This window comes from Urocampus carinirostris, chromosome 17 (genome assembly GCF_059441175.1).
Source record: "Urocampus carinirostris isolate Australia breed hairy pipefish chromosome 17, RoL_Ucar_1.0, whole genome shotgun sequence".
NCBI classification, from domain to species: Eukaryota; Metazoa; Chordata; class Actinopteri; order Syngnathiformes; family Syngnathidae; genus Urocampus; species Urocampus carinirostris.
Window position 1 is genome coordinate 7,144,772 of NC_142365.1, and position 56,305 is coordinate 7,201,076.

The 56,305-nt window shown below is 41.0% G+C and overlaps 5 protein-coding genes and 1 non-coding gene across 8 annotated transcripts; 3 read left to right on the forward strand and 3 right to left on the reverse strand.

Annotated features, from left to right (window-relative positions):
* Nucleotides 1-267: 267 nt before the first annotated feature.
* Nucleotides 268-7,817, forward strand: asl (argininosuccinate lyase). The gene is made up of 15 exons (XM_088321397.1): nucleotides 268-472; nucleotides 1,643-1,726; nucleotides 2,071-2,127; nucleotides 2,191-2,288; nucleotides 2,591-2,668; nucleotides 2,749-2,826; nucleotides 3,007-3,059; nucleotides 3,765-3,827; nucleotides 3,902-4,016; nucleotides 4,892-4,976; nucleotides 5,083-5,142; nucleotides 6,908-6,991; nucleotides 7,066-7,146; nucleotides 7,223-7,329; nucleotides 7,405-7,817. Exons 1-15 carry the CDS (start codon nucleotides 302-304, stop codon nucleotides 7,553-7,555), a joined length of 1,365 nt encoding a protein of 454 aa, XP_088177523.1. The 5' UTR covers nucleotides 268-301; the 3' UTR covers nucleotides 7,556-7,817.
* A 1,867-nt stretch (nucleotides 7,818-9,684) lies between these two features.
* ca4c (carbonic anhydrase IV c) lies at nucleotides 9,685-16,186 on the reverse strand. Its single transcript, XM_088321218.1, has 7 exons — nucleotides 16,129-16,186; nucleotides 15,839-16,003; nucleotides 15,577-15,722; nucleotides 14,933-15,025; nucleotides 14,806-14,872; nucleotides 10,153-10,316; nucleotides 9,685-10,090 (listed from the first exon to the last, which is right to left on the reverse strand). Exons 1-7 carry the CDS (start codon nucleotides 16,184-16,186, stop codon nucleotides 9,917-9,919), a joined length of 867 nt encoding a protein of 288 aa, XP_088177344.1. The 3' UTR covers nucleotides 9,685-9,916.
* Nucleotides 16,187-19,717: 3,531 nt separating this feature from the next.
* aldh3a2b (aldehyde dehydrogenase 3 family, member A2b) lies at nucleotides 19,718-34,390 on the reverse strand. Its single transcript, XM_088321217.1, has 11 exons — nucleotides 34,265-34,390; nucleotides 31,951-32,113; nucleotides 29,725-29,956; nucleotides 24,954-25,039; nucleotides 24,670-24,878; nucleotides 24,472-24,589; nucleotides 24,211-24,352; nucleotides 23,960-24,126; nucleotides 22,785-22,884; nucleotides 21,451-21,686; nucleotides 19,718-20,150 (listed from the first exon to the last, which is right to left on the reverse strand). Exons 2-11 carry the CDS (start codon nucleotides 32,110-32,112, stop codon nucleotides 20,133-20,135), a joined length of 1,470 nt encoding a protein of 489 aa, XP_088177343.1. The 5' UTR covers nucleotide 32,113; nucleotides 34,265-34,390; the 3' UTR covers nucleotides 19,718-20,132.
* A 1,125-nt stretch (nucleotides 34,391-35,515) lies between these two features.
* On the forward strand, nucleotides 35,516-35,589 carry trnat-agu (transfer RNA threonine (anticodon AGU)). Its single transcript has one exon. It is a non-coding gene; the product is annotated as a tRNA-Thr (tRNA).
* A 3,121-nt stretch (nucleotides 35,590-38,710) lies between these two features.
* vtnb (vitronectin b) lies at nucleotides 38,711-47,892 on the reverse strand. Of its 2 annotated transcripts, XM_088320800.1 has the most exons (8): nucleotides 47,717-47,891; nucleotides 47,525-47,641; nucleotides 47,161-47,457; nucleotides 45,043-45,182; nucleotides 43,303-43,459; nucleotides 41,356-41,514; nucleotides 40,948-41,274; nucleotides 38,711-38,873 (listed from the first exon to the last, which is right to left on the reverse strand). In XM_088320800.1, exons 1-8 carry the CDS (start codon nucleotides 47,787-47,789, stop codon nucleotides 38,737-38,739), a joined length of 1,407 nt encoding a protein of 468 aa, XP_088176926.1. In that variant the 5' UTR covers nucleotides 47,790-47,891; the 3' UTR covers nucleotides 38,711-38,736. The 2 variants fall into 2 exon arrangements, with proteins under 2 accessions (XP_088176926.1, XP_088176925.1); XM_088320799.1 differs by having other exon boundaries at nucleotides 40,948-41,514; nucleotides 47,717-47,892.
* A 4,056-nt stretch (nucleotides 47,893-51,948) lies between these two features.
* On the forward strand, nucleotides 51,949-56,103 carry LOC148349051 (beta-crystallin A1-like). 2 transcript variants are annotated; one of them, XM_088320801.1, is made up of 6 exons: nucleotides 51,949-52,020; nucleotides 52,084-52,131; nucleotides 52,191-52,309; nucleotides 53,284-53,425; nucleotides 53,496-53,638; nucleotides 55,752-56,103. In XM_088320801.1, the coding sequence occupies exons 2-6, from the start codon at nucleotides 52,093-52,095 to the stop codon at nucleotides 55,897-55,899; spliced, it is 591 nt and encodes a 196-aa protein (XP_088176927.1). In that variant the 5' UTR covers nucleotides 51,949-52,020; nucleotides 52,084-52,092; the 3' UTR covers nucleotides 55,900-56,103. The 2 variants fall into 2 exon arrangements, with proteins under 2 accessions (XP_088176927.1, XP_088176928.1); XM_088320802.1 differs by having other exon boundaries at nucleotides 51,990-52,019; nucleotides 52,080-52,131.
* The last annotated feature ends 202 nt before the right edge of the window (nucleotides 56,104-56,305 follow it).

A 56,305-nucleotide genomic window follows, 5' to 3' on the forward strand; every position in this document is an offset into this window, starting at 1 on the left:
GAGTCAAAACCCACGTCTTGCGGAGCAGAGATTTGTTGATGGACTGACAAAAGGTGATTTAGAGCACTAAGCTTAAGTAGAACGAAAGCCAATCTGTCAACGAGCCGCAGCCTGCGCCACACGGGCGGGGCCAATTGGACGCCATGGCAACCGTGACATTGCCTTCTCCTTGGCTTCAAACCATCTCAATCTTTTTTTCAGATGATTTGTCAGTTTGTGATGTGAGTTTGTTTTAACAAAGTGTTAAAAAAGGGAAATGCTGCCACTTGCGTTTCAGGGGTACAAGCTGTGGGGGGGTCGTATGGTGGGTCCCACCGACCCAGTGATGGAGCGCTTCAATGCGTCGGTGTCTTACGACCAGAGGATGTGGGACGCCGACCTTAGGGGCAGCAAAGCTTATGTCAAGGCCCTGCAACGGGCCGAGTTGGTCAGCACTGACGAGATGGAGCTCATCCTACGAGGACTGGACCAGGTATGTGGGCGCACTGGAACTCAATTGATTGAATTGCTGCGGTGTCACATTCCTGCACATTGTACTGAGGCCACAGGAACAAGAGATGGTGCGACCTTTTTTGCAAAGCTCATACAATCAAGCATTGGGAAAGGTCATATGGTCTGACAACAACAAAAAGACACACAAAGTGAGCCAAAACATGATTTGTTCATACAAGGGCTCTTTCACCAGTGTTTTTCAACTAGAGTGCTATGAGACCTTGTCTAGTGGAAATTGCCCGATTTTATCTTTCCAAAAAAACATGTTATTGTTCGGTATCTTGGTTTTCTTCCAGTGATCAGCTGATTAACTCACATTCATCCATATCGGTAGGTGGCAGCAGGTTACAGTCTATTCATATATTAAGTATCTGCTCATGAGGTTGTTCAAAGAAATTTATTTAACGACTTATTTTCTTTGATGAAGCTGTTTAGGTTTGCACTGACAAAACATTTAAAAAAAAAGTTAAAATCTTGATCATTATTTTCCAAATATAACATTTGTTTTTCTCATTTTGATATAAAAATAAACACAAAAAAAGTTAGAACATGGCAAAAACAACTTTGTTCCCCAAGAACGATCGGATTTGTTTATTTTAAGTATTATTTTGGTTATTTTTCTAGAAAAACAAGATCAAAGTATTGTAAAACTTGAATTATAGGCAAACGTTTTTCCGTTTTATTCCGACATTCTTTTCTCTTTTCTCTTTAAAGTCTTTATTAAATGTTTACCCCATAGGGCCATGTCTAATCTCATTGCAGACAATTTTTCACAACATTGTTTTTAATGACAATAAATAAAATTTCATTCAATAACCAAAATGTTAACCTGTAAAACCTCCTGAGCCGCAGTGACCACAAATGATTATTAAAAAAAAAACTTACACTGTCAATTACCCAACAGGATAATTTAAGCATAAAAACAAAGAAACATAAAACTTTTGCCGGGAATTGATCTTTAAGCATTTTCGATGGACAGCGTGCCTCGATATTTTTATTAATGAAAAAAATTTCCCCGCTTCAAAAAATGTCTAAAAACACTGACTTAGACAAATGGCAAAATAAATAAGTGCACACTGTCAGTTCAGATCCCAGATTGTAACCCAGACCCTGAGAGAAATTTATGACCAGATGCTACCTGTGGTTCTAGATCAGCAATGAGTGGAGCAAAGGGACGTTTGTGTTAAAAGACGGCGACGAAGACATCCACACTGCCAATGAACGCAGGTTGAAGGTCAGCCATCTTGTTTTTTCAGGTTGAATTGAGGTTGCTTGGTTAATGGATTATCTCTTATATTTACTCAGCTAGATAAATGAATACAAGCTCTATTCTATTATTACTCATTGAGGCAATCATTTTTCGTTTCTAGTTTGTCCTAGCTAGCTATTTTAGAGCAATTGGTTTATTTTAAAGGTATGTACTTCTTTTTCTTGAAAATTTCTTTAGTTTCTTATACTAACATGATCGTGTATCTATTTTGTGGTTGTACAGTTGATGTGTTATGCTTGGTGGTTCGGGCAACTCTGCCACACACATATAGTGAAAAATCACTTCATGTTATGTGCTTATGTTATCAGGAGTTGATTGGCTTGGCAGCAGGGAAACTGCACACCGGAAGGAGCAGGAATGACCAGGTGGGGGCGCGTATCCGTGCGTAAATTGCTGTTTGCCAGTGAAAATAACTTATTGTTACGCAGGTTGTGACCGACATGCGTCTGTGGCTCCGTGATTCCATTGCTACGCTGAGGGACGCCACCCTCCTCCTCATCTCCACTATGGTAGAGCGTGCCGCAGCGTAAGATGGCTTTTGGTGCCTTGGCAATTGGTGCCAATTTTCCAAATTGCACTGTATTACTAATTGAAGGGGGTCTTTTTAGTATTTTTCTAAAATAGTGTATTAGGTTTTTGTTACCATATTTGCTTTGATTCAGTGGATATTGTCATGCTACTTCATGTGTACATGCCTTAGCCACCAGGGGGATGCATAGACAGGCAGAGAGTTATACTGTATCAGTTACGGAGGTGGCCATAACACTTCCATAAGATGCAATAATAGGTAACGGTATAATTTGATATATCACTTATTCTTTTCTCTAGTGAGCTAAACATCCTGTTTCCTGGTTACACCCACATGCAGCGAGCTCAGCCAATCAGATGGAGCCACTGGATCTTGAGGTGGGCACAAAAATAGGCATTTCTGGGCTAAAGATCGCAAAAATGTTTCTGTTTTTATTTCTTTTTAAAAATATTGTTAGTCATGCAGTTGCTTTGCGGCGGGATGTGGAGCGTCTGCAGGAGATCCGTAAGCGCGTCAACGTCTTACCGTTGGGCAGGTATGTCCTCCCTCATTGGTCCACTTAACAAACGTTTTTTGTTGCAGATGTAAAACCTTCTTTTTAATACAAAAAGGCATTATTGGCAGATCCTTGGTTAAGATTCACCACAGCAGATAATCTCACAATAGTCAGCATACTGACCAACATCTTAACTGGATGTCTTCCTTTGGGTTTTAGCGGCGCCATCGCTGGATCGCCGTTTTCCATCGACAGGGAGCTTCTGAGGAAAGGTGCAAACTATAATTTTTCAAGGGGGGAATTTGATAGAAAATCTGTCCCGTAAATTCCAGACTATAGGTTAACTGCTACATTTCCACAATGATGTGCTCTCTAAACACAAAACACTGCGGTGATGTCTATAAACATCTATGACACCGTTTGAGAGAAATTCGTTTTTGCCAACATTATTCATATATTGTAATACATAACAAGAGCAAAATGAGAGGTTTGACAGTATGGTACTGCATTCTATACTGTATTTACAGCATACTCATGAACCCTATTTTTCACCCACAAAGCAAGTCCTCAATTTATACATTCGAGTTAAACAGCAGTTAACGTTATCTATCAAAAATGCTACGTTTCTCATTCAGTATTAGCGTCATAGTGAGGTTGGTGGAGTTACCTTTATTCCTCGAGGTGTGACGACAAGGCAATGCAATTTTGTCAGTTGCAGCAGTAACAACCTATGCCGACAGTGCAAAAAAACAGGTCTGGATTGCTATCTGGCACTATTCTCCTCAGTACGGTTGCCCCGGCGCTGTTGTCGAGAAATATAGGGCTCACATTTTACAAGACGCAGCCCTAATTCACGTTTTCTTTGCGCAATAGCAAATATGTGCTCGTATTGTAACCTGTGAGTTTTGACATTAACCTAGAGATGTAATGGAAATATTTATATCCATTGACCGAAGCCTGTACCGTCTCATTGCCAGAGTTGGGTTTCGACGAAGTCAGCTTGAACAGCATGGATGCCACTGCTCAACGAGACTTTGTAGGTCTGTCTGCCGACTGGCGCGTCATCCCGCTGCAGATCTGAACATCGGTTTTATTTTTCGTGTACTTGTCTCAGCTGAGTTCCTGTTCTGGGCATCGCTGTGTGCAACTCATTTGAGCAAGATGGCTGAGGACCTTCTGCTGTACAGCACTAAAGAGTTCTCCTTTGTCATGCTGGCTGACGCATACAGGTGACCCATTAGTGCAGTGTTACATAATCGAATGTATTCAATATGTAGATCCTCTTGATGCACTGGGTTAGGTATTACGTGTGTGCATGTGTGCACAGTGCTTGTAAAACAACAATGACACAGGTTTCCAACACATTCAGCAAACACATTGTGTTTGCCCACTTGCGTTTGTTTGCCTGAGTCAAGTTGCAAACAAATGCCATGCTACTCTATTTCCTCAGGGGATTTTGTTGGATTTATTTTGAGAAATGAGAGAAAAAAACTGCATATATTTTTTCCCCATTATGAAAAAAATGAGTTCAAACATAAAAGCAGACATCTCAGTTTTTGGTGTAATGACTAGAGCTGTTTTCTTTTATGCTTCCAGGTTTAAGTCATTGACATATATTTAGAGTTTTATTCAGTATAACTAAATGAATGCGTTTCATATCTGGAAATATAATTTGTTTTTTTGACTTTATTTAGCATTAAATCATCTTTTATCGTTTTTTTACTTACTTACTTATACTGAATATTATGTTTATATTTTTGAATCTATATAATTACAAGGGTCATTTCAACTGGTTGACACCAACATCATCCAAAAACCTGATAACGGAACCTTTAAATCCTGTAGAATGCTTCTTGGTTGGACATTCTTGTCAATCTTAAAAACCCATTTTTTAAATACGTGAAATAAAACCAATCCATGAGAAAGTGTTGTTCCCATTATAACATTATCTGTTAAAGGACCCATAACTGCCATGTGTTTATCAATCCCTGAAATGAGAAGAACTGGTGGATTTTTTTTGCAATTATCACCAGAATACTGTGTTCAAACTACATAATTGTGGACTATTGAATGCATTACCAAATAAGCAATTTGTTTTATGCAGCACAGGCAGCAGCTTGATGCCCCAAAAGAAGAATGCAGACAGTCTAGAGCTGATCAGGAGTAAAGCGGGAAGAATCTTTGGCCGAGTAAGACCTCACACTTTTTGGACATTATTTTTATTAGTTATTGCCTTTCAAGATGATATTGGTGTTCATTTGACGTTATGGTGTGTAACCAAGAATTTTGTTTCAGTGTGCAGGATTTATGATGACGCTGAAAGGCCTTCCCAGCTCCTACAACAAAGACCTTCAGGTAACAAATCCAGTGGCAATACACATTTAAACTGAGCTTCACTCTTGTTTATACTTCTTCATTCGCTATAACCACCTCTCCTGCACCACTGTGCTTTTCTTTATATCGCAACACCCTCTGTAGGAATTGACTTTGCATAACACATCATCAACACATATAACTGGTTCTTTCCCTCCCACAATAACTTCTAGCTAGTTGGTAATGCCGAGTGGGCATGGATAGATGGAAGCTAGGGCACTCCCGGGCTGACTGGGTGAAAAACGCAGGCGTGTGTAGAGTAGCCAAAAACTTTGTTCAAGTAAAGGTACAATTACGTCAAACCAATATTACTCAGGTAGAAGTAAAAAGTAGTCATCCAAGTAATTACTTGAGTAAAAGTAAGAAAGTACTAGGTGAAAAAAACTACTAAGTACTGAGTAACTGTAGCAATGTCTTACTTATTAATTTTTGTAAGGAACTATTCAATAAAATTATCGAATCATCAAAATCCATCTAATGAACAATAAATAGCATTTAATTCAACAATAGATTCATATAATCTAGGTAAACTCAATCACTTTAATAAACAATATAATTATATTAGTATAAATCAAATAAATAAATAAAGCACAAGTAGCCCATTTAAAGCCGAATCTTCTTTCTTTTTTAACAACAAGTTATCCCATGGGTTGGCACCCCAAAATGTTGAAAGAGCCATATTGGACCAAAAGAACAAAAAACAAATTTGTCAGGAGCTGCAAAAAATTAAAAGCCTTATATAAGCCTTATAATGAACACAACACATGCTGTATGTATCATTATTAACAATAATAGCCTAATATAAACACGAGTAAGTTGAATGCAGTGCATCCTGTGGAGAATTATGTGACTACTCTGTTGTATGATACCACCTCAAGTTTATTAATTAGTTACAGAATGTTTAATCGTGCTGATTAAATGAGAGAAGTACAATTAGATAGATAGATAGATAGATAGATACTTTATTCATCCCCTAAGGGAAATTCACAGTTAAGAAGAGATTGGAAAAAAACTACAATAAATGTGCATAATGTGCCCCTTGCCAGCAAAAAGAGTGCAATAAAACATGCATTTGTAAAAATGTGTGTTTGATTTCTGTCGAGTTAGTTTTCTGTTTATACCTGTGACGCTGATTCTCTATAAGGGCCGCACGGTGGCTCTCACTAGAGAGGGAAAAAAACAAGCGAAAGGACCCTGAGGAATCCGCGTACCTACGTGGAGCGGATTTAATTTACTTATTAACGGCTTCAATTTTGCATAATGTATCTGAGTAAAGGTATCGTGTCCTCCTCTCAAATCTGCTCAAGTAAAAGTAAAAAATATAGTGATTTAGGAAATACTCCCAGAAGAAAATGTCCCAAAACTTGCTCAAGTAAATGTAATGGAGTCTTGTTACTACCCACCTCTGGAAGCGGGGCTTGTGTTACTCACTCTTCTACTTTACTGTATGCTTTGCTGGGGATTCGGAGGATCTTACTTTTATTGTGAACTCGCTGTTATAGAGTAAGAGTTAAAATTGAAATTTTTAGATTGAGCCACTGTCTTTGACCTTATTGCCTGAGATAAGGGAGTCCCTCTGGTTAAGTTCAATGGTCCTTTTTTTATAAACTACTGCTCAAAGTGTACAAGCAGTCTTTTTCTTTGCAAATTAACTTGGTGTGTCTTCTACTTAGATGTATTTGGTGAGATTCGAAACTGCTGTTGGATTTTCTAAATTTGTCAATAAATTTTGTATCTTTGCCCCCAGGAGGATAAGGAAGCCATGTTCGACTGTTACGATACCATCCTGGCGGTCCTGCAGGTCACAACAGGGGTGGTCTCCACTCTGGAGGTCTGCAGTGATACCAAAGCTCTCCCTGACTTGCATGAGGGACATGTGTATATTTTTCGTCTTTCATTTGTTAGATCAATCCCGACGCCATGAAGGCGGCGCTTAGTCCTGACATGTTGGCAACCGATCTGGCTTATTACCTCGTGAGAAAAGGGGTGAGCGCAGGCCATGCATAAAGGAACCTCCCAGGGCATCGGTCATCGACGTGTGCTTGAATTTATTTATCTGCAGGTGGCCTTCAGAGACGCTCACGCTCTGGCAGGCAAGGTGGTCTTCATGGCAGAATCCAAAAAGGTCCTGCTGAACCAGTTAACCACAGAGGACTTGAGCACCATCAGGTGAATGCTGCACCCACATTCGCATACACATAAACAGGTGCAGTCAAGGTGATTGCATTGCTTTTGTGTGGTCAGCCCGCTATTTGGAGGGGACGTCCAGTCCGTGTGGAATTACGGGTCCAGCGTAGAGCAGTACAGCGCAGCTGGTGGGACGGCCGAGAGCAGCGTGATGGATCAGATACAACATCTGCGCGCGTGGGTGACTCACCAGAAAACGCAGACATAAACCGTGCATTTTATCAATCATCTTTACTGGACCAAATCATCAATTACAAATTCTCATTTGCGCCATTCTAGTTGGGGACACAGACATTTTTTCCGTTTGTTATCATTCTAGCAATGGATGTATAATTGAAAAAAGGAAAGCAGATTGATCAAATCTTCTGGCAAATGTGGGTGTAATTATTTGTATTATGTGCCCAATAAAATGTCTAAAAGCACACCATATGGAGATGTATCTGAATTAAAAATAACAAAGAATGTTGGAACATTTTTGAAAGTCCTTTTTTAACATGTATTCAGGGAATAGGAGTGGATGGTGCAATTGATGAGTGAGGCACTTTTGAATTTTGTCTGTTTTTTTAGCAGTCAGATAACATTTTATACCAAAGATTAAATTCAGCATGTGGTTCATTAGAATCCATTTTGAAAAATGATACTCTTGCACGTTGTAAAAATATTTTGGATTTCAAGTCCTACACCGCAAAAAAATGTCCAACTGGCTCATTATTTTGCAAAATTTAAACAATGTTTTCATTTTTTTAACATTTTTACATTTTTCCCTTACTTTCTGCTATAAGTGAGCTATAGCAGAATGATATTACATAAAGTAATCAAATGCCGGTGGCAATGTTTTTTTCTTATTTTAGATTTTTTTTTTCTTAATTCACAAAAAAATATATTTCTAAAATTAATTCTAGGGTAAAAAGAGTATTCCATTCTTACTAAAATATCTACCAAAAATTGTATTGTTCTACAAAAATATACAAAAAATAGGGTCAAAATATTAAAGACAAATAAAACTTAAAAGCTAAGCTATCTCAAGTGGAACAAAAGCATTTTACTTGAAAATACTTTTTTTTTGCCTTGTTACACGTTTTGCTTTTAAGCATTTATTTCACATGGATTGTTATAAGAAGTAAGATCGGTCCTAAAAAATTCGCCATGGCTTGCCGGTATTAAATCCCGACCCAGCCCGAGTCCGACCAGTTAACTTGTAGGACCGAGTTTAAAACCAACTAAAAATGTCATCATTTATTAGTATGACTTGGCAGATTGGTGATTAATGATAGGAAATTAAAGCCTGTCTTTTGTACCAAAATGTATGATAAACAACAATTTATAAACATTTACATCTTTAATATTTTTGTGTCTGCAGAGTATACTTTAACCAACAATTTTCCATCATTGGCGAATTTTATTTTAGAGTGGATGTTGTTGGGAATTAAATATCAAACTGTACCGTTTACCAAATTGTTCGAATTAGTTATCTGACTCCATTAACCAAACACAACTTACACCCAACAATTTATGCGCGCTCATTTCTTGAGGGAAAAGATGGACAATAAAGCCGAGATTTTCGCCCGGAGGCAGATTTAATTTAATTAACAATTTAACTAAGTGTAATCCATTGAAAACGGCAGAATTAGTGACGTTGGAGTCTCTGGGAAGCCCTCTTCTAAAGTCCTTTAGCTCTCTTCTTATTGGCCCACGTCTCCCCGCAAGATGGTGTGCTGGCTCCTCCAATGGGTATGCCAATGAAGCCCCCTGGGCTTCACCATCTCTGAGAGGAGTGTCGCAATGTCTGGAATACTCAAAACAACACCGAGCGTTTCTACGTCATCAGGGCCTTTCTGCGTCTGGATGTGCTGATTATCTTATCAGCCTTACGTCCCGTTCCCGCCGTTCCTGTAAACAACATTTTCCACCAGGGTGCCCTGACATCGTATCACAGCCCAGCCAGTAATTTTTTTTTTGCATTAAATGTAATTTGTATTCGATCGTATAAAATCCTTTATAGTCAAATGTATAAAATCCTTCAATGTGAACATTTTAAGGCAACCCGTCATTTTGGGCGGTTGAAATTGGTCTGCAAACCACATCAGGATTACGTCCTTAAGAATCTAGTGAGGCACTTAAGAGAGAGAGAGAGGCAGAGAGACAAGGAAGAATAATGACGGCCCATTCAATTTGTTTTTGTTTAGCATCCAAACATCGTTTTTTTCGTATACGTTTTTATAAACATATTTATCAGAAATAGTTAGCGGGAGAAAAGCCCGGTCCGACCTGAACATAAAGATTGACATTTTAGGCTGAAATTCAGGTCGGACTCGGGCCTGGGTTGAAGATCTTACCTCTAATTTTTATTCAATCCAGGAAATGATTATAAAATAATTTTGACCCTGAAGCACAAAAAAGACTACATTCCAACTACAAATTCATTTCTTCAGTTCTGTTCAAAAATCTTGAAATGCTGAATTTGTGTTCTGATCACCACACAGTCAAATCATAAGTAATGTTCGATTTTTTTTTTAGCCCTTAATTACCAAGCAGTAGTTTTCAAGTCAAATTTTGGAGTGTGATGGACTTATTGAACAAGCGCAGTGGCAGTTGTGAGCACAAGCCAGAAGGCGGCGGCAGTGTCGGTTTGAGCCGAGTTGGAACGGTACACCACGCGTCCATCCAGCGGCTGCGTGGGTCTGAAGATGTCCGTCATGGGCTGGCCCGTCCAGAACCGACACTGCTGCACCACCGCGTCCAGCTGAGGAGAGACCCGTCCGTCGGAACTGCACGTACGTACGCCACGCGGTGCCGAACACCTACCTGCCGACTGCTGATGGGCAGCGTTTTAAAAAACACTGTCCACGCTACCGCCTGCTCACATCCCGGCGTGGTCATAGATCCCACGTAGCGGTAGTAGCCGCGCAGTTCCTCGGAAGCCGGGACGAGGTCGCTCAGCCGGAAGTCGGACAGGACCGCCGTGGAGCCTGCAAATAACAAGGGTTCGTACGGTGGCTTGAAAATGCTTGAATTTTGATGTTGTGTTTTCAAGGATTGAAGAGTGCCTGAATTTTGCCTGAGGTGCTTGTAAATGCTCGAAATTGTTGCCGTGTTTTTCAACAAGCAGATATATAAAGGAAAACATTAGGACAGCAATGATTGGTGGCAAAAAAAGACGAGTAGAGATTGGACATACGATAATAAGGATTGGACAAGGTCCCTTTTCAAGGTTTCTTCATTTTCCTCATGTTGAGGTTTTTGAGTTTTTCCTTGCCCTCATGTAGGTTTTACATCAGGGGATGGTGTAATTATAGTCTGTAGTCTATGCAGCCCTTTGAGACTCCTTGTGATTAAGGGTGTCACAAATAAACATGACTTGACAAGGTGCCTTGAACAAGTCAATAAGCTTAAAAATGACGCTGACAAGGCTCTCTGGTGGCTTCACTTTGCATTTGCATTTCTTCTTAACTTGTGATTAATTGCAGATGGTATTGTCATATGAAGCGTCATCTTCCCCTACGGGTCACGCCCAAGAGGACAGGTGCTTGCTAAACTTAAACAGGGCACTATGAAATGTGTATAAATGCGAAAAATACGTATAAATTATGGACATTTATTATAGGCTATGCAAAAACTTGAGTGCTTCCCAGTGGTAAATTGTAATGAGAAAAACTTCCTGCAACTGTTAGCTCAGAATCACCTTAATTATCATTTTATTTCTAAATCTGGATTACGGTTGCACTACAGTTGGCTGAAAATATAGAATATAAAGACTCATGTATAGAAGAATTTTTTTTAAATGTGTTCATCTTGATATAAAGTATTTACCATCTGATATAGGAACTATACACAACCGAGATATTGCACTTCAAACTGTAGCAGTCAACGTGACAACTGAAAAACCTTCCATGGCACAAAGTTCTGGAATTAAGGTCAACTGTAAACAAGTAAACAGTACAATGTAAAACCTTTAACACCGCCAAAATAAATTAATAACTTCTGCAATAAAATACTTCTACTGCATAACTGTTTTAGAATTAAGTCAAGAGCATCTAAAGTCAAAACTGTACATAACTGGGATATTGCACTTGACCAGGTTATTGCACTTAGAACAGGGACGTTACACTTTAAAACTGCTATTTATTAGTCACACTCTAAGAATATTTCTCGCAAGATTAAAAATTCCAATTGTAAATCGCAGATATATTTGTGGCTTTGCAAAATACACGATACGTGAAATTGGAAAATTCACTTTGAAAGTTCTTGAAGAGTGAATAAAGGAATGAATGAATGAATGAAAACTTTATTTCGAACATTAAATAAAAACAGGACAAAAACAATGGTTTTACAACAAAAATAATGTTTAAATAACATGTTCGAAAAGGGGTAGTAAGAACCAGACGCTTATTTTCCCTACCCCTTCATCTTCCCTATTAATTACATTTTACAGATAGCTCCTCCTTTTGTGTCTAAATAAGACAAAATCCCACGGATATACATATTACATAGGTCAGATATCAATAATTATAATAATAACAATAGTCACATATTTTATACACTAATCATCGTAGTACCCATCTATTAACGTTATAATGCTACTAGGCACTAAATATCATTGTGACACCAATGATAATGACAATAGCAATAATAACTGTTATGATGTAATAATAGTAACAATAACAACAAGGTTAACTATAGTTGTAAACGCAGTATTCCCAATCTGGTTTTACTCATACCCCATTTTCTTCATCTCTGTATTCTGCCAGTAATGTTTTTTTTTTTAATTTGACCATGTGAATAGTTGGACATTGTTTGATCTCGTCTTAAATTGTTCCAAAGTTTGACTCCACACACAGACACACACATACTTTTCCTGGTAGTTCTCACCTTTAGGATTTAGAATTTACTACGGCCCCTTAGATTATAATTTCAAGAGTGCTTGAATTTGGCCGAGTACGAACTCTAAAATACCAAAGCAAGAATGGAGCATGTCAAAATTGACTTAAAGGTGCAAAATGGCCGAGTCAAAATGACCTACCCACTCTAAAAAATGTATGTAAAACCATATTGCTGTTGCAGTTTCATGAATTGAAAAACGTTAAATCAGTCCTCAAATTATGCAAATACACAAATTTGTACTCATCATTGAAATTCCAGCATATAATTATAGTTAATTGAATTACTAATATATTTTTTCATATCCAAGGCGCAATTATACACTCCAACATCATACATTTTACGATATATAACTGTAGCTGCTAATGTGTATGGGACATTTCATTTGAACTCTTAATCATCAAATACATCTTAAGTACATCTTTGATATTATATGAAGAATATATACATGTACTGTAATGAATTATAGCTTTTGCCTGATTTGTTATTTGATGTCCCTGCTGTCGTAATGGATTTGACCGCTAGATGACACTAGGTTCCAACAAGTAGAAACCACCTTCCCTCTCTGCTTCTTAGAGGGAATAAATTGGAGGCTAACTAAGCACCACTGTAGCATAGACTGCTTGGTAACTTCTGACATGGTTTAGAAATTGTCAGTTGTCAGACTGGCCTCCCTTAATGTCAATCAGGTGACATATTTGTCTATATGTCTATATATCTATTACATGTCAGCCTATCACATTTATAGTAGAGAGATCATAAAATGATGTTTATTTTGTTATTTCTATGCGACCTCTCCACACTGTCGACTGTTGTGATCGACTGGTAGATCGCAGTCGACGTATTGGGCATCCATGACTTAAATGTATTCCCAAACAGAGTGTTTCGATTCAATTAGGCACAGAATGTAGTGTTCCTCCCCACAATAATACTAATATGTTGTAAATATATTGCAAAAATATTGCTCGTGCACTTGATAAACTGAGTCTCAAAATCAACCCATCTTGCTTGTTTCTTCTTGTGACATCAATGAAAGAACTCAACACTTTAAAAGCGGCGAAAATCTGTTGTGTTAATCTTCTAACACACAGGTGTCAAACAGGCGGCCCGCAAGACAACACTCAGAGAAGCGCAAGAGAAAAACAAGCTGCAGGTTGAAATATGTCAACTTGATGTTGCCAAAGCCAGGTGCCTCTCACAAAGTCACTGTACTTGTATTTCTTTCTCTCTCTCTCTCTCTCTCTTTTCCACCCTTTTTCTCCCACTCTGTCTCTTTCACTCTCTGTGTCTCTCTTTTTCTCTTCCTTTGTTCCTCTTTGTCTCTTTCTCTCTGTGTCTTTTTACTTATTTTGCTCTAACTTCCTTTTTTCCTTTTCTCTTTTCTCTTTCTCTCTTCCTACCCTTCGCGCTTTCTTTTCTCTTTTCTCTCCTTCTGTCTTTCTGTCTATTTCTCTTTAGATTTCTTTCTTTCTCTCCCTTTCTTTTTCCTTTCTCTCTCACGACTTTTTATTTTTTGTTTCTCACGCTCTCTCCCTCTCTCTCATAGTATTTCTTTGTCCCGCCCTCTCTCCTTTTCCCTCCCTCTTTCTCTTTTATTTATCTCTCTTTTTCTTTCTCTTTAATATACTAGTCTGGCCCCCGACAGAATGTGTGTTCTATCATGTGGCCCCCGAGTTAAACCGAGTTTGACACCCCTGCTCTAACACAACCTGTCCAACACAACATGTGAGGTAGCTTGGAAATAGACTGCTATTGTAGTGAACAGCTATTGCATTCTGCATGGAGATATTGGAATTTTGCTTACCCTGTCCCAGGGGGCCTGGTGACTGTTTTGTCGGAGTTGTGTGCTTCGGCTTCCGAAAGCTGTATGGAGTAAGTTTATCTGCTGCCGTTACGCCGTGCGTTCCTTTCTCGGCTTAGCCTCCTTTTAGGTAGGCGATTGTGGCTTTTTGTTTGTTTTCGCCGCGTGTGTCGTGGTTGGTATAATTTTGTCTGGCTATCTCCCCGTTAGCGTCGGGACTACCGAGGGCTTTCCTGTTTTGTTTGCTCCCGGTTGGCGCTCACTGGCTGCCCATCTTGAGTTGTTTGGCTGGTTAGCCTGGCATTAGTGGCGCTTTTGCCGTAATCCTTGGTTTGTTTATTCCCAGCTGGTCTTGCATCTGCTGCCGATTTTTGTTTTGTGCCGGTTAGCTTGACTACTCACAGCGTATTTTTTGGTCAGCCAGCTTTGCGCTTTTCTGCTGTGGCCGCCTTTCTTTGATCGGTCCCGGTTAGTCCCCCGTGTGTGGTTAGTCCCCCGTGTGTGTGTGTTTTTTTTTCTTTTATCAGTTAGCCTCATTTTGGCTGCTCGCACTAAAAATAAAATGGCGACTGGCTTGTTAAGGTGCCGGTGTTCCTCCAATGACGTCAAAGCTCAGTATGACAAAGACATGCTGTCTTCAAAATGCATTATCTCGGAAAATGAGTACTGTATACCGATGAAAGAAAATATACATATTTTTTGAAATGCAAAAACCAAGTACTATTTCCTCACATTTTGCATGTTTGAGAATGTGGGAATACCTTTATAATTGGACTTACCATTGTTCGGAACTTGTCCCAGAGCTGCTATGACTGTATCCAGGTGGGGATGATCATCAGCGGCTTCCTGTGAGTAGAACTCCATATCAGTTCTTTGCGTCTCTAACAACGTCACGGCGTGTGTTACCTCAAACAAGAAGGCTAGCAGGGCAATTCCTGCCATGTCGTGTTCAGCTTCTGTCAGAGATCCATACGGCTCCTTAATGTGCACAATGTGAAGCTGGTGGAAGGTACAAAGCTTTCTCATTTTGCGGAATATAGATGACATAGAGGTTTTTTATGAATGTGATGTTGTAGATCAGGTGTGGGTTCAAAAATTTACTTGAAGGGCCGGACCAGGAAGCAAAAATTGATTGATTTGATACAGTCTCGAATCAGATACTTTGGTATTATATGAAGAAAAAAAGACCCATCCAATATTTCTCATGCAGGCTGTATTTGCCCAAGACACACCACAGGAAATGGTGCCCCTATGACTCTAGAGGTTAAGGGATTCAACAGTTATGTATGAATATCCCCGCAGACGTCAAACATGTGAGACACAATCGTGGAGGAAACCAAATGTATTCAACATTTTATATTGTGCTATATATTGCCGTTCCATGTATTCCGTTACTCCCCAAGCCTGCACAAAATTAAGTAATTTTATTCATATTTACTTTCTTTTGTCTTTTATTAGCATATTTGGTATTGGAGTAATCCAAAAGTAATTGAAAGTAATCAAGTTAAAGTAACCCTACCCAACCCTGTATGTATAAGTGCACTGTTAACCTCCATAGGGAATCTCTCTCCATCGATGGTGTGTTCCGATCCCGGGGTTCCGCTGGCACCCCAGTGAAAGTGGAACTGGGCGGCCCGGTAGTGACCCGGCAGAGCGCCTCCGGTCAGACGCACCGACTGGGGCAGGTGGAAGTGAGCTGAGTAAATATGTTTGAGGAGGAAAATCAGCCGGGATTCCCAATGCCTGTACATCCTCCATCAGGTGATTAGAGTGCATCCCGTTCACTTATACAATCCTATGAATAAATCTTACCAGAATGCCCTTTGTTCTCCACCGTGATGTTGATCTGTTCGCTGTGACCTAAGAACTCCAAAGGGGGCAGCTCCGTGTTGACGTGAGCTTTGCCACTCACGATGTTGATGGGCGACTGGCGCAGTCCACCGCAGCGAGGGAAGTCCGAAGACCACCCGTTCGGGTCTGAACGCAAACCCCAGATGAACAGGTCAGTTTTGGGCAGTATCGAGACACTTATTACTTATAGCCTCAAATTAAAACAAATTATTTGTCCCGGTTAGGTAAAGTACCAATCTCACTGTTCTTACCTCTGCAAGTGGCATCACAGGAGTACTGGTTCTCATAACACCAACCTCCTACACACATGCATCAAACATTAGCATCTAGTCAGGTTAATAACCAAGCTACGTTACAGAGAATCATCCAAAAGGCTAGGGGTTGTCAACACAAAATGGACTATTAAAAAAAAGCCTGGAGCCGCTAAATTTAAACACTTTATAGAGGCCTTATAATTTTACATATAGGTTGCTTGGTTGAATCCCTTAACCACTAGGGCCGTAGGGGCACCATTTCCTGTGGAGTGCCTTGGGCAAATACAGCCTAGTGGTGCCCATCCCTCTCCAGGCCAACATATTACCTATGTTTATTCTTGATGTTGACTACGTTTTGTGTTTTGTTACCCAATGCAACATCTAACGCAGCCTGGTCATCCTGGAAGGGGGATTCCCTTTTGTGTGGCCCCTTCTCAACAATTCTTATGTTCTTAATGCTGTTTTTGAGTTTTTCCTTGCCTACATGCCGGTTTCAGATCAGGGGACAGTGTAATTGCGGCCTGTGCAGTCCTTTGAGACATTTTTGATTAGGGCTATGTAGATGAATGTTACTTGTGTTATGAGGAAGGCAACACACACTGTATATATCTCTATTCATTGGAAAATGTTAAGATTGTTTGGGTCATGTTCGTCCTCCTACAGAAAGTATATATTTTTCCAATATAATAAATATTTTTGAAAAAACGCCAGGTAGCTACTAGACTGGGGAGTACCAAATGAGCGCTTGTGACAAAAAAATCTAATCAAATGCGAACAAATCGAAACTTGAGCTGTCCTCAGACAGAAAGCACAACGTGGGTCAATTGTGGAAACAATCTGTCTGCTCCTCCATCTTTTCACATTTGAATGAATGCTCATTGTCACCTTATTTCTCACCTAGTCCTTTATTCCCTCAAACACACCTGTGAGACTGAAATCATACACACATTTTAGAACAGGGCAACTATTGTTTCTTCGTGTGTGTGTTTGTGTAATGGCCTCCCAATGATAACCAGTATCGGTCAACAGTACAGAAAATATTTAATCACTTAAATCATATCTGGACCCCATACTTAAGACTTTTCAGGTATCACCAGGACAACACACTTGGCCTTGACTCTCAATGTGAAGGACATGATGGACCATCTCGTGCCTTGCCGAAGCTCCAAGAAAATATACTTAATTTATGAAAGAACATGTTTGAGGAAGGGCAACATCCAAAAAAATCCTCAGAATTCAGACAATAATCTCAAATTGATGTTTGCTTAGTTGCAGTAAATGCTTAGTTTTACTCTATTTTCTTGAAATTGCAATTTAAGTTGATCCACCAGAGATATCCTACCTGTACATGGAGAGAAGAGCGGTGCAAGGATAAGTGTCAAGAACAGAAGATCCATGATGGACTCAGTGAAGCACATACGGAGGGTTCTTGGTATAGCGATCACTTTTGAAGAACTGCCAGGCGTAGGAGGGGCTTGTCATCTCACCTCCACAAAGCAGGTATGCTCTCTTTTGTATTTTATCTTTAACAAAGGACATTTGTGGTCCAAAGACTTGTACTGTATAGGAAAGGCGAACAGTGCTGCTTATTTAACGAAGCGAGAATCGGGCATGAAAATGTGTAACGAGCACTCTCAATTTTTTCTTATAAATCGGTATAAAATTTTGTTTGACTGTTTCTCAGCGAGAACTCGGCGTTGAAAGTGACAAATGTTGTTGAATACATGCTATAATTTAAATCCTTTATTGACGACTATGAACACCAACATGGTTCATGGATCCCTTAACAGCATGGGTCATCGGGGCACCAATAAGGACGCAACTCTGGACAGCTTTCTCCACGGTTCCTGGCATGTTCTTGGCAAAGTTTGCTCCAGTCCATCCCTTAATGTTGTTGGGCCAGTTCTTTTTTGGTCTTCCTCTCCTCCTGCCTCCTTGTACTGTACCCTGGAGAAGGATCTTGGCCAGTCCTGATGATCTTGTGACGTGACCATACCACTGAAGTTTCCATCTGCACACAGTAGACAACAGTTCTTCGTAGGGTCCGAAGTTCCTCTGATGGTGTTGCGCTCAGTTTTGTTTGTCACAAGGGCTAAGTAGCTGATGCCTAGAAGTTTTCTGTCGCTTTGCATCTCCAAGGCCTGGATTTTCATTTCCAGTTTTGCTCTGAGAGTCCACGTCTCACAAGCGTAGAGGAAGATGGAAGTAACCAGCACTTGATGTTTGATTTCACTGCCATGTTCTTGTCCCGACAGATGGGTTTAAGATAAACACAATAACAACATAAAATTAAGAACTTATTTCATATGTTTCACATTCTGCTTTTTTGCATTTGTTGTCACGACCAGCACACAGGGTTGACTCAATCATGTAACGTTTTCTTGCAATTTTATTGAAGGAAAGAGGGAGGCCATCGCCCGCAATCTGATGCTCACTTGGAATGCGGAAGTGGCACTTCCGTGGCGAGCGAAGGCAATGTCGAGAACAGGTCGATGGCCGGGGTGGTGGAGCAAAAAACCTAATCGAGTTCAGAAAAGGGGTCGGAGCCAGGAATCAATCAGGAATCAGGACAGGATATTCAGGGTCGAAAAGGGCTTGCCTAGCGTATGCTGAAGTTTGCAGACGGACTGACAACGGGTGACAGGAAGACGGGGGTTTAAAAAGAGATAAACAGCCAATCAGCGTCTGAGGCAGTTGGCGCCAAAGGAGCCGACTCAGTGCCTCGCATCAGTAATCATGACACATTCGGGATTTAGTGTCTTCGACATATAACATGAAGGAGCCGGGAATCGAACCTGCGACCTTTTGAACCCAAGACCAGCGCTTTACCTCCTGAGTGACTGCTGTCCCAGTAGCACCTACTAGTGTTAAAAACACTTTATCAAAAATAAACTAGAAATTTTGATATGAGAAAAAAAAAACATGAACTATCACAAATCTGCAAGGCCACCTGCATGGTGGCCTTGCGGGTAGGGCGCCCGCCCCGAGACTGGGAGGTTGCTGGTTCGAGCCTCAGCCGGGTCATACCCAAGACTTATAACATTGGTACCCTTTGCCTCCCTGCTTGGCATTAGGGGTTGGAATTGGGGGGTTTGGTCACCTAATGACTCCCAATGAGATGTTGCAACATCAGTTGGGTTGAGCGAGGGGGCTGGGAATCCCCTCCTCTCTATCAATCTCCCAGAAAGAGTCAAAAATGTGAATGTGTTGGGTTCAAATGAACCCATGAGAATTTCATTGCAAGAATGTGGATACCATCTAACTGAAACGGAAACACGCGGTTTGAGATACTTGCATCTATTTTACATAACATGAGTGCCACCTAGAGGGAGCTAACATGATTGTCCACCATGTTCCTGTTCCGGATATCCCCCAAAAATCAAAATCCTTGTGAAAAGCCGGGTCGAAAAATTGGTCAATTTGGTCACTCTGAATCTCCGTAGTTTGTATTCTTCCTTGTGCTTTTTAGCACTCGTTTTCAGTGGCACTACACAATGGAGCGACATCTAGCGGTCAAACAACAATCCTTTAACAACCCGAGACCATATTTTCAAACACAACCAGAAAAAGAAGCTAAGGGAAGCAGTTTCGCGACAAGGTTGAATATATTTATTAGAATATTTAATGCTAAATAGATTAATTTGTTACAAAGCCAACAAGTGTAAAAATCTCACGAAACGGCAGCTACGATGTGTTCGTCTTAATTGCTTTGAAACATAATATGATCCGATGTCAAAAGATTCTGAAATAAATGTGGACAAATACAAAAGTGTCAGTCAGCCGGAACTTTCCAATGACCTCAGGCCGCACACAGCTCCTTGAAATGGAACGGACTTCCTTCGACGTGAAAACGTCCAAAAAGGGGTTCAGTCCTTCAATTCATTACATGATTAACAATTTGAAAAGTTAAAAACAAAATAAATCAGCAGCTTGAATGTTGAACGAAAAGATTGGTCATTTAAAAGCGAGCAGGAAGTTGAGGGTTTTCAACGGCAGCACTTCTACACCAAGCCATACTTCTGCAAAAAAATACATAAAAACAGGTCAGGACGTGAAGGGATAGTAGGATCGATCCAAATATCGATTTGTATCAATACTATGCAAGTACTTGGATCGAAACGATACTATTTTCCTCAGATCGATACTTGGCTCCTCCACAACCCCCTCTTTCTCACCCATCGCCCTGTGCAACTCTTCAAGTATATGCCTGAGTGAGTGACTGACAGGCACACTTTTAGCCCCTCTCCCTATCTGGCCACCTGCTGCATCCTGCCTGCCAGGCAAAGGAGAGGGCAAAAGGAGATTGCAAGTTCAGTTTGATTGATCCGCCCACCCTTACCAAAAGCTAAAAATGACAGAGGCAAACAGGCAGTGCGAGGCGGTTTGAATTTTTTCTTTTTCAACAACAGAAAAGGACAATGCCGGGTGTAATTTGTGTGGTAAAATGGTCCAATGGCATATCGACACGTGAAAAAAGTTAACCCTATAGAGAGCAACGAACTGCAACCAAAAATGTTAATATGGTACTGTTCCTGAACAAAAACCTGTGAATCCATTGTCACTATGGCAACAGAGCCGAAAGGGGTTCCCCATTACTTTGCTGATTTTTTTGGGGTTCAACTCTCTTGCCTTTTTTTCTGAAACAGTTTCTGGGAAGGTATTGTATTTCTTATACTATTATACATTTTTACATTGTATTGTTTACACCAGGGGTCACCAACCTTTTTGAAGCTGAGTGTGACTTTTTAGTTAAATTTCTATAATGTTATTACTAAGTTGTTACTATGTTATTGGTTGATTGGATTCCTTAACCGATCTTAAGGGGACAATTTCCTCTGGTGTGTCTTGGGCAAGTACAGCCTGGTGGCGCCCATCCCTCTCCAGGCCAATGACAAGACAAAATAATATTGTGCAACTGTCGGATGAGGTGACTCACCTTGTCGGAAAGCACAAAGGGCGCTTTTAGAGAAACTGAGGATAGCATTAGCAATATTGGTTAACAAGCCATACGGTATTCCTACTGACATATTCATACATCTTAACATCCAATCTGCCTGACTGCAGTCCACACGATCTGTACCACTATACAGTAAATGGAGTATCCCCATACACCTGTGCTGATCTAAAAGCTTTTAAGTCAACTGTCTTGCGCTCAAGTGCTTCTTGCCCTCCGCTACGGCTCTCATTCTTTCAGTCACAGCCAAAGGGTCAATAAGATCGGTATCAATCGAAACTTACCTGTATGGGATCGATACCAAAGTTCCAAGTATCGCCTACCCCTCTCCTACAATGATGTAAATTCCTTAAACACGATCTTACCTGTACGATGACGGCTAGCACGGCGACAGTGGCGAGCATCAGCAGATGTCGGGTCCAGCCCATGTTGAACTTCTTGAGGATGAAGAAACGAGCCCAGTTGAGCTTCTTGGTGGTGTGAGGAGGGTAACGCATATTATTCATGCCCTCCATCTTCAGTGCCTTGATGAGACATCCTCGCAGGTGACTCAGCTGGTCGAAGGTGTGCTTGCCGTGGTAGCACCCCATCCCGCTGTTGCCTGCGGAGATCGTCAACCACTGGAGGTCATCACCCAATCACACTCCAGTAGATACAGTACAGTAATCCCTCGCTGTATCTCGGTTTTTATTTTTCGCGGTTTCGATACTTGGTGGATTTTAATCGTGCATTGTGTTCTGCAGCAGACAACACACAGCAAATGCTATCACGAGGTCAGGGGGCTTTGTGTGTGTGTTGGGTGGATGTGACTGTGTGGGCGACTGTTATAAGCTGGGTTATGCTGTCAGTCACCCACCCATAAAAAAAACTGCGAAGCAGGGCTACAGTTAAGTCAAGTCAAGTCAAGTAATTTTTATTTGTATAGCCCTTAATCACAAAGAGTCTTAAAGGGCCTCACAGGTCATTACACGGACTATTTTTTCGGACCATTATTACACCATCCCCTGATCTGGAACCAACATGAGGGCAAGGAAAACCCCAAAAACCTCAACATGATGAAAATGAAGAAACCCTGAGAAGGGACCGTGGCATCCCCCCCTCAGGACCACCAGACAGCAAAGGATGTTGCAATCACAAATAATACAGTTAGTTAGTATTTTAGCGGCTTGTTATATTGAAAATAAATAAATAGATTAATCAATTAAATCGGACTCTGAGAAAAATGTAAAGCCAGAAGAGTGCAAAGAAATGCAAATCGCTACTGCGTGTTCGGTGTATTGTTGTTAAGTCCGGGAAGAGACTGTCTGGAGAGAAGCAATACTTCAAAATACCGCATTTAGGACACAACGTCAGGGGAACCCGTGTATTTTTACCTTCATGCACTGTAACTTTGACTTAAGTCGCTTCTTAATTAGTAATTTTGAGCCCTCATTTTTATGCGCTGGCTAGATTTTCTTGTGCGCTGAGAATGTGCAAGCAGTGCGCAATTGCGCACGCGCGCAGCTTAGAGGAAGCACTGCTTCTAAGACGTTAATGCAATGAAAACTAGTCTAGGACTAAGAACCCAGCATTGTTGAGGGTTGGAGTGTATGTCAGAGTGCCAAGGTTTGCTTGTGGACTCGAAGATTAAATAGTTGGAAGGATTAAAGTTCTGCGAGAGTTTAAAGGTTGAATTTTATCAATGAGTGTGCATGCTTACCAACGCCCCCGAAAGGCAACGTGTTGACTGAAAAGTGGACCAGACAGTCATTTGCCAGAAGTCCTCCACTGGAGGTCTCGTCCCTCATTTTCTTGATGACCTTCAACCAGTGGAGTAAACACGTCAGCGAAGCAAAGTTCTGTTTATGCCACTAGCACACTTTGGCTCAGAATAGCCAGAAAATGAGTTGTTATATAATTGTTCGGGTCCATGGGTCAACCTGACAGAGTACGGTACCTTGCAAATGGAAATAATTAGATTTTTCTCCTGAGAGGATGCTTCTCACTAAGATTGTTCCAAAAGTTGTATTAGGGAATTCATTACTCATTACATGCCTTAACTCTCTTTTGGTGATCCGAAGTCAAGGTTCACAATAAGTTCTGCTCTGCGTAGCCGATTAGAGTTTGAAAGGGTCACAAACCAAGGTGTCCCATTTTATTTTCTCATTCCCAGGTGTCTGTTTGTTAGGTACTCATAAGGTTGGCTGATTGTGATATCCTCAGACCTGGGTGTCTGATTGTCATATCTTTATACACAGTTGTCCGGTTGTCATGTTCCAACACAGGAGTGTTTGGTTGGCATGTCCCCAACCACAGGTAACTGGAGGTCAGGTACTCAAACCAAGGTGTCTGATGGTCATGTACCCTTGTATGGGTGTCTGATTGTCATGTCTTTATGCACAGGTGTCTGGTTGTTATGTCCTCATCCATGGGTGTCCAGTTGTCAAGTTCTAACACATGGGTGTTTCTCTGGCATGTCCTCAACCTTGGTTAACTGGATGTCAGGTACTCAAACCAAGGTGTCTGATTGTCATGGTCTCATGCACGAGTGTCTGCTTGTCATGTGCCATCACACGGGTGTTTGTCATGTACACATGTGTGTGGTTTTCATGTTCTCATTCTCAGGTGTCTGGTTGTCATGTCCTCATAAATGGACCTTTTTTTTGTCATAGCCAAGGGTATCTGGTAATGGTTGTGTGCTCAGGTCACATGAAGGAACTGGCCCTAGATAAAGTGTCCCACCGTTTTGAAATGATCGGACCACATTGATGAAAAGTTGTCTTCAGTGTTCTAATTTTGATATATTTTGTTCCTTGAATATAAAGCCATTCGCTGACCTCAGTATACATTTTTCTCTATTTGAAATTTACAGTAACACAGTCCAAGTGAGTGTACCTTGTCATCACTGGAGAAGACATAAAGGGCCAGAGGTTTCTCGCCTTTGTTGATGAATTGAATGGCTTCATCCACGCTATTGATGGACAGGATGGGCAGCAGAGGTCCAAAGATCTCCTCCTGCATCACCTTGGCATCTGGCTTGACGTCCTTCAGCACCGTGGGCGCTGGAACGCCATGGATACACAAGTCCTGTTAGCCGTCAGCCAATGGACCAGGCCTTCTGTCTGATGTTGTCTCGTAAGCATCACCTATGTAGCAGTCTTCCTCGTCATTGTCTCCACCCAAAGCGATGGTGCTGTCCTGCATCATGGACATAATCCTCTTGAAGTGGTTCTGGTTGATAATCCGGCCGTAGTCCGGGCAAGTTTTAGGGTCGTCTGTGTAGAACTCCTGCCAGGAGACTCGGATTAGTACAATTTTATTGGGATAGCTTCAGCAATAGGATGCCATTTTGACAGCTAACTGGAAGAGGGGACACTTTAAAAGAATAGCTGTTTTTGCTACTGTACCTTGATGGCTTTCTGTAGTTCTTGGATGAGACGTGGTTGTAAGGCCGGCTCACACAGGATGTAGTCGGGCGCGATGCAGGTTTGCCCGCAGTTGGTAAACTTGCCCCATGCCACACGTCTGTGCACACCCCAAGCAAGCAAGAAGACGCCTTTCCTTTAAGAACTGACCTGAACGTGATGGTTTTATACTCCCCCTACCTGCAGGCGATGGCGATATCGCAGCCGCTGTCGATATAACACGGGCTCTTCCCGCCCAGCTCTAGCGTGACGGGCGTCAGGTGCTTGGCGGCCGCCGCCATGATCAATTTCCCCACAGTGCTGTTCCCTGTGTAGAAAATGTGGTCGAACCTTTGGCGCAACAGCTCCTGTGTCTCAGCCACGCCTCCTGTCACCACCGGGTAGAGCTCCTGTGTGCAGGATCAAAACAATTAACATGAGTTTGTTGGGTTCGACGACTCAGAATCTGCAAAAAATAGACTTGCTTTGTCCAGGTAGAGCGGCAGCATGTCGTCCATCACCTTGGCCGTGTGTGCGCAAACCTCAGACGGCTTTACCACCGCGGCGTTACCTGATGGATGATACTTTGGTAAGTCCCTGATCACAACTGCACACTTCTAGTCTTCTATGTGTTGTTTTTATAGACTTTTTATAGATGAGGCGCTCTTTTTTTTCTATTAAAAAATCTCAAGGTGAAACATCAGTCCAAAATGTTTAACAATTAGGAACAGCTGGGACACATGCGTAATATTTGACCACTGGATGTCAATGTATTGTGTAGTGTCACCAAAAAACGAGTGCTACAAAGCACAAGGAAGAATACAAACTACGCAGACTGACCAAACTGCACCTCTCATTTCAGATTCAGATATACTTTATTGTCATTCTTGTACACGTGCATACGGAGTGAAATGTCGATACATCTGACCCGCACAGTTTTCTTGAATGTACAGATATAAATAAATGTTGTACTGAGTTACAATATACTATTGAAGTACTGATAATATGCTAAATAATTTATAGCTATGTATAGTATTATACAGTAGTGCAAAGAGTGCAAGAGGAGCAGCTAAACCAGATGTGCAAAATGGATGTGCAAAATGGGCAGTCAGGTAAACAAATCATTATACAATAACAATAACACTGGAGTACGAACAGATGTGCAAAGGAGTGGCTAGGTATAAGAGAACTGCCAGTGGTGCAAAAAAACAAAACTAACAGATGTACAGATTAGCAGTTGTGTAGGCTTACTATGTGTGTGATTGACCATTTAACAGTCTGATGGCCAGGGGGACAAAGCTGTTGCAGAACCTGGTGGTCCGCACACTGCAGTACCTCTTCCCAGAGGCTAGCAGAGTGAACATTTACTTGTCTACCTGCTCCAGCATAAGATTTTTGGGTCATTGGGTACCCGTAGCAGCAAATGGCGGACAATCATGTCAGCTCTCTCTTGGTGAGCCAACATGTTATGTAAGTTAAATATAAATTTCTCGACCTCCAAGTATTTAAAAAAGGCACCCTTTTATAATAGTTCATGTATTTTTTAATATTATTCAAATCAATATATATTTTTTATTTATTTTTTTTTTACTTCGTTTTTTAGATTGTTTGTTTCTCAGAAGGTAATACAGGTTAGTAATTCTATTAAATAATTTTACTGTAATTTGCAGTATTATATGTTAACCTGCTTTACTTAACTTTTATCTTTTTTTCAGAAGAAAACACAAAATATTACTTAAAAATGAGCAGGAATTATTTGCCATAATATTTTTGTAAATTAAGAAAATAAGTAAAATAAGCAAGTTTTTTTTACTTTGACTTATTTTACTATTTTTGCAGTGCAATATTAATCATTTTATTGAAACAAATGATAAAATACAGATATTTCATGTTGGTTAATAATTTGGCTGTAATATGGAACTTTATTTTTCCCTGTTTTTTAAGTTTTACTATATTTTAACTTGTTTTTCTAGAACAATAATACCAAAATGGGCATACATGATCTGACAGTGGAAGAAACAATGTTTTACAACGTTTTGTCTTCTGGTAAAATTTTATTTCAAGTTGGTAAATTTATGAGCGAGAATTTTTACTTTTTGCTTCATCAAACAAAATAAGATATTAAAAAATGGCCATGCCCTATTGCATGAGCAGACAATTAGTATACAAAATAAAAATAAAGTAGTAATCTGCTGCCACCTACTGGTATGAATGAATGTTACAGTTACCCAGCCAGGGTTGGGTAGGGTTACTTTAACTGGATTACATTCAATTACTTTTGGATTACTCCAATACCAAATATGCTAATAAAAGACAAAAGAAACTAAATATGAATAAAATGATGACTCACAACACGTGGTAAGCTTTCTCTCCTGGCTTTGATCTCTTTGATCTCTGGCAAAAACTAACATCAAATGCGACAGAAACAAAAAGAAAATAAATCCAAACAGCTTGCCAACATCATTTTTACCGTTCCATGTATTCCGTTACTCCCCAAGCCTGCAGAAAATTTAGTAATTGTATTCATATTTAGTTTCTTTTGTCTTTTATTAGCATATTTGGTATTGGAGTAATCCAAAAGTAATTGAAAGTAATCCAGTTAAAGTAACCCTACCCAACCCTGTACCCAGCTGATCTCTGGTAAAAAGCCAATGCAATGAGACAATGAGACCTTTGTTGCAAAGATAAAAACATAACATTTCTAGTGGCACACTAGACAAGGTCTTACGGCACACGAATTAAAAAACACTGTTCGGTGTAAATTGTAATGGGGGATGTATTCATGTAAAGCAAATAGTCCCTCAGTTACTCCCTGACCCACTGGGCTGCAGACCAAAGACTTTAGTGTCATGCTAACACCCACACAACTTGCATCACAATGAAACCGTTTGCGGTTATGCATGCGCATGCTGAGTGTCCCACATAGATGACTGAAGCAAAAACTATAAGTGTTTCCTCTTTTTTAAATCATATTGCAAAATTAAATCATGCAATGATTATAATTCACAACCATTATTTTCTCCAACAATAAGCCTTCGCTCTGAAAATGTTGGTCTACTAGTGATCCCCAGAACCAAGAAGAAATCTGCAGATTCCAGAGCGTTCTCCATTCGGGCCCTGGTGGTGTGGAATGCTCTCCCCCCTGAGATTCGATCTGCGACCTCAGTGGAACTGTTTAAATCTAGGCTTAAAACACACTTCTGTCCCATAGGTTATGAATGACCTATATTTCCTATTGACAATATCTGTGTATTGTTCGTTAATGCTACTTCCAATGCAGCCTGGTCATCCTGGAAGGGAGATTATTTCAAGGTTTCACCATTTTCCTCATGTTGAGGTTTTTGAGTTTTCCCTTGCCCTCATGTAGGTTTTAGATCAGGGGATGGTGTCATAATAGTCTGTGGTTTGCAATAGTCTGTTGCCTGTGCAGCCTTTTAAGACTCCTTGTGATTAAGGTTATAACAAATAAACATGACTTGACCAACTATATTTAAAATATTCTAATACATATTGTTAATTATTGTAATATTAAACAAATAATCTGCCTTGACCTTTGAGCCAAACAAACACTGAGTATCAGAACAGGAAGTACAGCGGCTCCCAGTCACATAACCGGGCGACAAGAGTATCAAATTCCACTCGCAAGAACTATGAACGAGTACTAAAGATCGGGAGGAGGTGCACAGTTCAAAGTTATCTAGATATGTAGAAGTCATAGATATATTAGACGTGGTTTGTAGATCTGATAGAATGTTGTGTGAATAGAAGGAACATAGCACAGAAAGATGGACAGATCTTCCCTTGAACTGCAAATAAACCCAGGAATTTCTTAAGCATAGGGGCCACCAACGGTTTTGAAGCTGAGAGCTACTTGTATTTTTACTGAATAGAGTGACACGCTTCTAAATTGAACTGTTTATACTATTATACTATTATTATGTTATTACCAGGTTTTGATGATTAAAAGTAGGGTTAAAAAAGGCTCAGTCAACCGCTAAAACACATGCCTTATACACATATAAATTGCAGGCTAATTTTGAGAAATTTAATTGAAAATGACTGTAATCTATTTTCATGGCAGTAAGAAAGGACTAGAGACATTCTGTTCAATTTTCTTGAGCTAAAAGTTGAGCTTAAATGAGGAAGTTCAATGAAGCGTACGTAGCACTTCACTGTGATCACGGAGGGAGACGAAAAAAAGCAGTGTGCTTGCTATGTTAAAAATGTTGGCAGCGGACAGCATGAAACCAAATAAATTAAGCTGTTACTTTTAGACAGGGGTGTCAAACAGGCGGCCCGGGGGACGGATCAGGCCCGCTAAGGGATTGAATCCGGCCCGCGAGACAACACTGAGGGAAGCGCAGGAGAAAAACTTGCTGCAGGTTGAAATATGCCCACTTGATGTTGCCAAAGCCAGGTGCCGCTCACAAACGCTGTACTTGTATTTCTCTCTCTCACTTGCTATCTCTTCCTCCCTTTTTCTCTCACTCTCTGTCTCTCTCTCTTTTACGCTCTTTGTCTGTTTTTTATCATTTATTTTTTCCTCTTTGTCCTTATCTCTCTGTCTTCTTACATTCTTTTGCTCTCTCTTCCTTTTTTCCATTTATTTCTCTTTTCTCTCTTTCTATCTTTCTCTTGCTTTCCCATTCTCTTTCCCCGTCTTTTTCTCTCCTTTTCTTTTATCTACTTCTCTCTTTCTATTTGTCTTTGGATTTCTCTCTTTCTTTCCTCCTCTCTCACAATATCTCTTTTGTTTCTCACATTCTCTCTCCCTCTCACTCTCTCTTTTCTCTCTGTCCCTCTATTTGTCCCGCCTTCTCTCTTTTTCTTGCACTCTCTATCTCCTAATTCTTTCTCTCACTTTTTTTTCTTTGTAATCTACTAGTCCGGCCCCCGAGAGAACGTTTGTTCTATCGTGTGGCCCCCGATTTAAAATGAGTTTGACACCCCTGCTTTAAGACATTACAACCCATTCACACTGATAAGATGCTGCGTTTTTCCAGCGTAGATTTGGCCAATATCGAGCAATTGTGCCCAATATTATGTGATCACTTAAAAAAGGATCCAATTTAGAGGGGCGCGAGAGGATTTCTTCTTCCAAGGGGGGACGTGATAGAAAATAATTGAGAAGCACTGCTGAAGAGTGATGAAAAACTTCTGTGTGACTGCAATTGAACACCTAATATTCTTTAGGGGCCATGACAAAAACAAGTAGCTCCAGCCAGATAGCTTGTTAATGATAAAGTGACTTGGTACCTGCGGCAATGGCACCGATGAGAGGCTGCAGGGTGACGGCCCACGGGTAGTTCCAGGCCCCGATGATCAGTACTACTCCCAGGGGCTCCGCCTTTACATAGACCGTGTCCGACATCGTCAGGAGGTTCTTTTCCACCGGCCGCGGCGCCGCCCATTCCTTCAGTTTGCGGATGGCCAGGCCGATCTCATCTTCTAGGCCCAGCGTCTCATACATCTGGACCACCACCTCGCTCTTAAACACAAAATGAAACCCGTAACCCTTGGGGTCCATTCCTGTTACCGTGGAGACGCGGCCAAAAATTAGCAAACGGGTTCAAAGTAGGGCTGCAAGGATTAGCAGAAGTTGATGTAGAACAATAATAGAAGTAGTTGATAATTAATTCCATCAGGGACGTTTTCCAACAGAGTGAGGCATCTTTAAATGAATACAATCTCTGCTGAGAATCGCACCTGCGCAATAGCGTCTCTGTCTCGAACGGTAACATTAACATACAGAAATGGCGGCGACAACATCAAGTATGCATATCAAAACTTCTTAAATTTGGGAGAATTTTCGCCTGAACAGGGCCGATAAAAAGAATACTTGAAAAGTTTCATGGCAGTAGCTCGGTGAGGCACTCAGGGTTGGGTAGGGTTACTTTAACTGGATTACTTTCAATTACTTTTGGATTACTCCAATACCAAATATGCTTTTTGTCATATTTTGTCAAATTGTCCATACCAAATATGCTATTAAAAGACAAAATAAACTAAATATGAATAAAATTATGACTCACAACACGTGGTAAGCTTTCTCTCCTGGCTTTGATGGCTTTGATATCTTTGATCTCCGGCAAAACTAACATAAAACGCGACAGAAACAAACAGAAAATAAATCCAAACAGCTTGCCAACATCATTTTTGCCGTTCCATGTATTCCATTACTCCCCAAGCCTGCATAAAATTTAGTAATTTTATTCATATTTAGTTCATTTTGTCTTTTATTAGCATATTTGGTATTGGAGTAATCCAAAAGTAATTGAAAGTAATCCAGTTAAAGTAACCCTACCCAACCCTCAGGCACTAACATTTAAAGATCATGTCGGACAGTTAAACAAAACGGAGTCTGACTCGCCTCTGTAAGATTCAGGCCAATTCAGCTTTGACGACATGTTGTTTGTGTATATTTCGCTATAAAAGAGAGCTTGAACAAAACTGCCTGACAAACGTATTTGAAATTAAATGCATGCCGTCCAAAGAACAAAGTGTCGGTTGTTAAAATGTTAAAAACGACAAACATTACTTGTTAAAACCGTTTGTGTCACGGTTGTCACGGTGCCCGATTGGCCCCGCCCGTGTGGCGCCAACTGCGGCTCGTTAACAGATTGGCTTTCTATCTACTTTAAGCTCAGTGCTGTCACGCTTCCTTTGTCAGCCCGTCAACAAACCTCTGCCCCGCAAGACGTCGGGTTTGACTCGGTCCAATTTTCCTGTTGAATTTTCCTGTCCAGTATTGTTCCCGTTTATTTTGTCCTGTTTAATTTCGGTTTCCAGTTTTGTTTCCGTTAACTCAGAGGAGCCGGGAGTTAAACCTATATATTTTTTTAATATACTAATTATCTGCTCAGAAGGTACTAAAGACTGAAGCTGTTAAAGATTGACCCACAAAAAATAAAGTAAAACATTTTGTTCAATTAATATTTTGTTATTTTGCGTTTTTATAAAAAAACTGAAAATTATTTTAGCTTTTCTGGGGAAAAAAGAATGATATTATAGTAAAACTTGAAAAACAGGTTAACGATGTAATGAAATTCCTTCATTACAGCAAACTTATTAACCAAAATGATTCTGCTGTATAATTTCCTGCACGGTGACCACAAACTATAAGAAAACCTTTAAATGTCACTTTAAGCCTTCAAAATAAAATAAAAATTGAATATTTTAAATATTTTAACCTCCGGTGCGCCTTGATATTCTTGAATGGGAAAAGTGTGCCTCAGAAAAAGTTGGAAAACACTGATTTACCACATCATTAAATCAACTTTATCCTGAATTTAAGAATATACTAATTAACATCCGATGACTAGGCTAATCGTTTCAATACTCTGTGACTAGTCAAATATTATAATAGTCGTTAGTTGCAGCCCTGGTTCAAAGTGAATGCAAACAAAGAAAATGCAAATTCCTATGCTAATATTTAGTCCTAGCAAACGTGTGTGGAACAAATCGGCGGTGTTTCTCGTCCACCTTGTGGAGGTCTTTCTTCAAGGCTTCCGCGATCTCGTCTCGCTTTTCGGTCAAGAAGCGCTGAAGGTTCTTCAGCTGCCGGATGCGATGCTCCAGACATCGCGAGCGGCCCGTTTGGAAGGCCCGTCTGGCGCCCTCCACCGCCTTCTGCTCACGAGACATCCTGCAGAATAACCGGGAGGGCAAGGTTAGCCCGGTGAGCCCGGTCGCAACGCATACTGTCATTCGAACATTGTCGAAAGGCGGCGCTTTAACACAACTTCATGTTGTCTATTTGCAATATTCTCTGCATCTAAAGAAACAATGTGTATTATTCAACCACTAGATGTCACTGTGTTGTGTTGTGCAACTGAAAACGAGTTCTGAAAAGCACAAGGAAGAATGCATACTACAGAGACTCTAAAGTGAGAAAAACACTATATTCTTCTCATTTCTATCACCTGGCCTTTATAGGTTTTATTGTTTATTTGGGGTACACCTAGCAGCAAGATGGCAGACAATTTGGTCAACTCCCTCTAAGTGAGGTTCATGTTATGTCAAATTAATGCAAATTTCTCGACCTACATATATTTTGAAAGATGCACGTTTGTATGATATGTCATATATTTTAGCTTTTCTTTTCAAATCAGTATTGTTTTTTTTTAAACGAATTGTATTATTTACTACTAGGAAGTGATAGATAATATACAATATCTGTTTAATTGTGACAAATACAGCAGGACACATGTGTCAGACTCAAGGACCAGGCGCCAAATGTGGTTCGCGAGAACTTTAACCGTCCCAGTGTCTCAAAATAAATGGGCCAAAAGAGTGCTTTGACCAAAAACTCAATTTCCCACAATGCCCGTCGAACACGATCTCTGCAAAGTGATTGCTCATCGCCATCAGATATCGGTATTTCATATTGATGCCAAGAAGTGGATTCGAGAAATAAATGAACCTAAAAATCTCCAATGCATCTACATATATAATGAATATGTTCCCGCAACGTGCTAGTATCGAGAATGGCTCTCACCTTGAGGAAATTTTCCCAATACAAAAGAACTGAAAACCAATTAATCTGTTCCCAGCCACCCATAAACATCCAAGTTAACACCTGAAATAGGTATAAAACATGTTTTCCTGGTCAATGAAAACACATCTAAATAGTAATTGAACATAATAACACAATAATGAGATAAATAACATGATGGAAAAATTATTTTAAACCCTAGTATGTCAAACATAACTCAAAATACAGCTTGTGTCTACAATTTCTCGTAGCTCTTATGTAGAAGTATCATAGTATTTAATTTATAACATATTATGTATAAGTAGTGACCGGGGTTGGGAAGTAACAGAAAACATGTAACGCCGTTACGTAATCAGGATACTAAAAAAATACAATTGTATTCTATTTCAGTTAGAGATAAAAAGAAAAAAGATGTGATCAAATTACAGTTGCGTTAAGTTGAACTAAGGATTACAATTGAATTCAAAACTATATTTCGTAGACGTAATGCGCCGATAGACGCATTGTGTCATATTTTCAATAACTGACACGAGAGACAGAGAGAGATGAGGTTTACACACACGCAGGAGCTACGTGTTTCCAGTAAAAAGCACTTTCTTTTAGTATTTATTTTGCATTTGCTAAATTTGATTGTCTTCTTTTTGCACTTAATAGTAGTTCAAAATCTGCTATTTGATCACTGTATTCTTAGAATGTGAGAATAATTAGCCTAATAAATCTGAATAGTACTTTCAAGAGGTTTGGCATCCCAACTTTAAAAAGTAAAAACCTTTATTGGAAATTTAGAAAGAGAACGATTGCTGTGGCTAAACTATAATGGGTTCTGAATGTCCCTTAAATATAAACTAAAACAGCATATCTTGTCTGCCATGTGAAATAGAACACAGATAGCCGGCATTTTACTTCCGACAATATTTTTTTGCAGATTTTATTTTGAAGGATAGGAAACAAACCGAAAAGGAATTATTTAAGGAATTAAAGGATCGTCTACTCAACATTCACCATGACAACAACTGACAAAATAATACCGAGCGTCGTATTATGGGATGTCAATGTTCGCCATTCCTTCGCGCACACGCAATGGTCACGCGCACGTCGCCGTTACACAAAAATAAAACGCACGCGCGCGCGCGTGCACCGGCGTCAGGAACACTCCGAGGCAAGGCGCCGACGCTCGTGCACGAGCAACTTCACTGCTTTGGTTCAAGAATGAATTCGTACGCACTTCCGCTAGCTAAAGTAGTCCCCAATGCAAACCGGATCCCGAAGCGAAAAAGCAAACGTATGCGTGTACTGGCTTACCTTATGAAAATGTTCTTTTTGTGCGCGTTTATGTTTTTGAAGGTGAAACGACGCCAATAGTTTGCGGGACTGTAGCGGTCTGGACTTGAAGAGACAGCTCCGCTATGGCCGCCTCTTTGGGGGCGGGGCCTCACAAGACACAACAACACGCTCATGTTAGTGTCCAATGAGATTTCAGCAAAAGTCACAGAAAATAGTGATGGGATTTCCAGCTCTTTTTAGAGGATCGGCTTTTTTGGCTCTGATCACTTAAAAGAGACATTTTTTGTTACTTTAATCCATATCTATCCATCTATCTATCTATCTATCTATCTGTCTGTCTGTCTGTCTGTCTGTCTGTCTGTCTGTCTGTCTGTCTGTCTGTCTGTCTGTCTGTCTGTCTGTCCAGACCCCTTATGTAGAAGCTTATCTGTCTGTCTGCCTGTCTGTCTATCTGTCTGTCTATCTGTCTGTCTGTCTATCTAGGCCCCTTATGTAGAAGCTTATCCGTCTGTCTGTCCGTCTGTCTGTCTGTAATTGTAAATGGTCTGCATTTATTTAGCGCTTTTCAAGTCAATGAAGACCTCCCAAAGCGCTTTACAATGTGCTTTCACACTTACCCATTCACACACACACTCACACACGGTCTGTCTGTCTGTGTCCGTCCGTTCATCCAATAAAATAAGTATTACCTTTCTTTCGGCGGGTCAGATGACAAAAAGCTGATGGGCTGCAAGTGGCCCGCGGGCTGTACTTTGCTCACCAATGCTCTTCAGTGAACATTTAACTCGTTTAAATATTGAACCTTTTTGTACTAAGCAACTTCAAAGTCAATTAACACAGAATCTCTGGAAAAATACAAATGATCAACACCCATGTACATTGTTTATAAAATAAAGTAACTTTTAATTATTAACAATTCAACTTTCAACCAATTTACACTTTCTGTTTGAAAAAAAGTTGGGCTTGAAAACACAGAGGTATATTATTCATTTATTGTTTTATTATTAAGTACTTGTTTTAAAATAAATAATAATAAAATGATCTCCTTCACGTCATAGTAGGCATGACGTCACTTAGGTTTTTATTCCACGATCGTTTTAAAAACAAAAGGGAATCGAAGCTTTTTACTCAGTTAAGTGTACAAAGTGATTAAAGTGGAGTATTTATTTTTAGCCGATGTAATTTTTTTTGTGTTAAAAGGTTCATATGGACCGGGAAAACTTCGTCAAAACTGTTTCGATATTGACTGACGGTCCAACGTGGACACCCGGCGCCGTGGCTTAGTTGGTTAAAGCGCCTGTCTAGTAAACAGGAGATCCTGGGTTCGAATCCCAGCGGTGCCTTTTCACAAGTAAAGCGTTTTTCTTGCGGGATTAGATTCAAATGACGTCCGTTAGAACCGGTTATTTTAAATGATCTCACCCTCTACGTAAAAGACAACAACACAAACTTTAAAAAAATAAACAGAAATTCACGGGTTTTATAATATGAGAAATAAATGATGAATACTGAACACAGTACTGTTCAAAATCAAGCTCACAAAATATACGACGCAGATAAACACGCCAGCACACTCGTGGTAGTACTACTCGCGTGTAATTAAGCATTTATTTTGAAGGTTTGACCACAAAGTTGATGCCGGTCCAGCAGGTGGCGCAGCCGAGTACAAAGAACTAAAGGACGTGGCTTTTCAATCAATCAAGGTTCCTTATGAGATGAAACTGTAAACTATTACCCTACACCAAGGGTGTCAAACTCATTTTAACTCGGGGGCCACATGATAGAACAAACGTTCTCTCGGTGGCCGGGGGAGTAGATTAGAGCGAAAGAAAAAAATGAGAAAGAAACAAGAGAAAAAGAGAGAAAGAGAGAGAGGTTGAGACAAAGAAAGAGAGAAATGGAGAAAGAGACACAGAGAGAGAGAGAGAAAAGAGAGAGAGAGAGACAGAGAGAGAGAGAAATACAGAATGTGAGAAACAAAAGAGATAATGTAGGAGAGTTTGAGGGAAAGAGAAAGAAAGAAATCCAAAGAGAAATAGAAAGTGAGAAAAAGAGAAGGAGAGAAAAGAGAAGGAGAGAAAGAGAGAAGGGGAAACGAGAGCGAGAGAAAAGAGAGAGAAAAGGAAAAAAGTTAGAGAGAGCGAAAGAGGGTAAAAAGACACAGAGAAAGAGACAAAAGGGAACAAAGAAGGAGCAAAAGAGTGTCAGAGAGAGTGAAAGAGAGAGAGAAAGAGAGTGACAGAAAAAGGGAGAAAAGAGAGAGAAAGAAGTACAACTACAGCGTTTGTGAGAGGTTAAGCATAGGTTGAGAAGTTTTTATTTATAAGCCTTACTGAGAAAACGCTGACATCATTGTCTGCCATCTTGCTGCTACTCCAAAACAGAAAACTTTCCAACAAAAAAAAATGAGAGCACAAGTTGGTGCGATTTCGTGATTTTGAGTCTCGGAAGTTTGTATTCATTGTTTTGCTTTTTAGCACTCGTTTTAGGGAGCACGACACAATACACCTAGCTGTCAAATAATACACACTGTCTCTTTAAAACAAGAAAAAATACTTAAAATGCACATTTTTCTGTCCTCTTACAAGGTTTCCTTTTAATGTCTTACATGGCTAGACAAGAATGTTTAGCTAACAATGCAATTTGAAAAAACAAGCAAATTATTTAATACGTCTAAAATGTTATTTAAAAATGTCTTACATTAATGATTCGGATTATTTTTTAAGTTTTGGTCTAGATTATCTAGCACCTACTTGCGGATTCAGTGCTAATTCCGGTTCTGGGGCCCTTACATTGAACAAAGACTCACTTCACGGTTGACTTGACAATTCCAAGCCAAATCCGTCTCCATCCATGTTGATCAACAAGGCAGTTTTGTGTCATGGTTGCCATGGTGCAAAATGGGCCGCGCCCGTGTGTGTCATGGTTGCCGTGGTGCCCAATAGGCCCCGCCCGAGCGCGTCACGGTTGCCATGGTGCCCAATTGGCCCCGCCCGTGGGGCGCCAGCTGCAGTTGGTTGAGAGATTGGATTTCTTTCTATATTAAGCTCAGCGCTCTCTTGCTTCACTGTCAGCCCGTCATACGAACTTCTGCCCCACAAGACGTGGGTTCTGACTCGATCCTGTTTTCCTGTGATATCTCCAGTCCGGTATTGTTCCCGTTTATTTTTGTACCGTTTAATTTCAGGTTCCAGTTTGGTTTTCCGTCTATTTTTGTCCTGTTTGTTAGTTTCTCTAGTTTCTCCTGTTCATTTTCGTTACCCTGATTCGTTATTGATCTCCTCAGTCTTTGGCCTTTTGTCTTTCCACGCTAGACCGGCTGCTTAACGTGTATGCCTCCCCATTTCCCGTAAAATGAAAGGCTTGTGTGAGAACGTCACGCGATTGGGTCCTGTATCTGTTCTGGTTCGTGACAGTTTCGTAAGTTTCCAAATGTGTTAAGTTGATGTTAAATCAACTATTTTGTGTATTAGTTTGGATGGATGTAAAGGTTATGCACTGTATTTGCACATACACATTGGCACTCAATTCACTGTATTGTTGCAGTTTTCACCATCCAGAAGGAAATTTAAGCCTCAATAGCAAGTAACATCAACCTGTGGTCACGGTCCTTCCTTTGATGGTTTAACTACTTATTGCATACATTTGTGCCACTGTCAATTAATGGTAGTGAGGTGGAACTGGTCCATTCATTCAAGTTTCTGGGTACTTACTTGTCAGCTGACCTCACATGGACTGTCAATGCTACTGATATTCTAAAGTCAGCCAGACAAAGGCTCTACTTCCTTCGTCAATTCAAATCATTCGGAGTCCGTCAATCCATTGTAGTAAATTTTTATCGTGCTATCATCCGTTTTAACTAGGTCAATCACAGTTTGGTTTGGTCGCGTCAATCAGAAAGAATTCTCAAAGATGGAATCAGTAGTAAGGACGGTAGAGGAAATAATAGGTACTGGCCTCCCGTCCCTGCAGAGTATCTACATCGATCGAACTAGAAAATGGACAATAAAAATCGTAGACGATCCCAGTCACCCTGCTCGCAGGTACTTTGATAACCTGCCGTCTGGTCGCCGTCTTCGCTCCATTGCGAGCAAGACTTCCTGTTTAAAGAGAGTTTTTACCCTTCCGCTATTCATATGTTCAATAAGAATTGATTTAGGTTATTATGTATAGTATTATTATGCCAACGCCGTTCCTCCGACCTATTCTACTCTAGTCTTGTGATTTACATATTCTTTCTTTTTAAACTATTCTAATACCTTGTATTATACCCTACAATGTCTTTTTCACTCTATTCTTATTATTCTTTTCAATCTATTATTTTATCATTATTGAGTGTTCGCGTGTCAAATGATTTCTTGTATATATCATGTTTATGGTTTATATTGGCTGAATAAATAAATACAATACAATACAAAAATATTTATCCATAGAAAGACTTGCACAATGATTCCTATCCTCAAGTTGTGTTGCTTTCTTTTTTATTGTTTTTATCTCTTCTCAGCACGTGTGGGGTCAGGTTTATCTTCCTGCTGGCAACCCAGCCAGAACTTGGCAATGGAGCGCGGGTAAGGTGGCGAAACCAGGGCCACTCGTTTCGTGCGGAGATCCACCCGATAGTACTGATCTGTACACACAATAAAGGTACATATCATTAGATCTTCACATTGGGTTAACAATGTGGGCGTTACTTTTGATTCTGAGCTCAATTTTACTGTACAAAGAAAACAAAATATAACTAAAATTGTGTTGCGCCCAGGACCAAGAGGTCGCAGGTTTGATTCCCGACTCCTCCGTGTTATATGTCGAAGTCTCCTTGGGCAAGACACTGAATCCCTAGTGCCCCCAATAAGCAGGTCGGCGCCTTGCATGGCTGCTATTGGTGTGTGAGTGTGTGTGTGAATGGCTGGGTAAGTGTGAAGCACATTGTAAAGCGCATTGGGAGGTCTTCATTGACTTGAAAAGCACTATATAAAGGCAGACCATGAAATAAGTCATTTGTATAATATATAAACAATAAAGGTCTTAACACAGACCCTTGAGGGACTCCACAGCATATGCTCCCAAGACTTGAATTGCTGTCACCAATCTGTGCGTATTCCACATTGCTGTAGCTTTTGAAGTGGTATATTGTGATTTACTCAGTCAAAAGCTTTCCTTAAATCTATAAAAATTCTGACGGGATATAGCTAGTCTATTTTTTGTGTTATATCTTAAGATCAATCGATGCCAGAGTCCTATATTGTTTATCTCTGAAGCCATACTGACTGTACAGCTTTACAAACGTGCAATAAATAACTCCCTATTGGTGTGTAAGTGTGTGTGTGAATGGGTAAGTGTGAAGCACATTTTAAAGCACTTTGGGGGGGTCTTCATTGACTTGAAAAGCGCCATATAAATGCAGACCATTTATCATTTTATCTTTTGAAGAATACAGCCAGAGTCCGCCAGTTTTTCTCTCAGGCAATCACAGAGGTGTTAATGCATGATTTTATATCCTCTCCTTTAGATTATCGTGATGCCCTGCTCTCCGGTCTTCCCGAAAAGAATATTGCCAGCTTGAGTGTACTATGAAATTTTGCACCACGAGTGCTTACAGAAGCCAGGATCGTTTTTACTGTTCATGTTCACTGTTCGCTTAACTACCTGGGTGGTAGCGGTACCACTTCTTGTGGTGTGTCTTGGGCATGTAGAGCCTGGTGGTGCTCATCACTTTCCTAATGGTTTTTTTTAAGTAGGGGTTTGCTCACCCACATGAAACAAAAAGTATTGGCAGGGTTGGGTAGGGTTACTTTAACTTGATTACTTTCAATTACTTTTGGATTACTCCAATACCATATATGCTAATAAAAGACAAAAGAAACTAAATAATAAATAAAATGAGTACATTTTGTGCAGGCTTGGGGAGTAACGGAACACATGGAACGTCAAAAATGATGTTGGCAAACTGTTTGGATTTATTTTCATTTTGTTTCTGTCGCATTTTATGTTAGTTTTGCTGGAGATCAAAGAGATCAAAGCCAGGAGAGAAAGCTTACCACGTGTTGTGAGTCATAATTTTATTCATGTGTAGTTTCTTTTGTCTTTTATTAGCATATTTGGTATTGGAGTAATCCAAAAGTACCGTATTTTCCGCACTATAAGGCGCACCCAAATTCTGTTTTTTTTTTAAAAAGCTGACTATGCGCCTTATAATCCGGTGCGCCTTATATATGGATCAATATTGAATTGCAAGGTCTCGCAACTAAGAGAAGCAGCCACCGACTCCATTTTTTGCGTAGAAGAAGAAGTGCGCTGTGCATACTGGGAAATATTAAACAACGATTCTCTATTATTTGTGCGTTTGTATAAAGACCCTGAAATGGCTCCTATTAAGAGACACGCTTACAACGCAGAGTTTAAACTCAAGGCGATCAGTCACGCAGTAGAACACGGAAATAGAGCAGCAGCAAGAGAGTTTAACATTAATGAATCGATGGTGCGGAAGTGGAGGAAGCATGAGGATGAGCTGCGCCAAGTAAAGAAGACTAAACAAAGGCAATAAAATACGGTAATTGAAAGTAATCAAGTTAAAGTAACCCTACCCAACCCTGCTTATTGGACACCGCACTTTGAGTGTCAATTCATTTCCTGAAAAGTTCTTTATAAATACATTTTGATTTTGTGTAAATGCATGTATAGCTGTATGCAGGGCGACAAACCTCTCTTAAAAAAGTAGACGTATTGCACGGGCGTGGTGGCGGACATCTGCACCCGTATCGGCGCCACGGTGGCGACCTCCACTTCCAAAGTCTCGTCATAGTCCCAATAGGCCAAGGCGCTCCAGAAGTCGTCAAAAAGCGTCTCTCGGCTTTGCCTGCGGCGGTATTTCCTCCTGGGCCTTCTCAGCCGATTCGCCCTCCTGACCAACGGCGGCGATGTCGGTTTAGGGCTGAGGAAGACCCTCCCCACCATGGCCGCATCCAAGGGTGGGGTGATACCAAACCAGTTTTTGCTGATGAGGTGGGGCCCTGACGTGCGGCTGTCGACTGAAGGCCGGGATGAAAACAACGGTGAGGTGGGCAAGATGTGCCGGTGAGGAGACCCCTTCAATTTCCCCCGAGTCTGACCTGAGCTCCCGAAGAGTTCGGCAAAGAAGTCGTCCAAACTTTGATCGCAGAAAAGGTCGGTGTAGCGCGAGAACAAGACCGACGGCGAAGATCGACTCATCTGGACGCACTCCTGATGGGTTGGCTGGTTGAAGAACTCGTACACGTAGTAGTGATCCCCTGGCACAGACGAGCGGTATCGGGTCAAGTCATGTTTATTTGTATACCCCTTAATCACAGGGAGTCTCAAAGTTTGGCACAGACCCCAGATGATTGCAAACTATAGACTATTATTACTCCATCCCCTGATCTAAAACCTACATGAGGGCAAGGAAAAACTCAAAATCCTCAACATGAAGAAAAAAAATGAAGAAACCTTGAGAAAGGACCATCATCCCCCTTCCAGGATAACCAGGCTGCAATGGATGTTGCAATAACAGACAATAAAATTATAAATACAATATAAAATAATCAAAGTATTATATAAAACAAAAAATAATGAATAAATTAAAAAGGATGTTGCATTAACAAATGCGTTACAAAGGAAACCGTTCCTGGATTGCTTTGCTTTTCTCAGTCAGCAGCAAAGTTCCCTCTAAGTTGCCAGCTAAGTAGCCAGCTCACAAAAATGATGGCTCAAAATTGCTAATTAAGAAGCGAATTAAGTTAAAGTCACTGGGCATGAAGGTAAAAATACACAGGTTCCACTGACGCTTTGTTCTAAATTCGGTATTTTGAAGTCAAGGTCCAAGTAGAACCAAGTTAGTAAAGTCAGTAGAGTTTTTCGAGAACCGGCTTCTTCGGCTCGGCTCACTAAAAGGAACCGGCTCTTTCGGGTCCTAAACGGCTCTTCGGGTTGTTTTTGCTTCTTTAATCCCAACATGACCAAATATTATGTAAGATTATGCACAAAATGACTTAAAGGAAGGGGGGAATAGAACAAAAAAGAAAAAAATACCAAAATAAAAAAACAAATGAAAAGCTGAGAAAAAAGAAACAAAAAGAAGAGAAAAAAGAAGGAAAATTTTAGAAAAAAGGCAGAAAAAAAAAGAAAAGAAATAAACAAAGGAAAAAAGTAAAGAGAGAACAAAACAAAAAAAGTAACAGCTAGGAAAAATAAACACAATGAGATTTTTTTAACATTACAATGACTTCTGATTGTTGACTATTAGTACCGGTACTTTGCTCCCGATGTAACATAACATACAATCATCAATCCACCAGCAAAACTTAAGGTCAGCAAGGGTGGTTGCATTTATATTTACCTACAAAGTGCAACTGAATATAGTCACTGTGGCACAGAATACCAGAATCCTGAATTTCTCCTCATGGAGATACTCTCCCTACCGTACATACTCGCATTTAGGCCATATTTGCAACTATCAAATGAAATACTGAAATCAGGGGGTCAGTTTTTGGTTGTGTGTCACCTGTAACAAATGGTACGCAGCTTACAGGGAGGGGGCGTGGCTTATAGTGCAACAACAAAATAACTAGGGCGAAAAGTGTGCTGGATTTTGTTGTTTTTATCGGTAAAATTATTTTCGTTGTTGAAAAAATAAAACATCTTGGACAGTACCTAGAAAGGGAGGAGGAAATCTTCGAGTGGTTTGAAGCCCACAGACAAAATGGATATGGAGTGTCTCGGCTAAGTGTTTGTTTTCTCTGAAATTGCACAAGCCAAGAAATTTGAAGGGTTCACTGTTTCCATAGTTTGGTGTACATGTTTTCTTCTATTCAGTTTGTTATGTGGCTATCTAAAAGCACTTTCAGGAGTATATATGATAATTTGTAGTAGTTACTTTCAAAGTAACATGGTAATTTTAATAGTCAATAATCTGAAGGTTAACTGTATCAGTTTTGAAATGAAGTGTCTAGACACTGTGTCTAATTACTGTTTTTCAGTCACACGCCCAAAACTAGTTACAGGCACAAAAGTGCCTCGGATCAAGTTCTCGTGTTCAATACCTTTAAAAAAGTAGGCCTTCTCTTTCTGGCGGTGGTTGGGGGCAGGCAGAGCAAAAGCAGCCTGAAAGTTGTCGGGTATTCCATCGAAGCCCTCGGAAATTTCTCTCGGGAATCCCTCATCCAGGACGTCGCCTTCAAATCGCCAATATTTACTTCCCTGAGGTTTGAATATAAGCATTCTTAGTGATACTTTCTCTACACAATATATGCAAATCTACTCACAACAATAGTCTACCGAGAAAAATGGATCGCGGCCGCATGGGTGCTGTTCATTTTAGGAGGAAATAACCAAAAAAAGAGCTGCCACGCATGAGACAAATTTGCTCTCTTGACCCTCTCTCTCAGCAATAGTCAACTGGAGATAACAGATTATGGTCAAAACAGTGCTGTTCATTTTAGGTGGGTCCCAATGACACGTTTCAGCGGCGCAAACCGCCCAAAAAATGCCTACTGCTGGCCCTTGCTTTTAGCAATAGCTGACTGTATAATGGATCGCGGCCACAAACGTGCTTTTCTTTTTAGGCAGGCCAGAATCACACTCTTTCTGACAAAAGTGTCTGTCCTAGCCTGCTGCAATATGGGATTTGGGATCATGAATCCTGTCTGCAGGAGTGCAGTTTATTTTAGTAGGAAATAATGGCAAAAAAGTCCTGCCAGCCCGGACAAAATTGCCCTCTACTGGTTCTTGCTCACAGCCAGGGTTGGGTAGGTTTACTTTAACTGGATTACTTTCAATTACTTTTGGATTACTCCAATACCAAATATGCTAATAAAAGACAAAAGAAATTGGCTGGCAACCAGTTCAGGGTGTCCCCTGCCCACTGCCCGGAGATGGCTGAGATGGGCTCCAGCCCCCCCGCGACCCTAATGAGGATAAGCGGTATGGCTAATGAGATGAGATGAGATGAGAAGACAAAAGAAACTAAATATGAATAAAATGATGACTCACAACACGTGGTAAGCTTTCTCTCCTGGCTTTGATCTCTTTGATCTCCGGCAAAAGTAACATCAAATGTGACAGAAACAAAAAGAAAATAAATCCAAACAGCTTGCCAACATCAATTTTACCGTTCCGTGTATTCCGTTACTCCCCAAGCCTGCAGAAAATTTAAATTTTTTTTATTCATTTTTAGTTTATTTTGTCTTTTATTAGCATATTTGGCATTGGAGTAATCCAAAAGTAATAGAAAATAATCCAGTTAAAGTAACCCTACCCAACCCTGCTCACAGCATTATATGATTGGTTATAATAGATCATAGCCGCACAAGTGCAATCCAATTTTTGATGGACAGAAGGGCAAAAAAGAGTTGCTAGGTCCGACAAAAGTGCTCTCTAGCGGCTCCTGTTAGCAGTAATATGTGATCAGGGATAATAGATTTTACAGAATAATTTTCTTCCTGTGTGAAGTATCAAACCTGAATAAGCGAGGGATTACAGTATACCAAATACCTTCCTTCTTTCCTGCCATTGGTATGCATATAATAATAATTATAATAATTTCCTTGTATTGTCATTCTGTGTAACAATGTACACAGAACGAAATGTCGATTGCACCTGACCCGTTGTAGCGAGCCGATGCAGCCGCAGCCAACAGAGGGCGCCGACGACCACTTTTTAAGTCTTAGGAATGACTCGGCCGGGGCGCGAACCACCGACCTCCCAGTCTCAAAGCGGGCGCCTTACCATCTAGGCTACTGAGCTGGTAAAATATGCTTACCTTATGCTTAAGCTTGGCTCACCTTAAATATATAAGACTTCCCTTGACAGTTAATCCGAGTGAAGGCAGCGTCCACCGGTCCCGGAATCCCCCACACGTCCTGGATCAGTTTAGGATAACCGGGAAGAATGGCTGTATCGTCCAGCTCGAAGAAATATTCACCTGAGAGAAGGTAGGCACTGACATGCTAATGTGTCATAAGGTGTTCCACAGGGTTCAATTCTGAGTCCCTTGTTGCTTCTGTTGTATTTGTTGCATTTAGTAAAGCATGGAATGAATACAACTGACAGGTTTTTGAGCAAAAAAGGATGTTTCGCTTCAAGATTAATCAGGCCCACTAAGGGATTGAATCCGGCCTGCGAGACAACACTCAAAGAAGCGCAAGAGAAAAATGAGCTGCAGGTTGAAATATGTCAACTTGATGTTGCCAAAGCCAGGTGCCTCGAACACAGACACTGTACTTGTATCTCTCTCTCTCGCTCTCTCTCTGTCTCTCTCTCTCTTCCACCCCTTTTCTCCCACTCTCTGTCTCTGTCTCTTTCACTCTCAGTGCCTCTCTTTTTCTCTTCCTTTGATGCTCTTTGTCTTTTTCTCTCTCTGTGTCTTTTTAACTTCTTTTGCTCTAACTTCCCTTTTTTCTTTTTCTCTCTTTTCTCTTTCTCTCTTCCTACCCTTTGCGCTTTCTTTTCTCTTTTCTCTCCTTCTTTCTTTCTATTTCTCTTTGGATTTCTTTACTCCTCTCCCATTCTTTTCCCCCTCTCTCACAACTTTTTATCTCTTTTGTTTCTCACGCTCTCACGCTCTCTCCCTCTTTTTCTTTCTTTGTCTCGCCCTCTCTCCTTTTCCCTCCCTCTATCTCTTATTTCTTTCTCTCTTCTTTTCCTTTCTTTCTAATCGAGTAGTCCGGCCCCCAAGAGAATGTTTGTTTTATCGTGTGGCCCCCGAGTTAAAATGAGTTTGACACCCCTGCTCTAAAACCTGCTCTGATTTTTTAAATAAGGGGTCTATACAGTGGCCCTTCTACATACGAGCTACTCTAGTTGCGAGGAATTGGATATTTGAGATGAAACTATTGCCCAACATACGAGAGAAAAGGCAAGTTACATGAATTTCCAGACACTACCACTAGAGGGCCCAGTTTTCTGGACAGGTCACTGTCAGTATCAGCTCATCCCAGATAGCACTTGCATTTCCCACGATACAGACCTGATCCTGCAAACTTTTTTTGTTTTTTTTCATCGTGCGCTCTAATACACCTCTGTTAGCCGCCGCCAACTTCCTCCATTGTAAGTTTTCATAATAAACTCTGATTTTATTTTGTTAATGTCAAGATTACTCATTGCCCTCACCTGTACCTGCTCGTTTGGCTCCAGAGGCTGCTCGTTGCCTGATTGATTCACCTCCTATTTAAACTCAGTACTGCAGTCGTTCCTTGTCAGTCCGTCAGCGATCCTCTGCATACGCAAGACAAGCACTTTGACTCTGGCACCCGTCGGTCCCGTTTTCATCCGTATACCACTCGTCTGTTCCCGATTCCCCGTTTGTCTCCGGCCGTCGCGCAGTTTTGTCCGTTTGACCACGCTCTGGTCTCCCACCCCAGCTAACGACCCGTTTTTGACCACCGACCACGCTCTGATCCCCCGCTCCGGCTATCGACCCGTTTTGCCCATTTGACCACGCTCCACTTCCGCTTTCCGATCCCGCTCCCATCCCGTGAGCTGCTAACTCTCCTGTCCAGCGACCACCGGCATTTGTTTCCTCACTCCGGACTTTTAAACTTTTGTTATGCGATTGGGTCTACCATCTGTTCCGGTTCTTACAGTTAATGTCCTGTTGTTTATTTTATTATTGTATTTTATGTTCAATTACTATTTGAATGTGTTTTTAGAAGAAGTTTCTTTGTTCTTTGACAATGACAATACATTTTTTGATTTGGGGAATGTGTTTTTGTTAACTCGGATAATTTTGGGTGACCAGAACAGATGAATTCGTTTTAAGTTATTTCGTTTGGGGAAAATTTGTTCGAGATATGAGAAATTCGTGCTACAAGCTTGACCTGCGGATTAGATAAATTAATGCTGAGGGGCCACTATAATCGGAATTGGGAATGTGTTTTCTGGATGTCCTTCAGGGGGCGCACCTCTAAAGGCATACACAGATCCGTTCTTCAGCTGCAGGAAGGCGTCAAAGGGCCTCGCGCTGCAGGCGGCTGCATTTCGGTCCACTGGCGCCCCCGTGGGGCGTGGAGGCTGGGGGACCTCGGAGGTGACCGGCGGCGCGTTAAACACAGGCTCCGCAATCGAGGTCGGCGCAGGGTTGAAGGTCGGCTTTAACGTCGGCTCCAATGTCGGGGCCAAGGTCGTATCTAACTCCTCCACCAGAGTCTCGAATGTGCCTTGGTTGTCTTCAGTTTCTTCAAACGTGTCGCCTCGTGCGGCTGAGGGACACACCAACGCGATTGACATATTTGAAGGGCAAACAGGGCATGTTTCAAGGTCACTGACTTTTCTTAGGACACGTTTTGTCAAAGTCAAGACAGCAGCTTCCGTAGTAGACGCACATGGAATCGCACTGACACTTCTTCGCCATGTCGAACACACCGCAGCGACCGGAGCACGACTCTGGACAAAACACAAACACATTTTAAACTATGGGAGATGTCTTAAATGTGTGTGTGGAAGAAAGAGGCGATGTACCTTCTGCAGCCAAGATGACTTCCATCATCATCATCATCATCATTGTGATGACGGAGATGCGAAGAGTCTTCATGGCGGCGATTGAAAAATAAATATTGTGTGTAGAAGTGTTTCAATCTCGACGCGATGAGTAAACTAGTAGTCTGAGCTGAAAGTGACTGAGGGACGGGGACGAGAAAAACTGTGACGCAGAGACATTCTGCCGTTTTATTGGTCGGAGAGCCGCCTCCAAAACCTCAAAGGTCATATTTGTTTTCGTTGAGTGAAAATCTGAAAGTCTTACGGACATACTCTATTGATTTCAATAGCAAACATGAAAACCAAACTATGACCCCCACCAGTGTTCCCTCTAAGCTGCGCGCGTGCGCAATTGCGCACTGCTCGCACATTCTTAGCGCACAACAAAATCTAGCCAGCGCACAAAAATGAGGGCTCAAAATTACTAATTAAGAAGCGACTTAAGTCAAAGTTACAGTGCATGAAGGTAAAAATACACGGGTTCCCCCGACGTTGTGTCCTAAATGCGGTATTTTGAAGTCGAGTCGAAGTAGAACGAAATTGAGTAAAGTTGGTAGAGTTTGTCGAGAACCGGCTTCTTTGGCTCGGCTCACTAAGGAACCGGCTCTTTTCGGGTCCTAAACGGCTCTTCGGGTTGTTTTTGCTTTTTAATCCCAACATGACCAAGTATGAGGTAAAATTATGCACAAAATGACTTAAAGGAAGGGGGGAATAGAACAAAAAAGAAAAAAATACCAAAATGAAAAAGTAGTGAAAAGCTGAGAAAAAAATAAACAAAAGGAAGAGAAAAAAAGAAGGAAAGATTTAGAAAAAAGCCAGAAGAAAAGAAAGAAATGTAGAAAAAAAGTATATAGAGAACAAAAAGAAAAAAGTAACAGCTCTGAAAAAATAAGCACAATGAGATTTTTTTTAAGGAATTAAAAAAAAAGTAGAAAAAAACACGGAAAAAAGAAGAAAAGTTTGTGTTGCATTCAAATAATTTCCAATTATATCAAGTGAATCTTGTTGCCAACATTGTACTTCCACAAAAAATGTGATTAAGTACAGTTCTGTATCTTACAACCGACTAAATAAGCCCCCAAAAATGTTAATATTATGCGACAAAATATATCAGGAAATAAAAAGAAATGGATATCTTGTGAAAGAATTGTAAGAACAAACGACGTTTGTAGGCCATACAACCTTTGCAATAGTACATGAGTCAATTCATTCAAAAGAGAAAAATAATTTTGCATTGCCGGAAACTCAGCAAAATGTAACTTGATGTCAAGTTTTGATAATGAATTATCTTGCCACACTTGGGATTATGGTTGCTCACTGTTGTTTCAAGCGTTGCTCACCGACTTTGTGTGAACGCTCAGACCCTTGGAAAATTAGAGGGAACATTGACCCCCACCATTTTGAAAACCACAAATGCGTCAAAAAGACCCACAGTTCATATTTATGTGTGTAATTTGTACATCTTTTACGTAGTGCAATGTTTAGCACATTTGCCCAACATGTGAAAGGTCCCTGGTTCGAGACTTTCACATTCTAAAAACATGCATGTCAGGTGAATTGGCCGGTCCAAATTTTCCCTAGGTGTGAATAAGTGAGTTGTCTGTCTCTGTGTGCCCTGCAACTGGCTGGCAACCAGTTCAGGGTGACCCCTGCCCAATGCCTGAAGATAGCTGGGATGGGCTCCAGCACGCCCGTGACCCTACTGAGGATAAGCGGTGCAGATAATGGATAGATGAATGGATAGGACCTAGTTTTATTTAATTTAATTTGAAGGAATATCTGTAAATTCGATTCTTTTTTTTAACGTAACCAAAGATAGCCTATTTAGAATGTACTATGCAAAGAGAACCAGGAGTTGGTTTAAAATTCCTGGCCCCCTTTTTCCCTTTAAACCAGCCTCCATAGTAATCAAAAGCTCCACAGTTGTTGGAAATGTTAGCGCGACGCCTCGCCTAAGCTTGCTGAGTTTGCTTGTTTCTTTGTCAAGTCTGAGATGAACGCATCAGCAGAATCAAGCACACAAGTGGGAATGTCCTGCGTTATTTAGTTTTTTGTATTTTGACGTTCTAGCCTACTTTTGCTTACCCGGGGGTGGAATAAGCCAATGATTATAGGCAGGGTTGGGTAGGGTTACTTTAACTTGATTACTTTCAATTACTTTTGGATTACTCCAATACCAAATATGCTAATAAAAGACAAAAGAAACTAAATATGAATAAAATGATGACTCACAACACGTGGTAAGCTTTCTCTCCTGGCTTTGATCTTTTTGATCTCCGGCAAAACTAACATAAAATGCGACAGAAACAAAATGAAAATAAGTCCAAACAGCTTGCCAACATCATTTTTGCCGTTCCATGTATTCCGTTACTCACCAAGCCTGCACAAATTTTAGTAATTTTATTTATATTTCTTTTGCAATATTGCACAACCGTTACGATACCAACGTTATCACGACAACCTTGTATGTAACATCCCACATGCCGACATTTCTTGTGTAAATACCATGTAAATTATAACTATAGCCTTATCCCCCTTGTCTTATAACATTATCTTCTCTGTTCCTTTATCTTCTTGCTCATACGAATATGAATGTGTAAAACTGGAGTGTCATGCCCAATTTCGTTGTCACAATATGTTAGCCCATTTGTAACAATGACAATAAAGGTATATTCTATTCTATTCTATTCTATTATAGGGTACATGAATGCCATCCATAAAAAAAGCTTTGATGGCTCTGAGGGTCTCAAACAAATATTTATGTGTTTTTATCAATGTCTTTTTTTTTTAACTTTTATCATTTTACGAAAAAAGTGATTTGAAAAATTAAAATGTTTTCACATCACGCTAAAAAATATTTTAAATTCTGATATGATAAATTAAAAAAAGATAATTAAAATGACCACATTTTTTCTTTTAACGCATTTTTTTTTTGCATTATGTAACATTAAAGTGAAGCATTTGGTTCCGGTTCTTGACTTAAACAATAATTTACCTTTAATCACCGAGAGTCTGAAAGGGCCACAATGACAAAAAAACCCTGATCTGAAACCTGTATGCAGCCTGGGCCTGAATTGAGAGTGCTTTTATCCCTGCAGATTTCTTCTTGGCTCTTGGTGTGACAAGTAAACTTGCATTTTCCGAGCAGACTCTCAGAGCAGGGACATATAGCATGCCTTAAGGGAGCAAGTCCATGCAAACCTTAGTATGTTAGTAACAGAACCTTAAAGTCATATCAAGAACCAGTTGATATCAAAACTGGATATCGAAATCAAACAGGACAAACTAGATGGGAACGAGACTGAAAATCGATATTGAACAGGACAAAATAGACGGGAACAATACCGGACAGGAAACCAGCAGGAAACCGACACTAATCATGTAATGCAGATAGGGATGGCACCAGGAAAAATAAACTCAAAATGAAGACATAAAAATGTGAAATAGAGAGTAAAATATATTACTGTCATGATCCAGAACAGGAGGAGATGTGTGATGTTTCTCACAGAAGCTTTTATTTTATATCGAAATTAATCAGGACAAACTAGACAGGAAGGCTACCAGACACCGGAGATCGATATCAAACAGAACAAAATAGCCGGGAACAAACCTAGAGATCAATATAAAACAGGACAATCAAAACTGGATATCTAAATTAAACAGGACAGACTAGATGGGAACGAAACGGAAAATCGATATCTAACAAAAGGAATTGACCAGAACAATACTGGACAGGAAACCAGCAGGAAACCGGACAGAGTCAAACCCAAGTCTTGTGGGTGCAGAGGTTTGTTGACGGACTGACAAAGGGTGAGTGAGAATACCGAGTTTAAATAGAAGGGAAGCCAATCTGTCAACAAGCTGCAGCTGGGGCCACACGGGCGGGGCCAATTGGGCGCCTTGGCAACCTTGGAAAAAAATGTGTCGTTCGCAAACTAATTATGACAGGCACGCCTTTTTTTTTTACTTATATCAATGTTTAGAACAGTGTTTGAACAAGTCAACAATCAATATCTTAGTTTTTTTCCGGGTTAAGTTGCAACAAATGAAGTGAGAGCTACATCAATGAAAATGTTTTGCTAAATAAAACAGCCCAACAAGGACTCTCAGTATTTCTGTGCGTGTCTGTGTGTGCTTATGCCAACAAATACATCATCAAGCAAAATGCTGACATGGGGCCTCCCCCCTATGTATCTCCTGAGCCCCGTGTATATAAGCCCCCGTATGCAGCGCCCCGGCAACCCCGTCAGTGGAACCCTGCGACACTCAGATCAGCACTTTGCACGGTAAGAACGTTTTTAGATGAAAGAGTCTTTCTTCTAACCTGAGAACTGTTTGTGTGCCTGCAGAAAAACAAGATGTCTCAGATAAACCCCAGTCCCACCGGCCCCTGGAAGGTGAGACCCTCAACGTCGCACTGCGGGTTCCTCATCTGAGCTAACCTTCTTGTGTGCAGATGACAGTGTACGACCAGGAGAACTTCCAGGGCAGGCGCGTGGAGTTTACGGCCAGCTGCCAGAACATCATGGAGTGCGGCCTGGACAACATTCGCTCCCTCAAGGTGGAGTGTGGCGCGTACGTATGCTTCGGTTTCTGACAAAAAAATGCAGTTTTCGCAAACGAATGCACAATTCCATCCATCCATTGTCTGCACCGCTTATCCTCAGTAGGGTCGCGGGGGTGCTGGAGCCCATCCCAGCTATCTTCGGGCAGTGGGCAGGGGACACCCTGAACTGGTTGCCAGCCGGTCGCAGGGCACACAGAGACAACCATTCACTCGCTCATTCACACCTAGGGACAATTTGACCTGGTTAATTAACTTGATAAGCATGTTATGGAATGTGGGAAGAAACCCAAGCAAGCACAGGAAGAACGTGCAAACTCCACACAGGAAGGTTCGATCTCATGACCTAGGAACTGTGCTGCACACGCGCTAACCACTGCTCCGCCGTGCTGCCCCGAATGCACAAATCAAGGTGCTCAATCTAAAGTTAGTCCAAAACCAGAACGGAGACAGGACCCACTTGCGTTGCGTTTCTCACAAGTTTTATTGGAAGAAGGCGAAAGGGCTGCGCCCACGATCCGGTGTTCGCTGGACGCGGGAAGCAAGTTGCTCTGGTACTCGGATTGTGCTCCGAACGCAGAGGTGGATCTTCCATGGCGAGTGATGGCGATGTCAGGGACGGAAAAAGCGGGTCGGTAGTCGGGACAGGAGAGCAAAAAACGTGGTTGCGGTCGGAAGCGAGTTGTAAGCCGGAAAAGGAGAGAAGAAGTAGTCGGGGAAGAAAAGAGGTCGAAAACCGGGACGGGAGAGCAGACGCGGTCAGGATTAAAAACGGGTGGAAGCCGGGAACAGACGGGAGCAAAAAAAAAACGGGACAGGTGGGAGCCAGGGTCAAAAAAAGCTTGCCTAGAGTTCTCTGAGGTTCGCAGACAGACTGACAAAAGGGGAAAGACAGGACTGGGTTCAAATACTGATCGGGAACCAATCAGATTGCCTCACCGGGATAGCAGAATTCTGTAAGTCATATTGTGCACGTTGTGTCCAGTTGGGTGGGCTACGAGCACTCCAGCTTCTGCGGCCAACAATTCGTCCTGGAGAAAGGCGACTACCCCCGCTTCGAGGCCTACAGCGGCAGCAACTCGTACCGCATCGAGAGGATGATCTCCTTCAGGCCCATCTGCAGCGCCGTAAGCCAAAGACCGCGGGGACGCCGTCCTTACACCAGCTCATCTTCTGATTCTTCCCCCCGTTCCTCAGAACCAAAAGGAAGCTCGCATGACCATCTACGAGAAGGAGAACATGGTGGGTCGCCAGCTGGAACTGTGTGATGACTTCCCTTCCCTGCAGGCTATGGGATGGTTAAACAACCAGGTCGGATCCATGCAAGTCCAGAGTGGAGCGTAAGTGCTCAACCTTCTAACAAAACTAAAAAGATTCTGTCATTGATTCTAAATGGGCCGGCAAACAATGGGATGAGATAAGCATAAGAGAAAAATGAGCCACATTGTCAAACAATGGACTGCATTTATAAATAAGTCCAGTGGATGACACCAAAACTAAGCGCCAACTCGCAAAGCTGCATCAGTAGCCTAGATGGTAGTGTGCCCGCTTTGAGACTGGGAGGTCGCTGGTTCGCGCCTCGGCCGAGTCATACCTAATTGGTAAAATGGCGCCGCCCTCTGTTGGCTGCGGCTGCATCGGCTCGCTACAACGGGTCAGGTGTATCGACATTTCGTTCTGTGTACATTGTTACAAAGAATGACAATACAAAGGAAATTATTATTATTATTATTATTATTATTAGCTGACTACCATTTATCAACCATAAAACATTTGAGGAAACAAACCATCCATCCATTATCTGCACCGCTTATCCTCAGTAGGGTCGCGGGGGTGCTGGAGCCCATCCCAGCTATCTTCGGGCAGTGGGCAGGGGACACCCTGAACTGGTTGCCAGCCAGTCGCAGGGCAGGAAACAAACCATTCCGATATCATTCTACTTAAAATGGAAGTCAGGGATGCACTGCTAAGGCAATACGATCACCTGGATTAACAAATATGTGAAAATGAAATGAATGAATGGGATTAACAAATACACATTTAAAAACTAACACCTGGGTGTTTTTGCAAGGGTTCAAAGAAGTTTAGCTCAGAACCAGTACAGGAGGAGGACCCAGATGCGTAACGTTTTCACACAAGCTTTATTTTACGGGAATGGGTATAGTCATGCGTGTGAACACAAACGCTAGTGATTTGGTGATCGCTGGGTGGAAGAAGTAAGACAAAAGTCTGGCGTGGAAAAACAGGAAGCCAGAGGACGATGAGATTGATACTGGATACACGAGCAGATACCGGACAGACGGGGTCGATACCAGACAGGAAGAGACAGACGGGATCGATACCAGATACACGAGCAGATACTGGACAGAGTCAAAACACACGTCTTGTGGGTGCAAAGGTTCGTTGACAGACTGACAAGGGGTGAATGAGAGCACTGAGCTTAAATAGGAGGGAAGCCAATTAGGCAACGAGCTGCAGCTGTTGTCAAACGGTCGGGGCCAAGTGAGGGCAATGGGCAACCATGACACTTTTCTGTAATACATGTGAAATCCCACAGTGAAGTTCCCAAATTAAGGGAACATATTTAATTAAAAAATACAAATAAAAAGCAGAAAATACTTTTGAATCATCAAATCAATTAATTTACATAATGCTAACCTTAATGTTGAAAAAAAGTACTACTAATAAAAATACTTTTGTATTTTAGTGTGTTCCTTAACCTCTGTCTCTTCAGGTGAACTTATATAACTATTGTATTTTCCGGATTATAAGGCACTCCTAAAAACCCAAAATGTGCCTTATATTCCGGTGCGCCTATTAGATTGATAGTACGGTGAATAAATTCGGTAATTTCAATGAAAGGCTTCTTTATATGGTAATAATTTATGAATGAATCAACCCGTTTTCCTAATATTCATGTTATATAAAAAAGTATGTATTCATTTTGCTCTTAGTATGTAAATTTATTTTGTGAAAAAAAATCCCATCGAGGAATATTTTGGGTCTGCCTCATAACCAGGACACCTTATCATTCAAAAAATACGGTATATTTCATATTTCATACCATGTGTACAGTAAGATCAAACATCTAGTTGGATCCGCCCATCTCTGTCTGTCCCTCACCCCCTCATACACCCTCTCCGGAGGAAAACAAAGCCTATGCAGTCAAGGACAGTACAAACATCTTCTTTGTTCCTTTATCTCTTTGTTTTCTTTATCCTCACTGTAAAATGTGGAACTGGAGTGCCACGTCCAATTTCATTGTCACAATATATTTAACCCATGTTGTAACAATGACAATAAAGATATATTCTATTCTATTCTATTCTATTCTATTCTATTCTATTCTATTCTATATTAAAGCAGGGGTCTCAAATTGTGATCCCGCGGGCTATAATCGGCCCCTAGGCTGTAAGTTCAAGTACCCTACACTAAATTGTTATTTCCCCTTAGGTTCGTGTGCTACCAATTTCCCGGCTACAGGGGCCAGCAGTACATTGTAGAGTCGGACTGTCGCGGAGGGGAGTACAAGTCCTTCCGGGAATTCGGTTCTCAAGCTCAGACCCCCCAGATCCAATCCATCAGGAGGATCCAGCACTGAAGTCCTGATCCCGATCCCTCCTACTCAATCTCAGCGCCCGGGATCCCGGATGGACTAAAGGTGCTTCGTTGCGATGCACTGAAGAACTTTTGTATTTCGACGTTACGAAAGAGACCTGTTTGAACTAGGGGCCCATCAATATGTCATCACTTTCTCTTCATAGTATTATATCAATAAATAAAGGTGAAGAAAACACCAGTGTCACATTTATGTCACTTCTCTTTTTTTCTCCAAGCATAATCTACTTGAGCAAGGTTGTTGGGGCCGTGGTTTGTTGAAAAAGTTCCAGGGAGCCACTAAGGTGTGCCACAGAGCCGCAAGGCGGCATACAGCTCCAGAGCTGCTTGTACACAAAACCAGATATTTTGCTGGTATCTCTTTTTATTGTGGGTGCTTTGACACAAAA

What these genes read in the sequence shown, in the direction of transcription:
- asl (XM_088321397.1), top strand. Translation starts at nt 302, where the DNA reads ATGGTGGGTCCCACCGACCCAGTGATGGAGCGCTTCAATGCGTCGGTG. An exon ending in GGGTGGTCTCCACTCTGGAG is followed by an intron (nt 6,992 to 7,065) that starts GTCTGCAGTGAT and finishes TTCATTTGTTAG; the next exon opens with ATCAATCCCGACGCCATGAA. An exon ending in GAGGACTTGAGCACCATCAG is followed by an intron (nt 7,330 to 7,404) that starts GTGAATGCTGCA and finishes TTGTGTGGTCAG; the next exon opens with CCCGCTATTTGGAGGGGACG.
- ca4c (XM_088321218.1), bottom strand. Translation starts at nt 16,186, where the DNA reads ATGTGTGTAGGAGGTTGGTGTTATGAGAACCAGTACTCCTGTGATGCC. An exon ending in GGAGAACAAAGGGCATTCTG is followed by an intron (nt 15,723 to 15,838) that starts GTAAGATTTATT and finishes ATATTTACTCAG; the next exon opens with CTCACTTCCACCTGCCCCAG. An exon ending in TGCCCATCAGCAGTCGGCAG is followed by an intron (nt 10,091 to 10,152) that starts GTAGGTGTTCGG and finishes GTCTCTCCTCAG; the next exon opens with CTGGACGCGGTGGTGCAGCA.
- aldh3a2b (XM_088321217.1), bottom strand. Translation starts at nt 32,112, where the DNA reads ATGTCTCGTGAGCAGAAGGCGGTGGAGGGCGCCAGACGGGCCTTCCAA. An exon ending in TGCCGCTCTACCTGGACAAA is followed by an intron (nt 24,879 to 24,953) that starts GCAAGTCTATTT and finishes TCCTGCACACAG; the next exon opens with GAGCTCTACCCGGTGGTGAC. An exon ending in CGAGGAAGACTGCTACATAG is followed by an intron (nt 24,127 to 24,210) that starts GTGATGCTTACG and finishes ATGGCGTTCCAG; the next exon opens with CGCCCACGGTGCTGAAGGAC.
- vtnb (XM_088320799.1), bottom strand. Translation starts at nt 47,789, where the DNA reads ATGAAGACTCTTCGCATCTCCGTCATCACAATGATGATGATGATGATG. An exon ending in ATCTGTGTATGCCTTTAGAG is followed by an intron (nt 45,183 to 47,160) that starts GTGCGCCCCCTG and finishes ACCTTCTCTCAG; the next exon opens with GTGAATATTTCTTCGAGCTG. An exon ending in GGAAGTCTTATATATTTAAG is followed by an intron (nt 43,460 to 45,042) that starts GTGAGCCAAGCT and finishes TTCAAACCTCAG; the next exon opens with GGAAGTAAATATTGGCGATT.
- LOC148349051 (XM_088320801.1), top strand. Translation starts at nt 52,093, where the DNA reads ATGTCTCAGATAAACCCCAGTCCCACCGGCCCCTGGAAG. An exon ending in CTCAAGGTGGAGTGTGGCGC is followed by an intron (nt 52,310 to 53,283) that starts GTACGTATGCTT and finishes CGTTGTGTCCAG; the next exon opens with TTGGGTGGGCTACGAGCACT. An exon ending in ATGCAAGTCCAGAGTGGAGC is followed by an intron (nt 53,639 to 55,751) that starts GTAAGTGCTCAA and finishes ATTTCCCCTTAG; the next exon opens with GTTCGTGTGCTACCAATTTC.